The following is a 72,089-nucleotide window of genomic DNA, read 5'->3' on the forward strand; positions in this document are numbered from 1 at the left end:
AACTGCGCTGGGGGCAAGTGGTTTTTCCGTTAAATTTTGTGACACAAAAACGGGAGTTAGTTTTTCTGAAAAGTATTGGCAAGCAGAAAACAAATTAGAATGTTAGGAACCTTGAACATAGTGAAAGGGGGGGGAGGGGGAAAAGTGGTTGTCCGTGGAATTTTTGTGATAAAATTACGGCAGTAGTTGGTTTTTCTGATAGGTATTGGCACGAGGAAAACGAATTAGGATGTGGCCAACCCTAAAAATGGTGCAGGGGGCGGGGGGGGGGGGGTTATAACTGAAAACATAAAATAGGTATATATGCAACATTTTTCGCTTTGCAATAAGTTTTCAAAGCTTAAAATGCTTAATTTAACTAATAACAACATTATAATGCACAAACATCCGAATTAAATTGCAGACGCACGTGTTAAGAACTTCTTTTTCAATGTAAAATGTTAGTTTGTGAATGAAAATGCATTCGGCTACGGTTGATAACTTCCATTGATTCCACTTTCTTGTAACCAAACCCATCATTTAGGAATTAAGGTAAGGGTGGGGGGGGGGGAATCGGGGGCACTCCAAATTTTCAAGATATAATGCATTTGAAATAATTAAGGGGCTAGGAATTTCCTACTCCCTCTTATTTTTTTGACCGTTCGACGGCCTGCACAAATGCGTCTAGGGCAAATTTTATGTAAAAAGCGTTTATAAAATTTTATTTTTCTTTTGTACATTATCCCACTTAAAATTTAGTTTTTCACAAAAGTACTAGTTGTTTCTGAAAATTGTATGAATTTCAAATTTACACAGAATATACAATCCCTTTTTTTTTTTGCGTTTTAGCGGGGGGGGAGGGGGTGACATCACAAATTACCGCCCCGGGTGTCACCCATGCTTGGTACGCCACTGACGTAGGTATTTTTTTTTTCCTTTTTTTTTTTTTCTTTTTGTCTTCTTTTGCTATAAAAATCCTCCTCCCCCCTTTTTTCCTAAATTCTTTATTTATTACCTACTGTCAATATTCAATTTCAATTGAATTCAATTTGTAAGATAATTTATTTTCCTTTATTGAAAATTTGATATTGATTAACTAATTACAAAACAGTAGAAAGGCTGGTAATTTCTGGGGAGTTGTTTCTAAAATTTGATTTTCCATTTCGCCAACATCAAAATTAGCAATATTATATAAATACTGTATTCGATTATACTGTAAGCATTTGTAAATTGGCTTGCTATATAATATGATGGATTTCAAGGAAAAGAGAATGCTTCAAAAATGCTCCTTTTTTCTTTTCTTCTCAATTTAGGATCTTTCCTTTGGGTTGAACTTTAAAGTTCTTTATCAGCTGAAGAGAAATAATGATTGAAAAATTTATTCCTTTTACGAATATTTTTCAATATACATTTACAGAAGCAGAGTATTTATTTATTTTAACTGCTCTTGTAACCAAGATTGCTGTTTTGACTTTTTAATCTTGAAAATAAAGATGGAATTGTGTAATCATAGGTACAAGTTGCTTGTTTTGAAAAAAAAAAAAAAAAAATCTAGAAAAGTACTGTTTTGAGGATATCTTAAGATTGGGTCTTGGAAAACAATACCTAGAAAAAATGGAATTTGAAAACCGGAATATTGAAGAAGTAATACTTTTTTATTTAGCATATGCTTATTTAATTATAATTTTAAAGGAGAAGAGAACATGTCTTTGAAACTGAGATTGTTGTTATAATTGCAACTGGAGCGGGGGGGAGAGTTGGTTTTCACATTACTAATCCTAATATGGAAGATTATATATTCTGTTATGTCTGCTCCCATCCCCAAAAGCTCAATTAGCACAACAAACCTTTTACATTTTGTAGGGGTGACCCTCCCCCCGAATATCCGGAAGAATCCCCCTCCAAAAGCAAGAGCCCCCAAATAAAAAAATACCCCTCAAGCCCCTTTAAAAATTTCAATGGCGCAATCAGCGCCATTGAAATTTTTACCCCCCCCTCCCCCCCACATTGTAGTGTTTTTTTTATTCAATTTGAATTAGCAGATTTTTTCATCAAGACTTTTGGATGCCTCTAAACCTTTCGCACTCTGCACTTCATTAGACACGGCAACAACATAATATTCAATCCACGATTACGAACTATTTATATTTTTTCATCTGCATTTATGACGGTTAAGATTTTTTTTTTTAGTATCATTATTTTTTTTAAGTTATTATTATTATTTCGATTATAGTTTCTTGGGAAAAATATATTTCATATAAGACATTCTTACTAATATAGATGGTGTTATATAGTAAATCAACAAAATTTACGGATAATTTTTATCAAATTTATGTATTGGCTGTTTTAACCTCTTCGATTTTTGTTTTAGACACTGTAATATTGAAATATGCAAAAAATACGACTTACTTTTTGCCATTCGACTAAGCTTTTTGCACCGGAGCATTCTGCCATTTTTCCTTTGTGTACTATTTTTTAAAATTCTCGGAGAATTAATTTTTAAGAACTTCAGGATTTGCTTCAAGAAAATCTAAAATTATTTCGGCGTGATTCTTTGTAACGTAAAACGTATTCTTTGAAGAATAGCATTAGCGTGCCAGTCGTCAAAGTTCGCGCTTTTCCGTCCAAGAATTAAACAAAACAAAACTAGCTGCACTGAAAGGACATTGGTTTGGAAGAAGTCACGTGTACCTCCTGGCCGACCAAACTAATCGAAAAATCGGCGCCTCTTCGAAAGACAGCTGAGGAGCTGTTCAGAATTCAACGTTGCGAGATTTTTTTCGATAACATCGATCACGTGACGGGAAATCTCCGAAGTCGAAACGTAAGTAGTTTAGAATGACCACCCTGGTCCCCCCTATGCATTATTTTGAATAGTTAACAGAAAATACAAATGCAGCTTGATTGACCAATTAATACAGAAGAATAGTACGAAGGGTAAATTTATTCTTCTTTTTGATTGCAACTTCCCGTAATCCCAGACATATCGTTTTTTGAACATATGAAATCAAATTTAATTAACTACTGTTGACTATCTCCTAGAATTTCTTTTGTACAGATGAAAAAGGTTAAAGATCGAGTTTATGTAAACCCCGAGAGAAATACAAACAACCGCCAATTCAGCGCTCACTGAACCAAAACGGTCGACTGACACTTAGGCACCAACTCCCTAACACTGCATAAGAAAAGCGCATTAATATTGCCAAATCCAGCTAATGACCAAGAAAAAAAAAACGCCAAAGAGGGGGGCTCAAGTAAGTTCTATGGGGGAGGGCTTGAGGGAGGCAAAAAATGAATTTCGTAAAAGAGCGAAGGGGGTTAAAGAGAAAAAAAATCAGCGTAACGGCGGAGCGCGCGTAATTTATGGAATGTGTCACATTGGCTGCTACAATTAAGGAAGCTTTGAGCTGCGTCTAAATTAATCTGCTGTTTAGCTCCATTAATGTTTTATGCAATAAAAGCGGATGCAGTTTAAAAGTGTGAAAGAGGGTTAATGCTAAATCAATACTCCGTCATTACTAAAACGCCTCTTCACCTTCTATACTGAAGGAAGAAAAAAAAAGGTCATGCTAGAAAAAATATAAAAACGATGCGAAAAAATTGGTTCTGGGTAAAAAATAGACGGCGTTAAGGCAGGAATCAGTTAACGGAAATTTCTAACACAGCGTTACCTCCCACCATTTCATTTCTTTTTTAACTCTGTTTTTTAATTTTGTTTCAAAAGTACCTTTTGCTCCCTTATTAGCCGAGCTGAAGGGAAGATTATTGCGAGAGAAAAAAATCTATGAAATGAGTTACAGCGTGTGAAAGGCTGAATTTTTAAAATAAGTTTTTCTGGGGAAAAGTTAAATAAAAAAGCGATTAATAATCATTATTTAACAAGAACATTTTTAAGAGTTTTTTTCCCCCTCTTTTATAGAGATAAAAACATAAATGTTTCGGTCATTGCTACCTGGTTCTCAAAGATATAGTGAAAAAAAGGAAAGAAAAAACTGATTTTTTGAATCTTTTGAACTGGTTGTTTTAATCGAAGAAAGTTTCAAAAGCCCACATCTTATTGTTCTCTGCTAAGTTTATCGTCGGCTAGATGGCGTGGTAGTAAGGCATTGGCCTTCTACGTCTTGGACCCGGGTTCTGACCCGTGGTAGTCAGTCGGTGGTTTTTCTAGATGCAGAATATTGTCAGTTGATGTCACTGACTATGCGGCATGTAAAATAGCTCTTGGTTATTCGTCTGGCTTTAAGTGCCCCTGGCAAAATTAAATTCCTGGTGAATCTTCGCATCGAAGAGATCCCAGTGCCTCCATCTGGTGAAGCTGGGCTTCAAAATTAGCTCTGCCATTGACATCCGCGCCTTATTGGTGACACATGAAGGACTGGGTGCCACATCGGGGGGACTGCACTAGCTCTGCAAAAGGCTAAGGCCTTAGGGGGCCTTAAAGAGCCCCATTAGAAAAAATAAGTTCAGCCTTAAAATTTAGTCGTTCATAATTATTACTTTTCATTTTTGTTTTTGGCATGGATTAAAAAACTTGTCCCGCTCAAAAAAAAAAAAAAACACCAGGGCAGAGTTAGCATAATAAAAATTTTTTTAATACAAGATTTCAGTTTGTATTACTATTTATAAATGATTATTAAGGTGTATATCGGTGGTAAAGTTACTACTGATGTTTTAAATATTTGTTATGAACGACCTAAATAAAAAATTTTAACATTTCACGACTGAACGATTTTAAGCTATGCAAGGTACATACGTACGTTCAAAGGCACGGTCCTACGTACGTCTACAAATTTGATACAATCAAGTTATTAAGTTCAAAACTTGAGTTTTGAGACATTGTGAAGCTTAACTTTCAAACCGCTATGAAAAATAGTAAGACTCGTTTAACAGACCCTTGTCTACAAGTATTACAGTAAGTTTATTCGTGTAACTTTTTGTTTACATAATTGATATAAATTTATATAATTGATATACATCATGAAGAGCCAACTGTAAATTCAAACTTATTAATTTAACTTATTACTAAATTCGCAATACTTTTTGTAGAAATTACAAAAAATATCTGTAATACTTAACAAACTTTGATTTGTACAGCATCCTGATTTGAACAAAACAAATTGGCACTAATATTACTTCCACTAATAATGGTCGTACATTTTTCCACTTTCCGTAATATAGAGGACGTTCTTCTTGTCAAAAGAAACTTTCTTCTTCATCTTAAAACCAGCGAAAATTCAACAGGGCAAAATTCATAATACTAAAAGTAGAAACTATATAATATCGGTAGCACTTAATACCTTTGATTTTGCACAGCATCCTGGTTTAAACAAACGCCAAATTGACTTTTATATTACTTCCACTAATAAAGTGTCGGATATCTTTCCAGTTTCCGTAATATGGTGTAAGTCCTTTTCGTCACAAGAAACTTTCTTCTCCATCTTAAAACCAACGAAAATTCAACGGGGACTAAACTCGCAATATTTTTTTGTAGAAAGTACAAGAAATATCCGTAATATTTAGAAAAGTTTGATTTTGTTCAGGTTCCTTATTTGAACAAAGAAATGAACACTAATGTTACTTCCACTGGTAATGTGTCGGACATCTTTCCAAATTCCGCAATATGGTGAAAGTCCTTCTCGTAAAAAGAAACTTTCCTCTCCAACTTAAAAGCAGAGAATATTCAATGGGGACTAAACGCCGTGCTGAATTTTTTCTCCCCATTCGTCGCGGTAGCAAAGCAAAAATGAAGACTTACCACCTACAAAGTTAATGAGGACGGGTGCTGAAGCGGGGGGGATAACACCCCAAAAAAGGGCGGGAAAATAACAAATCGCTACCCTCTTCATCATTTTCGAATTTAAAATGCTAAGGTAAGAAAATTAAAGAACAGAGGCGTAAGCAAATGCGAGAGGATTTGGGGCTGCTCTTTGTTCATTTGCATACTACCGATAAATTCGACAAATAAGAGAAAAATAATACACCAGCGCAGGAATCAAAAAGTGCAAATGATTTCGATTTTTTAATGCGCAGAAGTTTTTCACTTAAGATTCGGTGCTAATCTACTGGAGAACTGCTATGTATAAATTTTCGCATTATATTGATATGAGCAGTAGATTTATTTTTCCGGCTTTCTCTCTTTTTCCCCCATCCGGAGTGTTTTCCAATGGCCGCGTTTATATGTGAAGTAAAAGAAATGCGAAAAGAGGTTATTAGACGGAATTCTTTATTTTGTTTTGTGGAATGTTGTTTGGTATACAAATTTTATTAGAGAGATTTCATTAGTGAATTCCATATTAATTCTCAATCGAATTATTTATACGTCTGTGAAATAGTACCTTTGACAACACATTAAAAAGTTAAATTATATTTGTTTTCCATAGAAGTTGGAAAGGAAGGAAATCTCAAGGAATACTTAGGACATTCGTAAATTTGATTACTATAATTCAATACTAGGCAGCTGCATCATATTTGTTGTTTGTTGCAAGGAAAAGTTAACTTCGGAAGCAGATTTCAGTCATGAATTACATTTGGGCAAAATCTGACATTAGTTTCTGATCCAAAGTACAAAAAATGTAGGTAAGTTTAATGGGGGAAAAAAGTGAAAATACATTTTGAATAATAATAAAAAAAAATTGATAATAATCTAATATTAAAAAACGTCATCATAGCCCTAACAAATTTGTTACAAACCCTTTGCCAATTTATAACCGGCATCAGTTTAATATCAGTTTAATAATATTTATGATAATAACACTATTTGAGGAATACAGCCACAAAAATATCATTGAAACAATCCTTTTTTCTTTTGGCGAATATTTTGTTCACGTTTACCAAAGCGAAACCTTATTTTGAATGTCTTAAATACGTTTATTTAAATGCCACAATTTTAAAATGAATAATTTATTATTTTATAGTAAACAAATGTTTTTGGGAAAGCGTACTTAACGAATACTTTTTTAACAGTAGGCCAAAGTCACCCGACATAAAGATACTTTCTAGAATGGGTTACCTGAGATTTTTTATACATGTTACCCATAAAGTATGAAATCCGTTATTTTATAGAACACCTAGTTATTTCATGGAATAACTGATCGTGTCCGTTAAAGTGTAAAACTCTCTTGTATTTCATGGTTTAGCTAATTATTTCATAGAATAACGATCTGCAGCCCATTAAAGTGTAAAATAATCTATATCATATATCTTGTACGACAAATACATTTACCTTCCACCCCTACAGCATTTATGAACTGTTCCATGCCACAGGGAGAGAATGTGTTGGCGCAATGTTTTTGTTTTAGAAATAATGTTCTTTGTAATTCTGTCATTTTAGTAATGCTTGTTGTAACAAATGATTTTATGGTACGTTTCCATAAATACCATTTACACGCTGCATAAATTAGATAAATTGCTTCTTTTTCATTTTATTTGTCTATCGTTAGTTTATTTATGGAATACCTAGTTATTTCATTTTGGATAAATTGTTTACTTTACACTTTAACTGTCTTTCATTAGTTAATTTGTAGAATACCTAGTTATTTCATAGAATAACTAGTTAAAGTGTCAAATTAATAACATATTACATCCTTTAACGGACACGATCAGTTATTTCAAGGAATAACTAGGTATTCTATAAAATAGCTGCATTATATAATTTAACGGTAATACATACATGCATTCCACATCTGTGAAAAATATCGAAACTAAATCTTGTAAGAATAAGTTGAGTAGATTTCTGTTGTAACCAGAAAAAAGGATTTGAAATGTAGTTATAAAGGTTACAAGTTTTTGCTTGTTTTACAGTTCATTTTTTTACAGTGCTACAGTGATCAAATTGCACCGTTCTTATACGTTGAAAATTATAACTTCATAAATTATTATTTCTTCTGTGTTAATATTAAAGAGAGGAATGTTGAGCAAAGTGAAATACGATGCAACAAATAAAATATTATCCCGTTTTTAGCAGCAACCATATGGTAAGGCTTTAACTATATTGTAACTACATGTAGGCTACTCCAGTCAAGAAATTTATCTTTGATGATCAAAGCATATAATAATACAAGCAAGTTTCAAAAAATTGATACTCATATCGTTATGTTTTTGTTCTATGTCAAAAATGATTTCTGTTACTAGAAAATGATGTAGTTTATTATTGACATTTTTAATATTCATTGAGAACTACTAATATTCAGTGTAGTTCTTATTTAATTGGTATTAAGTTCATTTTTGTTTTAAATCATTGTCCAACTATTCAAGTGCATACGGAGCAGAGTGGATGGGGCAAAGTGAAATAGTTCTTTTCGTTTACTTATTTGATTATTAATAAAGCCACTAATGCGTTCATTTACTAAGGATTTACTAAGGAATTCATTTGAATTTTTCACTTTTAAAAATTCACTTATTTGTTCATTTATCCATTCATTTTTCTTATTCATTCACTATTTTATTCCCTTCATTTGTTAATTTTTCTTTGTTAATCAATTAATATTCTTATTTATTCGTTGATTGTTTCATTATCTATTCATTTATTCATTCATTAGTTTAACTACTACTCATTTATTTGAAGAAAATTTTTTGTAATATTCCAATAGAAAATATTTCAATGGAAAAAAATATTTGTTTTTCACATTGCCCCATGGGGGAAAAAAGTGAAAATGTTTCACCTGTTTTTTTTTTTTTTTTTTTTTTTTTCAATGTGCGAGATTTACTGCCAAAAATGAAAAAGTGAAAATGTTTCACAGCTTTTTTTTTTTTTCTTTTCAATGTGCGAATTTACTGCCAAAAATGAAAAGCAATATTTAAGTGCAAGCTTTATTATAAAATGCAATGTTCTTTCTTTACGTACTGTAATTTTAGAACTAATTTTCAATTAGTTCATTTTAAAAAAAAGTAATTAAGGCTCGGATTCACTGAGATTATTTTTTTAAATCAAATGATTACAAAAGACACATTATTTTCTGTTCAAACGCATTAAAATATTCCTCCAGTTCAATTTCGTAGTCAGTATGAAATGTAGGTTTCAAATAGCTCTACAGCACACTGACACATATCAAAACTTAATTTCAAAAGTTAACACGCGCACAACACACACTCGCCTGTAGTAAGTTTTCTCTTTTCAAAAAAAAAAAAAAACTCAAAATAATGTCGCTTCCATTTCGCAGAATTTTAGTTTAAAACGCTTCTAATAGATGGCGCGTAATGTTCGCTCTCAAAACTTAAATCCTAAACGCAGAACTAAAGTTATCCTTTTTAAGCTAGCAATTTTGATATATATTTTTTAATTTCGGGAGATAAGCGAGATTGTTTTCTTGCCATAAAATAATTTGGTAATATTTCTGATTTTAAATATTTTGTTTAAAAGAAAAAACAATCACTCTTAAAAAGTACGAACATTTTTAGTTCCCCACGCAAAAATCCATTTCAGTCATTTAATATAGTTATATATATTAAAAAATAAAATATTATTTTAAACTTAACTGCTACAAATGAATGCACTTCAACTTGAAATTATTTCTAGTTTTCCAGGAAAAAACGAATGCCAGTTAAATGTAGAATTTATATTGAAAAACAAATCAAATTGAAAAGGAAATAAGTACTCTTGTAAATTATTAAGGCATCTTTTAATTTAGCGGTTATCAAAATGTAACTTAATTAATTTACTAAAACTCAATCGTCAAAAAACTACAGTAGTATGAAGAAAAGGAGTTTTTGTCGGATGTCTTTTCCTCCATAAGCTCACTTAATTTGCATTAAAAAGGGGGTTTCCTCGTAAACCCAAAACACTTGTATGCAGGAATCTGCAATTTTGTGCAATTCACAACGTCGTTTTTACTTTCTTTTAATCTTGCAGTTATTAATTATTATCTTTGGGGTCAAATTCGAATTCTAATGCAGCAGTTTATACCTATGAAAGGATTGTTTTGATCAAAAAACAAAATCCGTCAGAAGGTATTTTTGATTAAAAAAACCCCTCCAGAAGATATTTTTGACCAAAAAACCTCCTTCAGAGGGTTGTTTCGATCAAAAAACCCCTCCAGAAGGTATTTCTGGCTGCGCTCGTGGAGAGGGGATTCATTAAATTAGGACGCTTTGCAACGAGGTGGAGGAAGGGGGTAAAAAAAGTGTGACATCACATTTTTTATGTAATATGCTATCAAAAAACATGTGACAAGTGGAGGAGAGGGTGTATGGTGAAGTGTGGCACTTTGTGACAAAAGGGGGAAGGGAAGACATTTTCTGAGAAAAAGGCTTGACATCATTTTTATGAATAGCTCCTTTGTCCAATTTATACATTTGCCTAATTTATTTTGAAATAAATGCATTGAACCTTCCCATACTTACGTTTTTTACCAGACTATTTACGAGTTACTAGTATAAAACTACTTGTTTGCTGTTCAATGTGATTGTAAGGGACTGTGTGTCCAGTAAGTGAAAACTTTAATAGGCCTATTGTTAATTAAAAACAAATATTCAGATCTCGATATAAGGTCTCCCCTCTGGACTTCGCGAAACTGACCTTATAAGCGGGGTGACCTTATCACCAATTTATATGTATTTGTCGATAAGTAAGGATATGAATAAGTCGTATACTTCTTTGAAAAATTTAAAACTATCAAAAATATCAGTTTCTTAGAATATAACTTTTTAACTAAGTCAAATCCATTAAAATTAAGGCAATTAATAAGGAATTTTAAATTATCACTTTTAAATTTTAATTCGGAATAAAGTTCTACACAAATATGCTCAAGCAAATTATGATGCACAACTTACCTAACTTCAATTAATCTGTAACACAGAACTGTATTGTCGAAATTTTTCGTTGATTTTTTGTAAAAAAAATCATTTTAAATATTATGTAAATATTTTTTTTTTTTTTGAGTTTTATTTTATTTATTTATTTATTTATTTTTTAATTTCTGAAGCTCTCGTATGGCTCGTAAAATATATTTTGTGACATTTATGCGCTGTGCACCTCTATTTGTGTCACTCTTCTTAGTAATATTGTAGTTATACTCGCATTGTACTGCATTCTCGGAACTTTATACGTTAATATGAGCAATGACTTTTCGCCGATACAAGATCGTGTACCGAAAAAAAATTACTCGGAATCAATTCTGTGGCACTGAAATCACCAAAGAAAGTCAACAAATGTACCCTTATAAGCGAATACGCTATTTAAGACCTGACGAGATATTCTATAATCATCCATAATATAGAATTCCTATTCAATGAGTCGCAACCTTAGAAAAGTGACCTTATATAGAGGCCTGACTGTAAACTTTTAAACTTTTGTCTCAGCAATGCCCGTTAGCAAAAGAAACGTACCTGGAGCGTTACTCTGGATGTCTCTAGAACTTCAAGTGACGTCTATTTCTCCCTCACGACAAGGGAGGATCGGTGAGAAAATAGTCGGTTGCCACATTTCGTGCTACGCTCAAACCTTCTAGTGAGGAATTTCTCCCCTTCGCTCTGCAACTCGAGACGGGGAAACGATTGACCAATCAAATGACTCCATATCTCACCTCACTAGCGTTTATCCAAACAGTTACACGTGTTTTATTAGTTTAACTCGACTTTATTTCTCTGTAATGGGTGAATCACAAAGGCGCATTTTAGTAAGAAAGCGGGGGGGGGGGGGGGCATAACCCCTTACACAGGGATAAATTAATTTTTCATTTACTATTTTTTAGTTGACTCCTTTGTGACATGCAACATTTTTTTAGTTTTTTACAAAGAGGCACACTAAACAAAGCATATTCGCATGAAAGCATTTTTCTTTGCTGAAGAAGTAATCCTAGAGTCGTTAGGAATAATAAAATACATAATTCACCGTTTGCGAACTCAAGGAAAGGTAACATCGCGGTTTGTCCAGTAATTTTTTGTTGATGGGATCAAAAATTTACATTTTTAAAAATTATGTGTAGAAGTACCTAGAAGAGCCATATTAATCCGAAGCTATTTGCGAAATGCTTGATTTATTTCTCAGCTTATAAAAAAGCAAAATGAAAGAAATCACATGGTAATTTCTTGGAAAAAACCATAATGTTATTGCAAACGGTATGTAGTATCAAAATATCTCAACTGTATCATGGCTTTAAGAACAAATCAGCAACTGCTTTGAAATTTGCAAACAAATAGTTTCTGAATTCTTCAGTTAAGCTTATATGTTATACAGCTTATGATTTTTACAATTTCATAATATTTTATAGTTTAAATATAAACTAATTTAAAAAAACTCAAATGAGGTATGAGTTTATTTAATAATAATCTTTCCAGATTTCTGAAATGTTCAACCGGGACACCGAAAATGGATGGTCCCACCCCCCCCGTGTCAAGTATTCAAAAGGGTACACACCTGTGGATGATTTTCGGAGTGTACGGCATTTTATTCTCAGTGCTATGAATAAATGGTTACTAACTATGAACATAAAACAGATGTAATAAAAAATGACATAAGCAGATAAACTTTGAACATTTCATTTCCGAGATGTAAATATTTGCAATTTATTTGAGCTAGAAAAACACTTTGAATGAGAAATAAAAAATTGAACATTATTTAGATATACTTTTCATTTTATAAGACTTTTTTGGTTTACATCATGTTGTAAAAATTTTCACAAACTAATCCGGCTCTAATTTTATAAGTCAATGTTACAAATGATAAAGTAATCTTTCTAAATAATCCTTCACACTCAATTATTTTTAAACTTTTGGTGATTTATAAACAAATTTATCTTTTATCAGGACGTGAAGTAAACCGACCGGAATGCCGGAATTTTGTTTGAAAACCGGAACCGTCCCGGGCAAACCGGGAGTCTAGCAAGCCTATTTAATAACCATGCCCTTATGTTATAATCATTAAAACAATGTTCTTTATTAAAACCACTCATTTTATAGCATCTCGGCGAAAGTATCCAGGGTTTAGCATTTAATTTTTTCGAAATGTTGAAGATATTTTACGCCCCTGTTCAAAAATATATTTTGAACAGGGGGTGAATAAGCCTGTGAATAATAATATTTATGTAGTATATTAATCGGTCTTAAGGGGATCTTCAAAATCATCTAAAAAGTAAAGTCATGAAAACTTGTTAGTGAAACAGTGTAAGGACGAGGGGGAGGGGAGGCACTTTTCAACTTCCGGGGGCCCCTTCAAAAAATGTTCGTATATCACCTCTCCCAGTGAATCAGCTACACTTTTATCATAAAAAGGGACTGAAAGAAATGTCAGAATCAACAATGCCGTCACCAGATTTTTGTATCAGGGAGGGTTTTACCAACGCATTTCTCGTGAAACCTATACTAGACTTATAAAATTTGATTTTGTTCGCATATTATATTGGTTTTTGTTACAATGTGTTATTTAAATGAGGGTAAGGGTACCAGTATAAGCAAATATAAAAGGGGACTTTTCCATGAAATGAAAAAAAAATTATGTAACCACCCCCATTAAATGTTCGATGTCTATTTAAAAACTCAAAAAAGGGGGGGGGGGGGAGAAATGAAATAGATTCGTGTACTCCTGTATACGCACTCAAACTGATATTTCTTAAATTCATACTGTTTGACACTTTTAAAAAATGTAAAATGTAGAGTTTGGCTCTTGTAAATTAAAAAAGCTTTGACGTTTTTGTTAGCGTCAGGTATTCAAATCTGAAGAGAACTAATGTTTTTAAAAGAAATGATATTCACAATGATAATAATAAAAATAAAGACTGCAGAAAAAGCACTTAGTTTGTATCGTTAAAAAATATTTTTATTTTTTTAAATGGAATTTAAAAAATAATAATAATAATAAATAAAACAATAAAAAGAAGTTTTCAGCAAAACAGTTTTATAAAAACCATATTTTTGCTTTGTTTTGAAATTTTTTCAGGGGGCTGGAACCCTAAAACCCGCTGCTTAATTACGGACATGGGAATCAAGAAACATCAGTTTAAAGTTATTATAGTCAGAAATGGAAAACAACCACTACTTAAATGCGAATAAATTAACTGCAAAATATTAAGCATTAGATCGACAGAGAAACTAGGCACAATTAGTTGAAAAACTAAACGCTGCAGGAGGTGTTTAAAAAAAAAGTGAAATCCTTGCAAAAGATAAATTATATTTTTAATATTACTACCGTTTTTGAATGCACCGTTTTTCTAAGAGTCAATTAATGTTATCAGTTTTAAATTTGTAGCTTAAGTCAGGATATATTTATTAAACTACTTTATAGACGAACAACAGTGGCTTTCAATCTATTTACAATTACATAACTTAGGTGGTAAAAGTGCTTAAAAGGTACCCACTTTTATTTCCATTAAGGTTTGAATTTGATAGTATTTTTATTTAGCTATTTGTTTATATTTGTTATATAAAGCTAAAGAAAAATTATTGTGGGTTAAAAGTCAATTATAAATAACTGACTATTTGGAATTATAGACTGAAGTTCAAGTTTTAAAAAAGCTTTTAAAATCATGGCGCAGAGTACTTTCCTTAATAATTTTCATCAAAAGCGAGTCAGTCAAAGCGAGAAATCAGCGTAAACAAACAATTCTCTCTACCGAAAAGGCGAACTCACCGGCTTTTTTACCAGTCTAGAACTACACGCTAGTCAAACAAGGTACCGACGCGTAAACGTGCTTTAGAGCGTAGTGCAAAATTCTAGCTCACGAGTAGTGACGTCACGCGGGAGAAAAAACTGGTTTTCTCTCTACCGGCTTCATTCTAGAGAGATCCAGAGTAATGCCCCTGGTTATTCTCAGAAGTAGAGGGGGAGGAAGAAAGGACAATAATGAAGTCTCCGGAAATGCTCTGACATTCTGAGAAGTAGAGAGGAGAATTAAGAAAATGGGGAAAGCTTGGAAGGAGGTTTATCCAGCAGATCATTGCATTCAGTAAATGAAATGATTTTCTTCGGACCCATTGGTTCCAAATGCTTTTTTCTTTTCTAAATCCTGTCACTCAGGATATGTGGCATGATTTAGATGGGCTGTGGGATACCTGGGAATGGAAGTTGGAAAGCAAAAAAGGATTACAAGCAGGCTGCCAGGTGCAGTGCCAGCCAGCACTATAATCTTCATTAGAGATTGATAAATTGCCTTCCAGCCTAGCTAAGCCCTGATCCTGTTGCTGGTTGTCATTTAGTGCTTAATTTTATATTTTATGTCATCAGAACCATGATACATATTATATGTTTATCTGCTTTTTCTTTTTCAGTTGACCCTGCTGCCAAAACAGAAGGTAATTTCTATGTTTTAACTTTTTTTTTTATGTGATTTTTTTCCCAAGCTGTTTTTTAGCTTGTAGACAGTTGAAATATTTAAAGATGTCTTTTGAAAATTCTTTTCATTTCTCGCAGAGTTCATTCTAAAGCAAGACGGCAAGAGCAAGTTCTCTGCTTATACTTTCAGCCGGGAATCTTACCTGCCTTGCGCCCCATATCTAAATCTAGAGTGGACTGCTCCACTCCTTTGTTTCTATTTAACTTTTCTCCTGTATCTACCTTTCCCAGAAATTAGTATTTTGCTTCCTTTTTTTTTTTTTTTTATATTTTCATCATAAAGTGATTCTTTCTCAAAGGGTCAGCTGCTAACTTCTGGAAATTCAAGGAAACTGAATATATAAATCCATAGATAGTGAAACTTCTTCAACCTGCCACCTCTTTTAAATGACTAAAATTTGATGAAACTGATTTTTTTCCTATAAAATGCTAACTTGCCCTCCATTAAAGGACAACTCCAGATGCCCTCCCTTGAAACAATTGCATTTTCTTCCTTGAGAAAATTAATAAATAAAGAAAAAGAATATAAAAAACACATTTATTACTTTGCTATTGAATGTGGATACAATCATAAAAATGCTGTGGAGTTTTTTTGGAGGACTATGACTATTCCCATTGCAAGCTCTATCATATTGACTCTTTTCTTAAAATATCCTCAAGGAGATTTATGAGTGTACATGTGATTTTGGTTAAGTTATCACATTTCTAATTGGATTCTTGCCATCTCTTAACTTTACTAAGGCATTTAACATTTTTCTGTACTATTGAAAAAAAAAAAAAAAAAAAAAAAACTGCATGATTGATCTAGCAGCTTTTTCACATTCATTTTACAAAATAAAAATTAATTTAGAACACTTAATAATAAACATCCATTTTGTTTGGCAAAAAAAGAAAGAAAAATGATTAGCCATTCAAGTTTTGGCAACATATATTATTTCTTTGCTTTTGTAGCTTAATAAAAAATGTTTAATGACATGATTAATTTAAAGCAGCCTCCATTAAAAGATCCTTAATGACCGATTTTCACTTCAACAAAACGTGACACTTAAGAAAGGTTTAACTGCACGTAAATTTTCAGAACGATTAAGTGCATCAAAAGTTAAATTCATTTAAATACATTAAATGCAATAATGCTACAAAAAAAGTAAAATTGTGAATGGGCAATTCCACAGGGAACTGACTGACATTTTTAGAGCAAAAACAGTAAGTATTTTGTAATATTCAACACAAAATATACGTTGTGCAAACGATCTTTCTCTCCTGGATAATTGAATTTTTTTAGCTGAATTTAATGGTCTAATTGAATTCTCGAAATACATTTTGGTTGATTTTTAAAAAGTTGTTAAAGGACCACGGTAACTGACTGACATTTAAAAAGTTCCATGTCAGTCAGTTACCATTCTTTTGATATTTTTTTTTTTAATCATCCAAAATGTATTTCAAGAATTCAATTATACCATTAATTTCAGGTTAAAAAATACAATAATCCAGAAGAAAAGATCGTTTGCAAAATGTATATTTTTGCGTTGAATGTTGCAAAATACAGTTTTTCTCTAACAATTGTCAGCCAGTTACTGGTGGAAGTGCTCAAATATATTTTAAAAATAGAAGCAGTAAAAAAAGAAACAAAGAACTGTTGCAAAAGCAAACTCATATGAAATGGCTTAAACAAACTTCATTTTGTTATGTTGGTAGGATAAAAGTACCCTTTTAATTGTTCCAAACAAATGTGTGATTAGAAATTTACTTTGTGCCGTAATTGTTAAGGGATGAAACATTGTAAACATTTCATAGATAAAACAGATCAGATGACTCAACCATTTGCTTTAGTCCCATGCTTTGCACCCATAAGCATTTTAAATTTTATGGTGAACAATATTTTTTGTTTTGTTTTTGTGACGTTTTGAAACAAATTGATTTAACTCATTTCATGATCAAGAGAGACCAACATATACTTCCCACTGAACAGTGCAATCTTCCCGTATGTAACGTTGTACTACAAATAGTTGTGCGTTTAAACTTCAGATTTGATGATGGTGAAGAAATTTTCATCTGAAATTGTTATCACTTAAGTTGGAAAAATAAATATGCAGAGACCATGTGAATGCAAGGAATATGAGTCCAATGAACTGTCACTGGTGCTGAAAGAAGAATACTCTAAATCATATTGTTCCGTAGTGATTTTAATTGGGGTCCAATTCCCCATTCCAAAGATTAGGCAAATTAAATATAAGCGATAAAATTATTGGAACATTGCTTTTAATTTTAAAAGTATGAAGAGAAGTGCCGAGGAGTTAAGGGAATAAAGGAATTTATGTAGAGGATGCTCAGCGTTGTTGGCAAAAACAATAGCCCTCTCCCACATTGAAGTAGTCATTTTTGACAAAATTTCTTGGTTTCAAGATAAACATTGAGGATCAAATCATTTAAAGATAATATTCCAACTCATCTTTTTTGATAAGGTTCCTTTTCCAGGCATTTTCCCATTACTTACTTGCAGTAAAAGACTCAAGAAAGTCTTACCACCATCTCCTAAACGCAGGGTTGGCCGGATTGGACCCAATTGGGTTGGACCCAATGGGTTTTAAAAAACCCATTTAAAAAAAAACCCATTATTTAGCCCACTTTTGGGTTTTTTTTAATTTTTTGAGAAGTTTTTTAAAAAAGTAATTAATTTAAATACTTTTACAATTTAAACTTCTATTTTATTTGTTCTTCACCACAGACAATGGACATAAAAAATGAATTTTGAACTTTAATAGTATTTCTTAACTCTTAACGGCATTATAAATACTTCAAAGATTTAAAAGATATATATTTAACTTTTATCTTTAACTGGTCAATAAATAACTCAAATTATCTTGACTAAGTCCTGTCACGTCTGGTTTTCTCGATATTTGTAGATTGTACAGAGGAAACTACTCTAGCTAAAAGGCTTTCATGTGAATTATTTTCTGCAACCCGACACGTCACAAATTTCGAATTAACAAGTTATATTTTTTTTTAGAAATTAACTGGTTTTACAAATGGTCGGACAGAAAACAGAATAGGATGTACTGTATTTTCATTATCTTACAAAAAAGTTTAATATTTCTTAATCTGTACACAGAAATAGAAAAACAGGCAACATAAAATTCAAAGAAATGTCTTGATTAAGCTGGAATTCAGTAAATAGGGATTTAAACTACTTGAGGTTCTACAGTATTTTTGCATAAAAAATGAAATACAATAAAGTAAAATGCAAAAAAAAAAAGTAGTAATTAAAAACGAACAATAGATTTTATCACTCAAGAAGTAATTTTGCCTTAACTGTTGGTAATCATGGAAACTAAAAATCTGAAACTTCACCATTCTTGGGTTTCGTCGTCTTTCATACTCTTCTTCAGAAAACGCTGAATTTTAACTAGTTTTCCAGCTTTTTTTACCCCAAGACAATTTTTGTGCTTTGTTCATTTACTTACACTACAATATGCTACAAGTACCCTACATTTTCCCTAAAAAAAGACAAAAAAACCCACATTTCTTTTAAAAAACCCAGCTTTAGTTGGGTTTTATTTAAAAAAAACCAAAAAACCCTGGGTCCATGGGCTTTTTTAAAAAAAACCAGGTTTTTGCCAACCCTGCCTAAACGGGATCTTATAGTTGTTCTTAAGATAGAGATTGTATAAAGCACCTAAAAGGATGCAACTTTAATCAGGTTTGAAGTATATCTGCACGGGTTTCTCAAGAGTACCGCAGGAAGAGTTTGATGAAAGTCACCATCAAACACGAAGGTGACACCTATCATAATTTGTCTGAACCTTTTAGGTCTTTTTTGGGTTCTATATCCGAACGGTGCCTCATCGAACATTAGTCCTACACTTTGAAACACCCTCTTAAAGAAGTTATCCTAATTGCCCATTTTTCTTTCTGGAGGAAATATTCAAAGTAGTTTAAATGTGGGAGTATCAGATTTTTCACCACTAATAAAGTCCTGGCAATTCTGTAAAAAACCATCACAAAAGACAGTCTGCCTGTTGATCAATTTTTATCTAAGGTTGAATTTATTAAGTTTTTCCAGTTCAACCGGGCATGCTGAAAAACATTAATTTGTGTTTCCTGTTTTCAACATTATTAATTATTGCGTCATAGGCAAGTCGCTGATCAATGGCTAAATTGTGTTCATGATTCGAAATGTACTCATTCAGTAGGTTGCAGTCCTGTACCAACTTTGTTTTTATGGAATTGTTTTTGCTGATTCTTCATGTGGCGATGGCAAACAAAATTAACCTTTTGAGTTTTGCTTCATTGACAAATTTTGCCTTTTATTTAAATTAGACGTTGGTTTATAACCAACATATAGTTGGTTATATCGTTTGACATTAACCAACAATCATAGTTTTTCTGCTGACGCTCTACTTGCAATGTATCGTCACGGAGGTCTTTTTTAAAATGTTTGCCGTAAAGCAGTGTGATCTAAAAGTTGACATAAGTGTTAAAATTGTTGCGAAGAATTCTCTGAGATTAGGAGCGAAGTCGGAAAGTTGCATGCATCAAATAAGGTTTGTTTCCAAGGTTTGTCATCCTCTATAAGACCGAGTTCTACACCTGATGTTTGATAGGTTTACGCAGGACCTGCCCAAGAACTGTCGAAAAACTTTGGGAAGAAGATGAACCACGAAAATGTTCTAAAAATATGTTCTTAAAGTGACAAAATTCTGATTTGCTAATATAAGATGAATATGGTATATTCTACCAAGAGGTGAATCTTTCTCAATTCGGGGATACCTTTCATCTTCTTGGACTCGTTTTCTTTTGAAAACTTATTTTCAACTGCCTTTACTTACTTTTTCTTTTTTTTTTCAATTTCTTTCTGATAGGATATTTGTAAGCTATTACCTAATGATTTCATTTTAAATCCTCAAATGCGGTCATCAAGAAGGAATATTTCTAAAATTAAGTTTAATTTTTTCCTCCCTGCTGTGTCAAATTCTTACCCATTGAATGTTCTTTGTTCATATGGTTTTAACTCTTAACTTTGAATTTATGGTAATTATATGCAATTATTCTTTTACTTAAGAGTTTTAAAAACTAAATATACTTAAGTGAACTTCTTATTATATATTTTCCGTTTCAATTTTCATATGATTAGGAAATCTGAAAGAATAGCCCAAAATACATGTAAAATTACAACTTTAAGAAATACAGATTATTATTGTCTATCTGCGCTACTTGAATTAAAAAACTAATTTGCCCGAAACAAATCTCAGTTATGTTTCATTTAAATAATTTAAAAGCAAAAACATTCTGTGACTCTAATTGGTTTTCAATGCCCAAGGCTAATGGAATGCTACATACCCTATCTTCTGCAGCCTCAAATACGTGCAAAGCTTTATCGTTTTTTCCGTCTCCTTTGTTTCCATCCCTCAGCATTCGACTTTGTGAGTACCTTCAACCATTCTGTCTTTGCAAATGCGAGACAATTGTTTTTTGTTTTTACTTATATAAGAACAAAACCATACGAAACATAAACTGGTAGTGAAGACAAACTATTGCTTTAAAAAATTAGTATAAATACATATGGTTACGCACATATCAATGTATCTTGCTATACGTTTTTTTCATTTGTACTCTTTTTTTCATACATTCCCTTCAGAAACGTATAAACGGTACTTCACTGCATATGCATAATTTATAACCTATGTCACTCAGTAACAATGCACCTTTCATTTAGTGAAAGAATTTTTCAAATAGTTGCAATGGTTCCAGAGATTACCTCGAACATATAAACATATAAAAATCTGCTCTCTGTTTAAAATATTAATATAGAAAAGAACCTTATGTGGACTTGGTAACAAAATCATTATGTTTTCTCTTATTCCTTGTATATTATTGTTAACAATTATTTGAAATATTACAATCATGAGTGAATATCATTGATATGTAAAACTAATTGAATGCTTTTTTTTTTGCTCCCCTAACAGTATTTGAACCATTTGATAATGTTCATATAAGCTATGATGAAAATCAAGTTTTAAGTTCTGAAGAAAATTCTGAATTAGATCATGCATTGTATGATGAGTTAGCTACATATGAAACTTCAACAAAAGACGTGTCAGCAAAGGTGAAAGATAATTCTGTAGGACTTGCAAGTACAAATTCTGTCTCACTCTCCAAACCATTGAAAAAGCGAATAATTGTGCAAAATCCAAATGCGGATGCAGCTGCTGAGAAAGCCAGTGCAGGGAAAAAACTTCATTTAAATCGAACTCACATTTCATATGCCGATTTATATCCAGAAAGTGAACCTGTAGAAAAAGTAGAACCTAAAATTGAAACTGAAGTATCTCCTAAAACAAGTACTAAAGTTATGTCTCAAGCAGAAGTAAGTAAACTTTTTCAGTTTTAAGCTATATTATTGTCTTTTTTGCATTCTGTTTTTTTCAAATTATTGTTAATTAAAGGACACTCAACAAAGAATAAGGGGAGCCTGTGTTCATAACCAACCACGGCCGCACTTGATTCCCGTACGCTTTAGGGGCCTAGACAATTTATGATTTTTCTATGTTAAACTGATATAACTAGTATCTTAAGATGATCTGCTCTTGAAAATCTCGAAATATGTGAAACTTCATATGTCACCCATTTTGACCCCAAAAGACGCTGAACCCAGTCCTGTGTATCCACCAATCAATGACATGTAGCCCATTTTGTTTGTAAGAGACGCTGATCCTAACCCTGTGTATCCACCAATCAATGGACATTTTGATTGTAAGAAAGGGATTGCCTGTAGCACCCTCTTTGTTGCCATGAATTTCAGTGATTGTCACAGCCTGTAAGCGAAAGCGAATCAAGAGTGGCCATGAACCAACATAATGCAAATACAGGGGCGGCATTTCAGCATTTCGTTTGAGGAGTCGAGTTTCTCGAACATGAATAGTATGGTATAAACTGCATATTGGTTAACAAGAAGTGATTATAAAATGGTTTTAATGTTAAGAATAATTAGATTTGTTAAGAACAACTAAAATTTTTACGGCCGAAGCTTTAAATTTATTTTGTAATAAGTTATCTCACAAAACATCTAGTTTTTATTTTTTAGTAAAGTCTTAATCTGCTATTTTTGGAGTCGAGGAAAAACAGAAAATTTTGTAACTATAATCAATACCCAGTGTTTTGCTTTATTGCCAGTACAGCTAAAGATGAAGGTCTTGCTTATCTCATTGCCCTCTCTAACCTGCTGACATACAAAAGTCAAAATTGTTTGGCATTCAGTTCTCTCACAACTTTCTGGTTTTGTGCTGAGTTTTTTGCAGTGATGAAGAGGCTCCATCATATCCTTGCAAGAGCTATATGATGTATTTTCATGTTAATTTGTGCTTTATTGACGTTGGATTTTCAATTTAATCACAAAAGTCATCTTTCAAATGACTGACTTGATTGAAACGGTCAAAAAACAATGGAAGCAAGAAAGTTATGTCAAAAAACACATTTCCTTCAGATTCCTCTCTTTAAAATATCCAAGAAAGCATTTTAAATTAGTATTTATTTTGCGTCATTGAAAAATATAGTCACAATTCACAAAATCAATTCCTCTTCCCTCATGCTATTACTTATACATGTGATATTTTCTTTCCCGTTTTCTATAACCGAGCTACATAATATTGAACTTAAGACCAATGATAAAGATATCTCATCAAATCCTGTCTCAATTTCTTGAGAAACTGAATTGATCATTTTCTTCAAAATATTAACTTAATGTTTTGGCTAAAATTTCATTTGGATTTTGTCACCTCTTCTACATTGGCATACAGTAAAAACTGCTATGGAAAGTTCTCTCCCAAAGTTCCACACTTGGTTCAAGTATGCATTAATGCGAAAATTACTAAAAGTTTTAATTGTCAATCCAAGAGTTAAGATCAGCAGATTGAACTTTTTATGATAGTAGCATTGTTCAGAAAACATTCTGCTGTATAAATAAAATAAATAAAAATTCTAACAAAGTCATACATATTAAAATGACTTCGGATTTTCTATCAATAAAAAGGTCGTTTTCCAGTAATTCTTCCAGAGGGCTTTTATAGATTCAACTCTTGAATACCATCTTGTGTCGCTCAGAGATTGTCAAGTAAAGAGCCTCAAGATATATTTGTGGATGTGAAAGTATATTTTTCATGTGAGATGTTTTTCAAAAATAGAATATCTTTACAAAAAGTTTCCATGAAAGCATATAATGCATCGAGTTGCTAAAATATGTTTCTAGTACAAGGCATCAATGAACACTTACCAGCTAAACATTAAGTTATAATATGAGCATAAAAATTTATGTAAAATAACATGGAGTTTGCGCGTAAAAATTTCGGAGTCTCAACACTACCGGCATCTCATACAATATGCACCATCATAACATAGAATACACAATTTTGAAACATTTAACCCATATGAAGAGTTTATTTCTTTAGTTAAGGCAAACAATTATTCTCAGTTTTTTCTGCTCTGAAAATGCAGCAAATTATTTTCTGTTATCTAAACTAAATTTACCTATTTTTTATTGTTCTTAGTGAGAAATTTGGGGGTGCAACTGCCCCCTCCCCCCCCATTTGCCGCCCCTGTGCAAATATGTTCTTTGATAGCTAACCGAAAATTAAAGCATCCATAGTTTGAGGAATAATAGAAAGAAAATGAAACTTCATATGCAGATCAACATTCTTGACCAGAAAGAGGAAATCAGTACAGAAATTGAAATGTATGGTTTACTTCACTTTTTTTACTTGCTCCTCTAATTTTTTTGAGCAGTGTATATATAGTCATCTCTCTTTTACCTGCAATCTTCTTTTTCACAGTTCTCTATATTCCACCATGTAAATAGTGAAATTGCTATGCTTGTTACAGTTTTGAACACACCATGCTTTTATCCTTTATTATAAATATATATATATATTTTAAATCCTTTATCAAAATATTGTTGATTATGTTAGTTATAAAAATTAAGTATTGTAGTATTGTATGCTTTTAAAATGTATAAAATGGTCAGGAAGTGGACATACATCCCTTTTATTTCAAACATTATCTTACGTATAGTTGAATGTTTGTTATACAGTTAGTTACCTTGAAGTCATAGGAGTCATAAGTATCAGTATGAACACCATTCATGTCATGTACAAACATCATTTATGTTCCCACACAGTGGAATTCTGCAACATGTTCTTGCAGATGTTTTGAGCCGTTCTTCACCAGTTTTCTATGCCTGGTCTCCAAGTAGTCCCCATCTGGCAACAAAAGACTGTGCTCTCTGAGGTTTCATTTAGCAACAAGTATGGAACACTTGATATCACACAGTGTCAAAATTAGAGCAGCTTTAGAACACACCTTTACCCTCATGACTTCGAAGTATTTGCAAAACATCTGTAATAACTCAGCTGTGTTACAAGCTCATACCAATATTTGTGACTCTTAAGACTTCTGGATTAGCATATTTTTGGGAGTATATCCCACACTCGTCATAAGGGCCACACCTGAAGTTACCCAATTTTAAGCAAAATTGTTTTTTGAAGAAAACTAAAGTGCAATTTAAACGTGTTGAATGTTTTGTTCCCATTTTTAAAATTTTTTATTTAATATAATTACTTATAGTTAAGGCCATAAAATCGCCAACCACTAAAATTGCAGAATTTTGGATCGCTGCCAAAAATTGTGACATATCAAATGAAAAAACATTGGTTGTATTAAATTTACCATTTTTTTAAAAAAAGCCATAGCAGAAAAATCTTCCTTTTTTTTTTTTTTTTTTTTTGTGAAAAATTATTTTTCACTCGCCTAGAAAAAAAACCCCTGCATTTCAGACCTATTTTCATGTAAACTGCATCAGAAAAAAAAAAGTTCCAACCTTGTGAAAAATTGTTTCCAAATATCTTGAACCTTTTAAGCCATTTTTAACTTAAAAAAAATAATTGAAAAATAAATTTTAGAACATTGATCTTATGTTAAAATGGATTTTGCGCATAAAAATTCGATTTTTATAGAAATGAAAGCATCTAACAATTATACCCAATATTATCATAAAATAGAGAAATTATAAGTAAAAATTCAATTATTTATAGATCTTTAAAACATTATATTATTACTTATAAAATTTATTAACTAATGAATTGAAGTACTTAACAGTTGCGGTTAAACTTTCAAGTTAACTTTATTAAAATTAATTAATTTTAATTAAAAAGTTTTTATATAATTTTAGGTGAAATTTTATTATTTTCATAAAAACTTTTAAACAAATTAATTAGAATTTAAAACTTAAAAAAGGATTAGATACCTTATTATATTTTTACAAATTTAAATGGCATAAGTTTTTTTTAAAAATCTTAAATCTTTTGACTACATATAATTTATTTAGAGGAGCCTGTCTCTTAATCGATAATCCATGTTATTATTTACTTTTATTAAAAGTTATTATGCCACCATAACAGAATTTTCATTAAATTACAATTCAAAATAATATTCTAGAAATCTAGGTTAAATTAAAGAGAGGATGTGTTACATTTCATATTATTTAAGAATAATTAAAATTAAGGAACTGATGTGATATACCCCACCCTTGGCGACTTTTTCCTGTTGGCGCCAAGAAAGCGTCGCCAAGAAAACGATGTATGACGACATATGTCATACAACGTTCTTAGCGATGCTTTTTTAGGGCCAACAAAAAAAAATCAGATATAAAAACATGATCAAAGCACTTCAGAACACCATATATATAAAAACAACATAAAACCACAACAAAAAAAATCATGAATATACGCTTCAAAAAATACATGAAACTAGAAAGTTTTTGTACACAAACAACAATTACTAGAAAGTATTTAAAATGCTTAAATTGACAAATAACTATAACAGCTCACCAATGAAATATGTACCAATAGAAATAAAAGCTATTTTCCAACATGCATTTCATCGAACAAAAACTTTTCTCATACTCTGCTAAAAAAGAGCAAAGTGATTAAAATTGCGTTGTTTAAAGCGGAAAACATCCCCAATAATCAATAACTATTTCAACCGAAAAGCGCTTAGTTACTCAAATTTCGATGTATGAAAAGTAGAAATGTCTCAACAGAACATCCTAAACATAAACAATACAAAAATACCATACATTTATTTGCTATCCAGACATGCTTTCAAAATACCTATTATATTTTACATAAAATAACACCTTTATCTTTTTATAAAATGCTGGAGTCAACTTATTTTCAGAAATTCATTACCTAAAGGAAGTACGTTAATAGAATGTCTAAATAATTCGTGGCATCGATAAGAATTATCTTTTAGAAGAAAATAACCGTACTATTTTTTAAAATTAATTTACATACAATAAAAATAAAGTTAAAAACTACAAGAACCCCTCAAGGATTTGTAAAAACAAAGAATTTCGGAAGTGAGAGTTTTTTTTTTTTTTTTTTTTTTTTTTAATTCTAAAATAAAGAACTTACCTTTTTATATGGTATAAATCCTCACACTCAGTCTAAAACAATACATCATATGACAATGGCATGTTACAGATACACACCACGTTGGAGTTAACTTTTAATTAACGTTCAAGTTTGAAGAAACTGGCATTTTTCTAGTGTTTTTTACTTCAAAACACAACTACTGAATTTAAACTAACACAAAATAAGGCTTTCCTGTAAGGTATATTGCACGAAACAACACGTATCTATCTCTCCTGCGTGAAAACCGAGTAAACAACCCAAGTAAACAAGTTTGAACAGATCTAATATCGCCTTTGGGTTGCCAAACACAAGTTAGTTTCGCCAGGGATGCCATGCTTAAAAAATTATCGCCTCATTGGCGAGAAAAAAATTTCAATTTTGTGCAAAAAATCGGATGTCGCCAAATGGGGGGGGGGGGGGGGTATATCACATCTGTACCAAAATTAATTTAAAAAAAATTGATATTAAATCTAAAAGTTTAATTTACATTTAAATAAAATAAATATATGTACATAGAGCCTGTCATCCTTATTGTTTTACTTTTAAATAAGGTACGTCATAATATAGTTAATATTGCGGAAGAAGCATTAAGAATCTAATAAGCTTTAATAGCATTTTACTTACACTAAATAATAAATGAATAACTATGAGCACTTTTGGCTTTAGGCCAAAAAAGAACATTTAAAGCTGTAGGATTGGACCTTTTCACAAGAGAAAAGTTTTTCAAACTACACTCAAAAACCTGGATAATTTCCCAATTTTAGCTCAACCCTTTTATCTAAACATTAAAGAAATATATTCTGATACATTCTGGCAAAATTTTTTGTTGTCTGTCGATTGATTAAAGATTTTAATTACAGTAGACGCTCAACTGAAAAATTTGAGAAACGCTGAATTCTGAATTCATTAATTTTTTGCATAGTTGATCAGTGATCACTTGGAAATTAGTTTGTTAAAAAATGCATATGAAATAATGTTAAAAGAAATTCAAATAGAAAATTGTTTGGATTTTAATTAAATTAAAAGCAACAACTAACATTAAAAAATAACTAATTGAAGGAAATCATCCGTTTTAAAATTCAAGATTGTTAAAATGACAGCCCCCCCCCCCCCCCCCCATAAATGAAACTAAAAATTGAAGACATTTCCGATCATTTTTAAGCAGGGTTCGGGATTTTTTTTATTTAAATCAGATTTTACAAATATTTTTATTAAATTTATAATTATTTATTACTTTACATTTATAAGCATAATATATTTCATAGATGAATCCATTCAGCTTACTTTTCAAACTAAGATTAAGTTCTCTAACTATTCAATACATTTTAAAGAAAATTGTTATTCGTCAAAGGATGCCGTGAGTTAAAAAAGTCTGAGAGTCCCTGCTATAGTCCAACTATCTACTCAACATTGTTCTATGAATGTTATTGACAACATGTGTAATTGATTCATGCAATTATGTTAAACCATAACTCTTTTTTACATACCCTACAAGAAGAAATACACATAAATAACATGTCAGTAACATTGATGGTACTATGTATAGTAGAGTATGGCGAGAAGGGTTATCACAATGATGTATACCTTGTAACCAAGGGTTCATGCATAGAACACCTTTTAGGTATGTAAATAAAACATCAATGGTTTTCAAATTCTTTTTGTGTGCTGTATTTGTGTTAATTTTTTTACTGTGTCACTTTTAACCCCTGGAAGGCATTATTTTATCATGCTTTATATTCATACCATCAAGCAACATGGTACCTGCTGCATTTCACATTTGATTTTAAAACTATTTATGACCAAACTATTACTAAAACTATTTACTACAATGATTTATTTCCTTTCATTAGAAACTGGCAATGAGAGCGAAAAGATTTAATATCACAAATTCTGGAACTACTTCTACAAAGTATGTATATGTTTCCATTAAATTTTCTTACTTGTCCTACTTTTATAATTTTATGTAGTTATGCTGTTTTATCATGTAACAAGTATTCAGGTTCATGGAAAGTGAACAATTTGAATTGTTTTGTCCCCCCTCCATCTCCCCCCCCCCCTTTGCATAATTTAAAACAAGGAACATGATTTGTATTTATTCGAAACAAATTCATAAAAATGTACTGATATTTGTTTTAATCTGTTAGGTTTAGATTAATTTTAACTATGGTATTTCGTAAAAATGGAATTTTCATTTTCTATCTGAACAGTAGCTATCGTTAACAGTTTCAGAAGTTTTTCTTATTACAGCTTAATTTGAAAGGGTTACCTAACATACAGGGTGTTTCTGAACTCTTGGGCAAAGCTTTAAGGAGGGATAGTACACATCTTGACAAACAATATAGTGGCAAAAATTAGGGTCTCAAACTTCTGAAGGAGATAGGGGCCGTTAAAGTTTAGGGTCTAAAATTTCAAACAATCATAAAAAACGGAAAGATTGGTTTGTGGTTTTCACTAAAATTATTCTTCTTATCAGTATTTTCTCGAAGATAAATTTTGAAGATCTAGTTTAAAAAATGAAAACAGAGGGTGCTTTAGACTTTAGAGCAACAAACTAAAGCAACTATTTTTTACCGCTATTTTTGAATTTCATTAAATGTTTTCTAATGCTTGCACTTAAACTTAAATTTTGAGCTCAAAATCTGAATTGTTGGGAGTGATTATGTAGCGAAAACTGAACTGTCTTCAAAGGTTGAAATACACTTTGTAACAAAAAAAAAAGTGTGCACCAAGAATAAATTGAGCTGCAACCAACAAACTAGGCAGGAATGTAGTTTGGTAAGAGATGATTTAAATTTCATCGCCAGTGAGGCAAGGGTAAGTGCGCTATGCGCACACAAGATGGGCAGATAGGTACAATTGAATGTGTGTAAGCTTGTGTCAAAGGGCACTTCAAACGAAATTGTCGAGTTGTAAGGACTCTATTGTGACTAGGACAACCTTTTAGAGGCACACGAACAATTTTTGGACTTTTTAAAGGGACGTACAGTAGGTATTAGAGTAGCAGTTGGTTGTACTCGCGTATCTGTCACCACCTCAGTTGGAGCGATATGGTAGAACCTTAGTGTGGGTAAAAATATAAATGAATCACGCCATTGCGGTTGATTAACTCATTTTAGAAACAGAAATGAGTGCGAAGACCGCACATCATAAGAGCGGCCATTACCATATCAATAAGGTCCATTAGTTCCAAGGGCCCCCATATGGGGGGGGACAAGGAGGGCTCAAGTTCCCCCCTTTGAAATTAGAACTTCCTTGCTTTTAGTACTTTTTTCTTTGCAAAATTGTAAAAACATTTCTTCTCCAGCAACTGATGAATAAGTGATTAAAAATATCAAATTTTAATAACTCTAATCTGTACTGGAATCGGTTTCTATGGGGAAAATATACTGCTAAACCATGGGGAAAATGTCTGAGCCCCCTTTAAAATTTTGCATGCTGGCACCCTTGATTAGTTCCATTCCGTTTAACACCTTGCAAGAAACTAATGTATCAAGAAAAACAATCCTGAATAGACTGAAAGACGCTGGTATCTGGAACCAGCGTCCGTTGCGATGGATTGGATTTTCGCTGCACTTGATTAGCTGGGTTGTGACTGACAGGAGACATGTTATCTTCAACGATGAATCCCAATTTAGTCCCAGTGCTTATAGGTAACCTATTTCACTCCATACCACGCCATGTTTTGTCTTGTATAACTGCTAGAGGAAGCTATACAACTTACGGTTTTGTAACCTTTATTGTGTCATAACTTCTTAAGGCTCTTCTATACCGTCCATCTTGGTTTTCGACGCTAATGCTTTCTCTACGGGAAAATCTGCTACCTATACAAAGCATAACACGAGAAATTACTGGAATATTTTCATGCGGTTTGTTTTAAACGATGGCTATGACTTAGAACTAGAGATGCTCTTTTTTATTTTTTCTGTAGTTATTTTGAAATTTTTTTAATAACATTTTAAAACTTTAAACGACTATTTTCACACGTTTGAAAAATGATATGGAAAAACGGAAAAAGGAGCGCAAGAGACTGAACATTTCTCTTTAAAAACATATTTTGAGTTTGTTTCTGAGACAATTTGTTCTATTGATATTCTCCACGGAGTAAAGCCTTATTTTCGAAAAATTGAGAAAAACTGCGAAAAACACGCCTTTCACCAGACCACACCCATTTCCCCCCCACACCCCACTTTGAGGGACCACTTTCTCTTCTCCCCCAGGGTCTTTGGCTGCTTCTCCGCTTTTCCCCTCTGCCTCGCCACAGGCCTCGCCAGGCAATAAACTGGATCCCTACTAATGACCATTCATTCTTTGTCGTTTTTTGTGTTGGTCTTGTATCTATGTGACTCGACGGTGACATCCGTTCTAAAAAGAAAACGCATTTTTTTTTTCTTTTTTCGAGTTCCTCGATAAGTTTTTGAAATTATTTAGGTGATATATTTTTCAATGCTGTTTTAATATAAGTACACCGTTTGAGTGTAGAAGTTATTTTGTTTAAAGAATCTGTGTAAATTACTGCATCTTATAATGGGAAAAAATGTGAGTCTTCTCGTTTGAAGATTCATATACATATTTCAAGAATTGTCATTGCTTGAACTTTTGTCTTAATCATTTGCGCATAACCAAGATCAAAGAGCTCTACTCAGGTCCGCGCCAAGCCTGATCAACGCCGTTGTGCAAATGTCTTTTGAACGCCTTTATGCAGTGGCGTTCGGCGAAAATATAGTTAACAGCTGGATTGACGTTTTGTAGACCAATATGACGTAGAAAAAAATACGTTTGTCATTTAATTGATTTTGAAAAAAGTGTGTATTTAATTTTGGATTACAGTGCACGTGTGTGATTACAGTTTCACTTCATATCTCGAACTTATTTCGAGTTCAGTAGCTCCTCTGATATGCTAATGCGTTTAGGAAAAAGAAAATATTTTAAATATTAACAATTCTAAAATACGGAAGGCATTGAATATGATATCTAAAACAAATACATTGTCCAAAGCTCTTTTTCTGACACACAAATAGTTAAAAAAAAAAGGAGGGGGAGAGGAATCGAGTAATTATGGTCAAGTCGTTACTTTTTGGAACTAAAAAGTTAGCCAAAATTGTAGTCTACAATATACAAATATTACGCACAAGTAAAATATATGCAAATACACTTACCATAATTTTTATGTATGATAAAATGAAATAGTCGAATTTCCGCGAGCAATAATTTAAAATCACAAAGAGACATATTGCACAAATTATAGTACAACATATTCTCCTCAAGATCCAAAATGAAGAATAGAAAATTTCTCGCGCCTCATATGTTCAGCTTCGTGTACTATTAACCCTAAACAGCATTCACGCCTCCACACGAAGAAGAAAAATGCTGATGTATGCATTAACTAGCATCACGTGATTTCAGTGTAAAAGATTGCACTCTTGAAAAGCATGTTTAGACACACAACATGGCAATAATTTTTCATTTTAGATAGGCAGCGAGAGGATTGCTTGTTTCAGTGAGCAGTGTAATTTCTCCGCCACCATAGGATATATAATCAGGGCCTGATGAACTCACGGTCTGGTAGGTCCATGGACCTGTGCACTACAATTTTAGGAGCATCCAAAATGGGGGTAAATTTCTTTATTTCTTCCCGTTTTTGAAAACTTCCACACAAAAAAATTGCAGATATTCCTGTGAGAGGGGGCACCAAATTTTGCCAGGGCCTGGGCATCACTTTGGGCTGAGCGGGCCCTGTTGGATACTGGATATAATGAAAAGTTCTTTTTTTTCCTTCTTTGGTTGGAGAGATTCCCCCCATTTGGAACATTTTTGATTGGTAGTGAAAGGCGCCGTTTTGACTCTGGCGCCGTAGTGCGCCTCACGACCTCGCACATAAGGACGGCGCGACCATGGATCTACTCTCTTAATTCACAATGGTTTTTTCGAACTCTTTAATGTTTCATTTTAGATAAAGGTTTTTCTTTTTATTATTTTTTTTATTTACAATATCAATTTATCAGTCATTATAATTGTGTGAAAAAAAAGGAAAGAAGGAGACTGCGAACAAGAAAGTTCACTATGGTAATACTCTCATCAGCCAGTATCTATCTTTTTCCCAGATAATTGTTTTTTTAAATTTTCATATTATTTTGTGTTCCTCCTATACTCAAAATGGAAAGGGATCACATTTGATTAATCCAATATATATATATATATATATATATATATATATATATATATAATATATATATATATACATACACAATTTCATGCATTTTTTCCTCCCCTGTGACTTTAGAGCCACAGGTGAAAGTATTTTTTCGAAGAATCAGCAAAGTCAGCACCTCGTATCAAAATGCTTCTCCTTTAAAGATTGTACATATTTCAATAATTATCATTACTTTTATTTTCGTCTTGATCATTTGCGCAGGCTCGCAATCAAAGAACTCTATTCAAAATTTACAATGCATTTTCCGAACTCTTTTGATGTTACATAAAGTCGATTTTTGCAAAGCGAATTTGTCTATCTTCGCAACTGCGTGAAAAAGAAATGAGACTGCGAACAAGGAAAGTTGAGTGTGGTGATACAGCCATCAGCAAGTAATTTAGTACCTCACAACCTTTTTTCTACGATCAATGTTTTTGAAATTTTCATATTATTTTGTTTTCCTCCAATACTCAAGGTGGAACAGAATCATATTTGATTCAATCAATTTCATGTATAAAATGATGCTTTTCGGCCAGATAGCTATTTAAAACCTCAAGTGGAAGTATTTTTTCAAAGAATCAACAAAGCAATGACGCCTGCAGCACTTCATATCAAAATAATTCTCGCTAGTACAAGAAGTATCATCAGTTGAACTTTCGTCTTGATCATTTGCGCATGCTCACAATCAAAGAACTCTATTCACAATTTACAATGCATTTTCCAAACTCTTTTCAGGTTACATAAAGTTTATTTTTGCAATGCGAATTTGTCAATCATCGTGACTGCATGAAAAAGAAATGAGACTGCGAACATGAAAGCTCAGTACGGTGATACTGTCATCAGCAAGTATGATTTAGTACATCAACAGGGGCGGATCCAGAAACTTTTGTAAGGGTGGTCAAGTTTCAATGGATATCGTTATTATTCCTACGTAAAAAAGTAGCAGTTAATCAGGGTTGCCCATCATTCCATGCAGGAGAGTGTACCGCCTCATATGCTACGAAGCACTCCCCTCCCCCCCAAGTCAAAACCCATTCAAATTACCTCCCCTCCCCCTAAATTTTCAATGCCACAGCCTGAGCCATGGATCATATTCCCTCAAACTTTCATCAAAAGTCACATTTCTTTCGGCAGATATGCTGGTCATGTCAGCATAAGCTTTGATTATATGAGATAACATCTATAAATAGTAGGAAAAGGCACACATGACACGCACAACATGTGGTTTGAGGGGGAGGAGAACTGGGGAAAAAGTTAAGCTCATTAGAGAAATTTGCGCTTTTGAAAATGAACAAAGAAATCAAAATAGCAATACCTCAGTAAACAAATCCAGTCAATTCTTTGAATTATGACGCGCTAAAAAGAACTACCTTACAGAACCGAGCCAAAAAAAAAAAAAAAAATGTTGACATTGATTCCATGTACTATTTTTTCGGATGTAAAAAATTGAAGTTTAATAATAATCATAATGACATTCTTCTCACAGGGGGTGAGCTGACCCTTTGACCCTTACTTGAATTTCAGCATGAATATATATTTTAGTCATCCCTGAAAGAATTTTTAATACTGCATTCAGGTACATACAAGTTAATTATTGAGTTGTTTTTTGCGGCTGGATGTGCGTAAGTATCTCTCATAAGTTATAACTCAAAAATGGTAACCTGTAGAAGGTTAAAATTTCGTATGTGAGGTCTGCGTACGTTCCAGTTGTTCTATTCCCTTTTTGTTTTCAATCGGGTGTTCTAAAAGGCCTATTTACTCATTTTTTGTGGCGATCAATTACTTATTTCAATGCAAAACTTTATTGCATCTGAGACTGATCATTTGGGGATACATTGCCGAATTGGAGACCTACTTGGAAACAAATATGAGATGGCGAAACCGATTTTTGTGATTTTGTTATAGATTCCCGTTGAACCGACGGTAATTTTTAATGTTTCGATTTTTTTTTTTTTTTTTTGCCATCGGCCATCGACATCGGCCATCGGTCATTTTGAGAAAAACAATCGGCCATCGGCCATCTTTGAACAATCGGCCAACAATCGGCATCGGCCCATCGGCCAAAAATTGCCATCGGTCGAGCCCTAGTATAAAGTGATGCTTTTTTTCACCCAAATGGCTCTTTAAAACACTAATTGAAAGTATTTTTTCAAAGAATCCAGAAAGCAATCACGCCAGCAGCACTCTCGATATTCATCTTCTCTTCTTTCGCACTTCTCGATTCTCAACATTCTCGATATTTCAAGAAGTATCATTAGCTGAACCTTCGTCTTGATCATTTGCGCATGCTCACAGTCAAAGAACTCTATTCACGATTTACAATGCATTTTCCGAAATCTTTTCATGGATCTTTAAAACACTAATTGAAAGTATTTTTTCAAAGAATCCAGAAAGCAATCACGCCAGCAGCACTCTCGATATTCATCTTCTCTTCTTTCGCACTTCTCGATTCTCAACATTCTCGATATTTCAAGAAGTATCATTAGCTGAACCTTCGTCTTGATCATTTGCGCATGCTCACAGTCAAAGAACTCTATTCACGATTTACAATGCATTTTCCGAAATCTTTTCATGTTACATAAAGTTTATTTTTGCAATCCGAATTTGTCAATCATCGTGACTGCATGAAAAGAAATGAGACTGCGAACAAGAAGGTTCAGTATGGTGATACTGTCACAGTAATTTAGGGCCACAGTACTCTTTTTCCTTGATCATTTTTTTTTTTTTTTGAATTTTCATATTATTTTGTTTGCCTCCAATACTCAAGATGGAACGATATCAATTCATTTGATTTCATGTATAATTTTTTCTCACTTTTTGCACTTTGTTTCCCCACTTTGGATAAACAAGTCTTCTCGTTTGCGTACAGCAAATGAGACTGGGAACAAGAAAGTTCCTCATAGTGATAATTACTTCGGCACATAAATTGAGTGCCTCACTGTCTCCCCTTTCGAATAATGCTTATTTAATTTTGTGTCTTTTGCAATCTATTTTTTCCTATAATTCTCGAGATTGAACATGATCATACATTTGATTCATTGAATCGATGCATTTTTTTTTCCCTCATATGACAGTTTTGAACTCTAAACGAAAATCTTTTTCGAAAATATTAACAAAACCATGTTCCTTCCCTTTTTTTAGGAAAATCTTTTTTCTCGTTTCATGATTGATGGCAATCTTTTTACAATAGCGTAGTTGTTGGTACACGTAAATATTTTTCGAGACGCTTTCATGATAGATAACGTTTTCCATTTGTATACTGTGCTACTCATATTGTTTAACGCCACTCTATTTTCATAAGGAGTTTTATTAATTTCCTACTATGTGAACAAAATGTTTAAATAACAGAGAGTGTCAAACTGAAAGAAAAAACATTCTTTGCCTCAAGATCAAGAAATCAAATTTTTACGATACGGAAATTCCTAAATACCACTTGCTGACTATTTTAAACCACTGTACGTTTTCTTACACTTTATTCATTCTTTCGAAGTATATTTAAACCATTAGAGTTCAATTACTTACGTTTTATTATATGCATTGGTAAAATTTGTGAACATATAATTTTTATTCTTCTAACAATACGCTCAATGAATTGAAATTATCTTAAAATGTTGATGAATAGGCACATCGACGAAAGTTTGAATTGAAGTAGGCTTTTATCCAAGAAAAACAACAGTAAAATTCCCAATTTGCATTCAGAGCGTGATAAAGGGCTTTTGTACGCAGTAACATGGCTTTTCTCAGATTTAAATCAAGCGTTGATTCTGCATGCAACTGTCAAAAATACTAAGCTCTGCAATAATCTGCTTTTAGCATTACTGAGAGGTGTCATTTCATTCTAATTATTTAGTACACGTGTATAAAAAATGAAAACCTTAGTGGGTATTTATCAGTGGCGCACACAAGGGTCCAGGGGGTCAGGACCCCTCCCATAGGTCTTGCTTTTTCCCCCGATTGATTACGATTCTATATTTTGTGCGTGAAATAATTTAAAACAAAGGTAACAATAACTTCTGTTTTAATAAGTGGAAAAATAAAACCCTCATGTTAAGAGATTTTTTAAAATAATGTGCACTTAGCCTATGAGAAGAAGAATGGGGATTATAAATGAATACACAGTAATAACTATGTTTTTAGTTTTGTGATTACAAATTGAATTGAGATCCTTTGAACTTGAATTCATTTTTTAATTATGAGAAAAATAAAAGCGTAAATTATTTAACTTCTGGTTATTTCTTTACTTAATGCTAATATTTATTCATTAGCTTATTTTTTACTGTTTTTTGTTCTCGGGAATCGATAAAATCAAGTCAATATGTTTGACGGCGTAATAATGGAATGAGACTTTCAACCTTGGACCCTCCCTTTAAAAAATTCCTGTGCGCCACTGGTAATATGGTATCCTTCTGATCACTAAAAAGACAACAGCATTTTTTTTCTCTTCCTGTTTTCTATCGTGCCAACATGCAGATTCGTCAGTTTCTTTCTTTCCTATTTTGATGCGCAGAAAATTCATAGACAAAACAAAAGCATAATTTTCTAATTAAAAACTGCACAGAAAATCCTTGTACAGGGCGTGAATGTTTTCGAAAGATTTACTCTTTTTGCTTTTTTTTATTAATTGTAACATTCATCAAACTAGCAATCAGCAAACCTAACTACACAACTACCAAATGTTTTTATTTTATGCTCACACCGACATCCGCAGAAATTCTTCGACATTTTTCTATGATTGTTTTGCTTTTCTTTTCAAGAATAGTTTCAGAAATTTCTGTAAAAAGCAAAGCAATCTTTTATCGATAAAGTTATAAAGATCATCAGTGTTCCGTTCGCCCCCTCCCCCTCAATTATATATTGAAAAATACATAAATGAATGAACTGAACGAATAAATATAAAACAAATAAAAAAAATGAAGATTATGCCGCCCATGAATTGCAAAACAAATACAGAATTCGATTCGAAGAGTAAATGTAAAGAATTGTCCCGCGATTCCAAAGTTTTCAAGTAAAAGTGAGAAGGGTGGTAGAATAGAATAGGAGAATTGGATCCTTTTTTCTTCATCCTCAGTCAGTTCTTTCCGCTACGCCGATCTGTTGTCGTGGTGGGAAACAGGCCGGAGGGGGGGGGGACATGTTTTGGAACTAGCTCTCTGCAATCGTCCGACCGCAAAAGGAGTACCGATGGGGACAGCTTAGATTTACGACTGTCCTTTCAACAACTCAATGATTGACGTTGTCCATCATGAAATCTGACCAATTAGCAGTGCACAAAAAATCGAATTAGACCCTCCCAGATACACCCCTTGTGTTGCCACAGATTTCGTGTTTTCGTCGAATCTGATTTTACGGAGAGGTTTAGAAGAGCCTTAATAAAACAATCTTTTGTTCTGACTTTGTAATTTTTTCCTTATCTTGTCATAGGACACATCCATTTTAAGTTTCGTGAAGATCGCTGGTTTTCTTCTGGGCTAATGTTTTTTTTTTTTTTTTTTTTTTTGTGACAGAGTGTACTTTAAATTTTGAATACAGTTCAGTTTGCTCAATATAATCACATCCAATGATTCTGATTTTGAGCTGAAAATTTCAGTTTGATACCAAGCAATAGAAAAAATCTAATAAGATTCAAAAATAGCGGTAAAAAATATTTGTTCGTTACTCCAAAGTCTAAAGCGCCCTTTATGGGCATTTTTCAAACTACATCTTCAAAATTTGTTTTCAAAAAAACACTGATAAAAAGAATAATTTTAGCGAAAACTGAGTTGTCTCCAAGGCATTTCTGAATCCATATCTTGTAGTCAATGAGTATTTCGCACCACTTAAGGAGTGTTGTTGAAACAAATTTCATTCAATGCACCTACTTTTATTATGTACTTTTATTTTTTACACTGAATGTTCGTAGGTCAGTCAGAAAGTTAGTTGCACTTCTTCGTAAATCTGTTCTGTCTAAGACAATTTGATAAAATTCTGTGGTAATACTTAAGACATGTACCTTTATCGAGTGACGCAGCAGTTTCTCAAAGCCACGTTTAGTTTTTCTGATTATCAGTCGCAAACATGTCTCGACAGCTGCAAGTAGTGTGCAAATAGGAAATGTGTGCAATGATTCAATTTTGTGGGCAGAAAGGTGCAACTGAACTGAAATTTATGTGCAGTAGCATGAAGTTCATGAGGAAAGGCAATGTCACGTTAAGCTATAGTGAAATGGTGCAACATATTTGAGAATGGACATGCAGATATTGACGACGCTGAGCGAGGGAATACCAAGTTTAGGTGGGAAGTGCGGAATCACCTTCCCAAGCCACCCTAAACCTTTCGCCTCCTGACTTCGATGTTTTTGGTCCCATAAAACAAGAACTTTCAAAGCGATGATGCCATTTGGATGACGAAGTCAAAGCTGCAACCCAACAATGGTTATCGGACATTGGACGGGATTTCTTTGCAGAAGGCATCGAAAAACTTATACCATGCCTCGACAAATGCTTCAATAATGGAGGCAGTTAGGTTAAACAGTAGGTTTTTAATGGAACTTTAAAATTACATTAAAGTTATTGTAAAATTTCAATCCTCTTTTTGTTTTCTTGAGCAGTGCAACTAACTTTCTGACTGACCCTCGTAGTTTACAAGTTTTACTGTAACAAAAAAATTTTGTGTTTAAATTTTAATGAAACTTTTTTAGCTACTAAAAAATTAACTTAAACTATAAATGAAGCACCTTGGATTAAGCAAAACCTTGCACTTTCAAGGCTCAAGTTTTCGAGACTCCTGTAACTCAATCGAAATTAATAAAATTTGAAGTAAAATAATTATTCTAAAATGCATATAAACATTATGATTATGAATTACCATAAATTTGAGATGTAGGCACATGTTGGTGCTAACTATCGTTTCTTCAGTTGGCTGTTTTAGTAGTCTATGAGAACTGATATTTTTTTCCGTAGAAGGAAAACAATAATTTTGAGCGTTAGGGTAAATATTTCAAATTTTGGTAATTTTTTATTCCTATCATCTTTGTGACTTTTGAGCAGTATTTTGAATTTAGGTGATGACGTTTTTAATACTTTTTATGAAAAACAAAAAGTAAAGTTTTCCAAACAGCAAATTTTGGAGAAAATTAATGAGATCATCACCAATTCAAAAACCATAGCTGATAACTCAATCCTGGATTTGTTTAACAAGTTTAAAATAAATTAGAGAAGAAAAAAAAACTTAAACAAGCACAAATGGAATATTTTTTTCTTAAAAAGGAGAAATTTTGGAATAAAGCATTTTCTTTTATTTTAACTTCTCAAAAAAATATTTTTAAAGTGTTGTATTATATAATTTGTAGTATAGTTCGAGTTCAATAAAGAAAACCCTTAAGTGTGGCTATATTTTCACGGAACAGAGGGGTGGCCGCTTGGAGAAGGTCTAGAAATATAAATAAGTTTTTTTACACTCAACTTTTTTTTTTGCTTTAAAATATGCATTATGCACTATAAAGTAGATATTTATTTCCTCCGACACCATTCTTCTGCTGTTCTATCACTTCACTACTTAAATCAACTAAATGAGGATGATTTCAATAATTAGTAATATTTTTTACTGAAACTGCATCCTTTACTTTATTTTTATTCTGTTAAGGGAGGAAACCAGTTTAGGAGGCCAAAATTTTAGTGTTTTTCCTGATTTTTTTTAAACAGGAAAGAAATAACCAGAATTTCTTTTAACTTGGAGGATATTTTATTCATCTGTTGGAGTACACCTTGTAATTTTTTGAAGTTATTTCCACCAGAATAAGTGGAGTTAGAAGCTGCTGTCCATGGGCGCTCGTTATAAGAGCTTGTTGCTGGTGGGCATTACCAAAGCCACAGTTTTTGTCTGTAATCATTACAATTTTTCTTTCTCGTAAACAAAATATTTCCCTAGAATATAAACCTAATTGTGGTCAAAAAAAGTTGAAAATTGCATGTTTTTAAGGTGTTTGATTACAATGTTATGTTTTTCTACCATTTTTTCACATTTCTTGCATTAAAAAAAATATTTTTATTAATAATATCATAAAAGAGTTAGGTATAATTAAAAAAAGAATATTCACACTAATTTTCAGAACGATTGGTCAAAAACTCTTTGAGCTAGATTGCCCACCATTCGAAGAAAAATACTGTGAAAGTTTTCAAATCTCCACAGTCAACTTAAAGGGCTCATAGCATCGGAACAAATCTGCATTTTTCACTGAAATTTTGGCATAACATTCTTGAATAGTTTTGCTAACATTTTATGACATTAAAAAAAAGTGGGTTTTTTGCCTAGCCTAAACTGGTTTTCCCCCTTAATAACAGCTTCAAAGAAAGAAGAAAAATCTCCCTTCTTGTTTCTTTAAATCTGTACCACATGAGTTCAGATTTGCATGTTAATGCAACTTAAAAGTGCATCTCTGTATCGTAATTTTGTAAACAGCTCTAGCTATCCGGACCAAAAATTTATTGGAGTATGGACTGGACATACTCCAATGAATTTTTTCTAATTGTTATGCAGAACTACTTGCAATGTACAATGAATTTTCGCTAATTGTTGTGCAGAACTACTTGCAATGTACGGACATCCCAGTTATTTTTCTGTCTTAGCTCTGGCTTAATGACAGTAACTTCCTGCTTAGTACTCAAGCTTTGCCTTCAATTTACGAATTGAACTGCGTCCTGACTGAGGACTCTTGCTAGTAAGCTAAATTTACTTTAGCTTTCGAATTTGTTAGCACTCTCCGCTTCAATGAGATAAAATCTGCTTCAAGCTCAGTTATTCGCTATTCCGGATAGATGAGTCCATAGCAAGGATGAAACTGCAGTCTCTAAATGTGATAACTCGGCTATCGGTACATTGCATGTAATGCTACTTTTGTTTTAGTTTTCATTTATTCTATATTTTAAATCATTCTCTTTTCAGATTCACAAAAGTTAATTCTGCAAAGCCTCTTTCTTTATCAAATGCAGCAACTGTGAGTAGAAACTTTAACTCCAAGAATGTTTTTGTATAATTTCAGCATCTAACAAATTGATGCATTAAAACATCACAATGATTGGTGATACTCTGTTTCATATACACTAAGTGTCCAAAAAAAAGTCGCGTTCAAATTTTAAACGTTCAAAATTTTGGAAGAAGGTGATTTAATGAGTATTACAGATATTTGCATAAATCTTTGCTCAATGCAAGCTTAAAATTTGTGCGTTGCACTAGAAGACTTTAGTTCAAAGTAAGCATGACTGGAATCGGTAGTTGTGTTCGAAGAAGTGATGTAACAGAATTCAAAAAGTGGCAAATTGTTGGCCTGTACCAAAGTGTGACAAAATGCAAAGACATAGTTGAAATTAGGGGCATAGGATTGCGAACTGTTTAACGCATTATTAAAAGGTGGAAAAATGACAGAGAAGCTACCTGCTTGCGACATCTTTGTGGTCCTAAATCCATTTCTGGACTAACGTGACCTCTGTTCTCTAAAGCGATTAGTGAAGAAAAATTGCAGGAAATCGACCATTCAACTCACAGCACTCTTCAATGAGGAAAGTAAAACAATTTCCAAGCACACAATGTGACGAGAACTTCAAAAATTGGGACTAAGAATCTGTGTTGCAGTAAGGAAGCCACTTGTGAGTGCCATTAAATCGAAAAAGAGACTGCAATTTGCAAAAGATCATAAAAATTAGACTGTTAATGATTGGGGAAAGGTCATGTGGTCCGATGAGTCAAGATTTACGCTCTTTCAAAATAAGGGAAGCGTCAGGGTTTGAAGAGAGCCACATGAAGCAATGGACCCTACATGTCTGGTTTCCACTGTGCTCTCTTTCGTAGACAATGTAATGATCAGGGGTTGTTTCTGTTCATCTAGACTACGCTCGGCTGCATTTTGCTCCAACCAAATAAAGTCTGCACTGTACCTTAACATCTTGGATGGTCATGTTGTGCCATCTATGGACTTCCTGACAGTAGTGGTGTATTCCAAAACGATAACGCCAGAGTACACGGGGCTACAATTGTTAAATCTTGGTTCGATGAGCAGTTGCATCATTTCAACACATGATTTGACCACCACAAAGTCCAGGCCTCAATCCAATCGAGAATCTGTGGGACATACTCAAAAAGGATTTAAGATCACACATCACACTTCCTTCATCTATCAAACGTTTCGGAAACCTCTTGATGAAATTGTATGCCAAAATAAAAAGTTACTGTACAAAAACTCACTGAAGCAATGCCATGGCTAGGGGTCGAAGTAGTCCTATATATCCTATATTTCCTATATTTTCAAAAAAAGCATCAAAATTGTCCTATATTTCCTATATTTTTAAAAAATGTCCTATATTTCCTATATTTTTCAAAAATGTCCTATATTTTCTATATTCCCTTTTTTTACCCTATATATCTTTTAAAAAAAACAGTAAATAAACTTTCTGACATCGGATTTTTCGCTGAAAGTACTTGCCCAAACGAATTTCAAATTAAAAAATGCAACTGACTAAATCCTGCAACAGGCATCTTCTCTCATTGGCTACAGCAATGTGACATCACTCTCTAGTTGGTGGAGTTTCGAGAACTAAGTCTGAAGTTGGTTTTAGAATTTTGCGTTTGGGGGGCAACAGCCGTTTGTTTTGTTTTCCATCATGGGGGTTTTCATTTTTGTTGGTATAGGGGCCTTGGTGGCCGTGTGGTTTTGCCAACTTACTTTGTAAGCAGAGAGGCGCAGGTTCGATTCCCGTCTGTAGCCATGAGTGTTCTTTTATTCCTATGTAATTTACATCTTTCATGTGTATTGTCCTGGAAATAAAATATGGAAAAAGGTTGTGGATTATTAGAGGTAAAATCTTCTCCGCTGAGAATAGCTATATACCCCAACATGTGTTACCATAAATCAAATCGAATCAAATCATTGGTATATTTTTGTGTTCAGTGCATTTTCTAATTGGAATTTTCTAATATTCTTTTTGCAATCTTTTCTTTTTGTAAAATTTTGGGATCATCGAATGTTAGTTCCTTATGACGTTAAACGTAGTTTGTTGTATTAAGTGGAATTATAATGGCGAAATCGCATCGCTTAACACAATTTCGTGTGGAGTGGTTGAACCAGGAGGACATTAATTGTACAACTTTTGGTGCATGTGCACTAAAGAAAAAGATGATTTTACCGCTTTTTGCCGTTTTTTCAACTGTTTGTCATTTTGCAACCATTTGAGGCAGCATGCTAAAACATTCAAGCTTAAAAAAAACTCTGAAAAACGTCAGGAGGATCCTCCTCAAGCTCTGTTTGTTCTTAATAGAAGTGGTAAAAGGTTCAGTTTAGATATAAATCAAATAATAGTGGAATTTGTACTTGGGTCATGAGTAAGGAAGAAAAATAAAAATCAGCTTTGTTCAAATTTTGTTCGGTTATTAAGTCTATAAAGTACACTTTTTTCAAAAATTATTCTTTCAACTACAGGAAAATCATTTGAGATGTAAGTTATAATTTTGTTTTTTTTTTTTTTTTTTTTTTTTTAAACAAAAACATTGATAAGAATAACTAAATAATATATATATGTATTATTTCTTTTTTTCATAGCAAAATTATTCATATAATGTGTCCTATATTTTTTGTGGAAAATGTCCTATATGTGATAAGTCGGTCACTTCTACCCATGCATGGCGTATGAAAGTTGTAATACGCGCAAAAGGTGGTCCAACAAAATATTAAGGCATGCGACTTTTTTTTGGACACGTACTATACATTTAACTGCTGCATTGATTAATATTTTATGTTCATAAAGGTCAAAGTTAGTGGTCGTCACTGGCCACAGGGCTTCTAAATGAAAAAAAATGGCAATTAGAATGTTATTTGTCATGAGTCTTTAAAAAGCAAGCCTTTTTTTTAATTTACGAGATATTTTTGATTTAAATAGAATTTTCGAAATTTAAATCTATTTTAAGTAGTATTTGATACTTACAAATTAAACTGTTCAAGTTAAATCCCTAAATCAGACAATTCTTCTGTTACATGAAATACACCGCCAGCTCAGTCATTTCCAGCCGAGGACTGCAGTTTCGGGCTTATTAGCACTCATCAGCCCGGCAAAGGAAAGTGACTGAGCTGGAGATGGAAAACCTCCTGGTGAGTGCTAATAAGCACGAAACTGCAGTCCTCGGCTGGAAATGACTGAGCTGGCGGTGTATTTCATGTATTTCTGCTTTAGCCCTGGCTATGGGGCAGTAATTGACTGAATTCTTCTGTTATATATAATGATTATACATGTAACTAAAATTGACCAGATAAGATAATTTTTTAATTTTAGCCACATTTGGTAACCTTGAACGTGTCCCATCGTACACATCTGAATTTGACAAAAACTTGTTACAATATCAAGTCCCAGCTCCAGTTGGGTTTATTTCCCAGACATTTTTTAACAATCAAAAACATCTTCCCCTTTTCTAAAAAAATTAAATAAATAAATTTTAAAATAAAGAATTATAATTAACTGTGAGAATAAAAATAATATGTAGCACTGAATTATTTTCCTCAAATAATGATTTTTTTTTAAAGAATCCTACAGTTAAATGCATAATTAAAAAAAAAGCAATAGCTTCTTGATAAATTCCATCAAAACTGAAAAGCAGTTTTTTTTCCCGTATGGAATTTGTATCTTATTAATATACCTATTTTTCTTCACTATTTTGATTTGATGGAAGTTAAACAGGATTGTATGATAAGTTTATTTTTGAATGAATAATTAAATAGCTTAACGCCTGACAGATAAAATATCCAATCTGATTTATTATGCTTAGTTTCATTGAAAAGGAACATGCTGTGTCATATATCTTTAGCAATTTCTTTTGATTTTAATTTTGATTGCTATAATGATTCCCCCCCCCCCCCCTTTCAGTTTCAATTTACTTCATTTAACAACAATATGAATCATTCTGTTTTCTTTTGTTAACATTGTTTATAATTAATATTTTTTATCGTTTTTTCTAATAAAAATACTCTGAACTTCATACCCATCAAATTTGTTCTTCTTAACTTTTAAAGTTTTAATCCTTAAGTTTTTTTTTTTTTTTTTGAATATCAACTGAATTTAAATCACATTGTTCAAATCAGATAGATTTAAATTGCTCAACCTTGGTATTTAGGTGTTTTATAATACATGTGTCATCTAAACATTTTATTTCATTGTTCTAATAATAAGTAAAGCATTTTTTAATGTGAGTTATAACTTTTAAACTCTTTTCCATTTTTTAGGCCCCTGATGTGGACACTTTGAAAAAGAGGGCAGAGAGGTTTGGCCAAAATGTGTCAACTGTTTTAAAACAGGTAAACGTGTTTTTTTTCCAAGAAGTCTTTTTGTCTAAAACATGTTTTTTAATAGAATAAATTCAGTGTTGTAAATATTGAAGCTTTTCTATTTTGTTCTTCAGTATAGAAGTACTTTTTTCATGAGCTTTATTTCTTATGCATGAGAAGATGTTTTCTATGTCTGAAGGACATGCATAAAAATGTGTTGCTCTTCATGTTGAATTTATAGTTGCATGTTTCTGCTAGAGAGCGAAACGCAGGGATGCACAACCTATGGCCCACAGGCCAAAAGGGCCCGTAAAGCCTTTTGAATTGGCTCGCGGCAAATTCTGAAAAAAATACCAAAAAAAAATTTTCCGAAAAATTTTTAAACACCTAATTTAGGTAATCTTTATTGATTTACCATTCTTGTTCTTCGATTTTGCTCTCATTTATAGAAACCACTTCCCAAAATTTGCACTTGCAAAACGGAGCATTGACAAAAATAGTGTAATAAAAACACCTCCACCAAAATGAAAATTATTAATGAAATATAATATTGATCTGAGTAATAAAGATCGTATGAATACGCCATTTTCGTAGCGATTCAGCCTTTGTTGGTCCATTTGTCTGCTTAGCTAATTTTGGCACATTTTTAGTGATTATGTTGCTATTTTATAGCATCTGCTTCTGATTTGTTATTTTTCTGATTATTTCCTTAGTAGTTCATAGTACAAAGTTTACTGAGCCAAAATACAAGGCTCTTTTTTGTTATCTTGGATTTTTTAGCAATCCCCCTCCTCTCCCCCCCCCCCCCTAACAAAAAAAAAGGCATTTGAAATAGAATTACTTTGAAATTTCCCAGTAAAGTTTTCATTGGTTCCTTTTTGCTTATTATTTGTATTACCTTTAAATACAATTCCTAACAGATTTTTAAAAAATATTAAAATACTTAAATACTTCTTTTTTTTTTAATGCTATCACACTGATTTTTAAAAAAAAAAATAACAAAAATAAAATGCAGATATTAAATTTTTACGAAGCTTGTCACTAAGATAAAAATTGGCCCCTTTATTTATTTGTTGCCAAAAAAACTTACTTATTTGGATACAGCTGATTATACCACTGTGTTAAGCATTGCGTACATACATCTACAAACGCATTTGTGTCATGAATTTGAGCAAGCCCAAAACTAGGTATTTTGTTTGCTTTGTTGTGGCCTTTTGTTTTGTACCTTGCTACAATGGCAGATTTTCATTTTTTGCCAAAATCTGCATAAGTGCAAAAATTAGCTATGTTTTGTGAAATTAAACGTATTATCTCCAATTGCAGTGCTATATACATTGACTGCCCCCCCCCCCCCCTCACTTTTTAAAGTGCCCCTCAACATAATCAGTTCTTTTCTTTGTGGCTCGCTGTTTCAAAAAGGTTGTGCATCCTTGAACTAAAAGATCATTCGAGGTCTTGTGGTTAAGAGCCTCTCATTCCGACCCTGTTTTATTTTGGGTAAGTTATGCATGTGGTTTTTCTTTTAATTTGCAAAATTTCAATATTTTCAATCTTCAGATTCGCAGAACCCACGTTATGGTTATTCCAGTTCAGTTTTAATAAAAAAGATGTAGATATTTAACAAAAAGGCCATTCTTGTAAAAAAAAAACTTGGTGCTTTCGCAAATCATTCTTGATTATTTTTCTACTGTTTAGGAAATAAGTAATATAGTGTACTAATATAGTAATGTAGTACATATGCCCTATTTTTCCTTTTCAAGCTTACAAACTTTTGATAGCTATTAAGAGCTCACAATTACAAATTTTCGAAACAAACTGTAAGAAATTCCGAAACAGTGTCGAACTTTAAATGTGCATGAAGTTCAGAAAAATTAGTTTTTACTTTTTTGTTTAATTTTGAAACATGGTATATTAAAACATTTGTTTCATTAATTACACTGGAAAACAAGCCAAAGATATTTGGCATGATGTTTACTTTTTCTAATGCAGTTTCTTATGCTGATTACAAATCTGAAAACTATTTTGCTCAAGCACATCAGGTTTTCAAGATGTCAACAAAAACATATATTTTTCAATTCCTTTTCATTTGACTTTTTTTTAATGGAACCCCGAATTTTTCCATGAATTGTGAATATTTCAGCCCCCCCCCCCCCCCGAAATTTTACTGCCCCAATCGAAATATGTAAGCTACAATGTTATTAAAAATGTTAGTCCCCCTTCACATTTCCATTATTATGCCTCCACTTTATATGAAGCTGGAGCCCGTAAAGAACTTCGTGAAGGCACTAGACAACAACTCAGATGCTTTTCGGCACCTATCCAACAAGTTTCCAGAGTTGAGTTATGTGAAAGTGAAAGAAGTCGTGTTCATGGTTCCACAAACAAAGAAGATCATTTACTTACTCAGCAGTACTGAAAAAGATGCATGGTTAGCATACAAGTCTGTTTTAGTGAATTTCCTTGGAAATAATAAATCTCCTGAATATATAAATATTGTGAAAAAGTGCATTACTGCATACAGGTTGTTGGGTTGCAAAATGTCCCTCAAGATTTATCTCCTCAACTTCTTACCCGATAACCTAGGTTCTGTCAGTGAACGTTACATGGCGAACGTTTTCATCAGGACATCTCAGTGATGGACATGGCCTGATTTAATTGTAAGCTTGTGAAGCTCAGGCTTTGGGGCCTCCAAATATTAGAAACTTTTTGTTTTACATACATCTTTTCAATTCTATTGAACTATAAAATTATAATAAATATTTTTTGTTCAAGTATAAGTTTAAAAATTTAATTGTTATTGCTGACTCTGTTTCAACAAAGTTATGAGTTTAGCGGAAAACAAACTCTCGCCCATTAAGTGAGACAATTATAAGGAGTGACATCTAGCAGAGAATTAGATGGCTCACTTGTCTTTCCATGTTAACACGGAACTCACCATTAGTGCTTATGGCATTTATTTTGTTTCTGTTAATTTACAATATTTCAAGATGTTTGAATCTTTTGTAATTAATTATTTATCTAAACTTCAAGTTATAAAAGCATTGATACAGAAATTAAGTAACTTCATAACTTCCTTTTAAGATTGTATGACTATAAAGGGCAGCATATAGCCATGCAAATGCCAAGCTGATGGGGGGGGGGGTGTAGGCTTCTTTTTTTTTTTTTTTTGAGGGTACGCCACTGCTCTTGGGGGGATGGAAACCTCTGTAATGACGAAAAGAAACCACATTCTTCAATTGTGCAATTTTAAGGGGGCACCACAGGTTTGTTGTTCTTTCAGTCCTAAAATTTCTAAATCGAGCCCTGGTGATGAAGTCATGCTATCAGAGTCGATGGAGTGCAGTAATGTTGGCTGACTACTGCTGGTGCTTCAGCGCAATTCCAAAAATGCTCAGCACAAATACTACATCCATGAAATTCAAACCAAAGTATCTTTAAATTGAGGATTATTTTTGGTTATATTTATATAATTTATATGTGTGTTATACCTTAAACTAGATGCTATATAGTTTATGTTAATTAGTACTCTATTAAGCAATATGTTCTCTATTGTAACTTGTCTACAAGTTGTTGGCCTTGATACAATGTTAAACAAATATAAATGGTTAGTGTCAGAATTCTCAAAAACGGTGGGTGTTAGGGACAAACGGTTTGCATATTTTTAATCAGCATGTCTAGATTGTCTTAAAACAAGGTGTTAGATTTCAAGATATCCGCCAAAACTCTGTTTTTTTTATCAATGTTATTTTCTTCTTTTTAGTATTGTGTATCTCAAATGTTTCATTTAATTTTAAATATTTCAATCAGACAATGACAGAGAAGTGTTAGATACCAAGATATCCGCCAAAACTTTTTTTTTATCAGTGTTATTTTCTTTTTAGTATTGTGTGCCTCAAATGTTTCATTCAATTTTAAATATTTCAATCAGACAATGACAGAGAAGTGTTAGATACCAAGATATCCACCAAAACTTTTTTTTTTATCAGTGTTATTTTCTTCTTTTTAGTATTGTGTGTCTCAAATGTTTCATTCAGTTTTAAATATTTCAATCAGACAATGACAGAGACAGTTAAATTGACAATGACCGAATTCGGTTAATTTATTCAGTCAATAAAATTAGCTTCAAAACTAAACTATATGACAAATAACATTGTGACCCTAAATAACATCAGCTTTATTTACATTTTTATGTGCAACATTAGTTTAGTGCAAGCAGAATGTTGTAATCTGAAGATTTTTTTCATACATATATTTCTCTGCAAATGATTTGAAAACACATAGCCTTTTACAAAAATATACCAGAGATGGGCCAAACTGAAATTAAACATGCCTGCTAAAAATGCGTCTTAACCAGACGTTTTATTTGCATTTTGTCATGTTCCAGCACTTAAATTGAAAATTCGCCTATCTGTAATATTCCTTGCATATACTAACTTTTATTTTCTTGCATTGTTATCCGATTCTGAACTATCTTCTAAGTCTCTAGCTCATAGGGAAGTCAGTCAAAAATCAATATTAATGATTCCACCCAAACATACATGTTTCAATCAGAGTTAATAAAAACATGGTAAAATTAATAAAATAAAAGCCTTTTTGGCTAATTAGTGGAACTCTGCCTTTCCAATCTTAAAATTAGCTGAATTCCAGTGAAAACTGAAAGCTTTTTTTCCTTCGGTTTTTAAACATTCATAAATATGGTAAATGTAAATAAATCATCCAAATAATATTAGAAAATTATTAGCTTCTGCAGAATAGAATCAATAGTCATTGTGCTGCAGCTGCCGTTTTGACCAGATGTTGAGCACAATTGCTTAATGTGTAAAAAATTTGCAAAAGTTGAAACAGTGCTTTTCAGCCAATATTCATTGTAAAATTACAAAATTAAAGAATTTAGTACATTTTCGTAAAAGTTCATTCCTATACTACCTATTGCCATTTTATGCTGCATCAATTAATGTCTGATGTTTACAAGTTCAAATGAAAATAACTGATCAAAAGGGAGTGAGAGAAAGAGTGCAAAAGTGTGAAGTGCTTTTGTATCAAATTCAAGTATTCATGTGCAAATTAACAGGAAGAATGTGTGAAGTTCAGAACTCAATTTAGTGTGATTGGGAGTCTAATTTTACCGGTGTGGGGGGGGAGTAGTCTATTTTTAGGGCCTTTTCTCAAAAAAGCTTGATTTTTCAACTCGTTTTCTCCCACCTCGCGACATTTTCGAAACTTCTCTATTTGTCATTTATGCTGTGAACTCTGAATAAATTGATTTAATTTTCTTTTATTGAAAGCACTGTTTAACCTAGTTGTTTTTACTCTTTTGCTTAAATGTAAATTTATAATTTTCAGATTGAAGAAAAAGAAAAGCTTTTAAAACGCAAACTAAAATTTGGAGCCAATGTCTCGTCAACTTCTAGTTTAGATGATAAAGTGAGTTCATGCTATGCTTGATTATGTCTTACATAAGCTTATAGGAATATAAATATTTTTTTGCTTGGGTCAATCCCTTATGTGTTTATATTCTGTAACCTATAGTTTTAAATTTGCAAATGTTGTTTATTAAATGTTCAAAATCAAATTAGAGTAAAACATTGTTCAACATCCTTCAAGGGAGTGGAGTGAAACGACATCTAATGGAAAATATCAATAAATAACTTTCATTTTTTAATGCAAGTTAATGAAAATATAAGCTTTACAATTCTAATAAAAATGTTTTATATAACTAATATAAATCATTCTGCTGTAGTTTAAAACTGAAAACATTTACTGAAGTTTTCAGTAAAACATACCTTATAAGTGAAGCATAACTTGCATATCTCCAGTAGTAATGTAATTATATCAAAATTATGTGGTATGTGTAAATACAGACATTTCTCTAAAAATATATATTATAGTAGTTTGATGTGCTGATAACCATTCTGCCCTCCTAACCCTAATGGGTGTATCTCAACGTTTTTTGCAATTGTATTTTTTCGCTGCTAAGGAATGTTTGAAAGGTAACTCATCTTTTTCCTTAGCCTAAAGGCTGTTCTCAATTATAAACTGTCAAAAATCACTAACACAATTTGACGTATCTCAAAAATATCATTTCCTAAACTAAAAAGCAGTAATACGTGAAATACACCGCCGGCTATAGGGCGGTAACTTACTGAATAAAAAGCAGTAGTCAACCCTCGTTTATCGCGGTTAATTCGTTCCAGACTTGACCGCGATAACTGAATTTCTGCGAAGTAGGATTCTGTATATATTTTTCTAATTAGAGCGCATAAAACTTACTTACGGCAATTTAAATAAGTTTTTATCATAGTTAGAGCCCCCTAGACATGAAACAGCACCCTTAGCCACCATTACATTTGTATTACTTAATATATTGCACAAAATATGAGGAAGTTAGATACGTTAGACGTAATAGATATCACATTGTTAATTGTTGGGAAATAAACTACACACACACGCGCAGTTCTTATAATCTACTACTAATCTATGAAAAAACCTCAACTTGTTCAATGAAGAATCAATTGCCCGTTAGTGACCGCAGGTGCCCCCGTCTTGCTCTACATTTACGTGTACAACTTAAAGAGCTAGTACATTGTTGAACACCATTTACAGATGTATTTATCACCTAGTAAAAATACAGTGATTTATACTTTCCAGTTAGTGCTTGACAGTTAAAATGGGATAGCGATTCCCTACACTTTCTTCCACGATTTTATACCTCCACTCCCTCAACTAGTACTACTAGCCCCTCAGACCTTACTTAAAAGCTGACCTCACTTAAAAGACATATACTTTGTTATTCTTTTGTAGAAAAAATTTTACACGAGCGCATAAAAATTTACTATATTTGAAAAAAAAAAAACGCCATGTAGTGAAGCCGCGAATTTTGAAGCGCGAAGTAGCGAGGGACGACTGTGTCTCAATTTCCTTAGTAAAAGAGGCGTAACTCAGGGTTGCGCCTATTTCGCTTACCATCAAAAACAGAAGTTCATTGAAAATCCTTGGCACTAAAGGCATATCTAATACATACAGTGGCGGCTCGTGGGAGTGGGCTCGGGCCCCCTCACTTTTTTAAGACAATAATTTATAACTTGTTATTTATTTTCCCTTTTTTTATGTGTACGTGCTTGAAATTAAAAAAAAAAAGGATTGTATCGCATTTTCCTGTATATAATCCACAGATTATCTGTTACAAAAGTGAAAAATTTATGATTTGCGGGTCATACACTGTCGCGGATTATCTGTGTTTTTTTCCCTCAATACCAATGCATTGAACTTCAATAGAATTTACAGTAGGATTCGCCAAGACCTTTACCCTACTTGTATGTTGTTTATTTTACATATATTGAATGTTTTTCTCACGCAATTCAGGCTATGTAAAATAAACAACTTACAGTAAAGGAAGAAGCCTTCAATTGTACAAGATTAGATCTTTTGCTCCTGTCTTGACTCTTTATCTTCAAGTAATTAGCGCACTATAATGACAGTTTAGCGAAGAAATAGTTATTTTTTAAATTATTTTTATAATTAGTTTTGAATATACCTTCTTCAAGTTTTAAATTTAGTTGCTAAAATTGTATGTAAAATCAAAACTCCATTTTTTGCATCATATTTTCCGCAGATTATACAAAGATTTTTTTTCTCTTCAATTTTGGAAAAAATTCCAGGGGAGGAGAGCTCCAGAACCGCTCCCTGTAAAAATCTTCAAAGTTTGTCTGCAAATGTTTTATTGCTTCAAGTAATGCATCAAATTAAAGCTAGAAACATGAGGTTTATGAAATAATAAAAGAAAATTTTCACAACAGTAACCTTTTTATTATTTTTTTGAGCCTAAAGTTAACGTAATATAACAAATTGTATTTAGGGAAAACATTGTACAGTTGGCTCTTTGTTTAACGACTTTCAAGGGACCACAAAAAATCGTCCTTAAGTAGAAATTGTCCTTAAATAGAATGCCTTTAACACTATAGTGGAACATCTGAGACCGTGAAAAGCCGTTGTTAAACAGAGAGCCAACTGTATTTTCTTTCCCCCAGGCTTACTATTTAAAGCAGGAGAATTTTGTATGTGTGTGTATATATTACTATTTGAGACATTTGTCTATCCTTTGGAACACTTTTTTTTTCATAAAATATTTAACAGAATTTTTAGTATAAATAAAGTTATAAGGTCTCGCTGTCGCACCGTCACAAAAAAGATGCTTAAGTTACCATAGCAAATGCATTCATCCATGGAAAAACATGAAACTTTCCAAGGTTCTAATGTTTGCAGATCTGTATAGAAGTACAATGTTTAAATTTGATCAAATATTTATTCTCTGGGAAAATTGGGTGTGACAAACATTTGTGACAGGTTTGACAAAATCATTGGGACAGGTGTGACAGCATTTAAAATAGCTTTTAAAAACTTTCTAAATGAAATAGAAGATTAAACCATTCTATTTCTTAACAAATTAGCATTGCAGTTAAAAAAAAAATGAAAATCTTATAACATGACAGATTTGAATTAGGTTGTATTTCAATAATTTTTTGGTTATTAAGTTACTTTTATTTAATTCTTCAAACATTTCAAAGGAGTAAAATAGCGTTAAAAGAAGTAAATAATCAGTTGCAAATTTCCATAACTACTCTGTTTTTTTGAAAATGCCTCAGTCTAATTTTTTTCATGAGATAAAAAGTAATATCGGAGACACTGGAATTATACAACAAGTAAACTTTGCCCAAAATTATGGCACAGGTTCTCAGGATGCAATATAAAATCTCATTAACCAATTATCACATTTACAAGTTGCGCATGGTTAAAAGAAAATACAATTTGCTCCCTTATGGAAGTAAGTTACTGCATCATGGCAAACATGCTCCATGGGACCTTTTAAAATGCTAGCATAACTGAGCTGAAAATGGAATTGTCTTAACCATGAAAAGTGAAAATATGTTCTGATTGCTGTAGAGCTCAATAAAAAATGATGTGTTAACAATCAAACTAGTGCTTTTTTCTAGGAGAGGAGATTTTCAACTCACATCAGATTAGAATTTTTTTACCTTTTTGTATAGAATGCGACAGTAGTCTTATTTGTAGGGGCTAAATGCAGTCAACATTGTCAAATTGAGTTAAGTCAAATCAAACTGCTTTTTATTTATTTAATTGTGCAGTGAAGATAAGAATTCATCTGTGTATTGAAGCAAACACTATCTGAGTGAATATCATCTGCAAGTTGGAATTAATGAAGAAATGAAGTTCAGAGAAGTGACTATTACTTTTGGGAAAGCAGCTGTGATAATGTTGAAGCTGAACAGACTGCAAAGTTTACACTGTAAAATATAGCTATCATTGAAACTCAAATGCTATATCTTACTCCCAGTCAGATTATATTAATTATATTAACACCTGATGTAGCTTTTATTTTTCTTTTCACTAATCACCACAGGCAATGCAGTACAAAGCACTACATTATTTGCTTTTTTTCTTATGAAATGTAATTTTTATTCACTATTGTCAAGTTTGTCATCTGTACTGATCACTATTCTTTCAGAAATTGCTCATCCAAGGAACGAATTTTCTCAGCACAAAAAAAAAAAAAAAAAAAAAAAAAAAAATCCTGTTTAGTAAAACAATTTAAATTCATCATAAATATCATGTATTAAGTTTCATTTGAATGTATTTTAATGGTGAAAAAAATGCTATAGTCATGAAACATTAAAATATTCACAGGAATTTCTAGAAATATGAGTGCAGTTGAAAACTCGTGTCTCGCAAACATCACAAGATTTTGAACTTAAAAAAAAAAAAAAAAAAAAAAATTGAAAAGTCCTACAGTTTTTCTTCAACTCAATTATTCAAGTAAATGCATAGTTAAACATGATTAAAATACTTTGTTAGTATTTGGTAACTGATTTAGTGCTCAAAATGTTGGTTTAATCAGTAAAAATAGTGTCTGAATGTCACACACGTCACAATGGAATTTCCTAAAACAAAACTAAAGCATAACTACCTTCTCTTTTTGTCAAAAAAATATCAATGTAGTTTGCAAAAGAATGTGCATTTTAATCCTGTTTGTTAAAATTTTAAATTTTACCTTGTTTATTTTATTCCTTTTTTTAGTATCAGTACTTGTTTGGTGGTGTATAAGTTTCAGTAGTACACTCATTTCTTATTTTATAGTGTACATTATTGTTAGTTATTTGGAAATTCTAACATTTTGACACTTTTTTTCCCTCCCTATCAGACAAAGAAAATGAAACGTGCAGAAAGATTTGGATTGTCCTGAAGATACTCCTTTTCTGTTGTTACATCATGAACTTGTAATTACATAAGATGACTGTAGCAACATTTGAATTTTAAGACTTGTAATATAGATTTTCTCCCTTCTATACAAAATCCTGCTTTCATGAACTTCTTACATCCTTCATCAAATATGTTGTAACAGGAGAAAGTTTTTCTGTTATCAGTATTAAATTAAATAAAATATTTCAAAATGCTTGCTAATTTTTGATGAAAATAAATCAGATTTGCTATCTGTTATTTAATTTTATTTATTGCAGTTTATTATTCTTGGCATAAATTCATAATGTTACTGAATATTTTTTTGTTTAAAAATAAACCCCAAAGCTCGAGAAATAGTCCTTGGATTCACTTGAAATTCTTACAGAGCGTTCCTTTTATGTAGAAGAGTGCCCATAACAATTTTTTGTCCTCAATTCTAAGCATTTTACAAGGATTAATTAAAAAACATTTATGTGTGACTAATGATTTATATGTATTTTTGCCTATTGTTAATTGAGAACTGAAGTAAATATTTGTCAGTTGCATAAAAATTAATACAAATATATAAAAAATTCTTTTATTCCAAATGAAAGAATTTTTTATATTCTATGCCCAGTACAGAAAAGCATGATACATACAAAAATGGGATGTAAATTCGATGTCTTATAGGAAAAAGAAGCAGAAAAAAGAATAAAACTCTTTCAAGCTAAAAAGGAATTTTAAGCATTTGAAGGGCTCATAGTCCTCCTACATCTCCTATATTTCCTACATTTTCACAATTTGTCAGATATTCTCCTATATTTTCTCACTAACTCCTATATGTTTTCCATCAGATGTCAAATGCTACTCAAAAATGCAAAAAAACCTTTGATGCATTTTTTTCTTTCTGCCCTGAACTGTGCACTCTTACATTTTTAATGTTTACATATGTACTAAACTTCTGTTTGATTATTTTCATGAAATATATACAAGATATAGATGGTTATACTTGACACTTTTAACTTGTTCTCAATTGATTATTTTTCTTTTAATGGTATTACTTTGTAATAGTATAACATATCAAATATAAGTGTACTACTGTAAAGATTTTGAAAGCTTTTAATTTTGTCACATATAATCTTACATGTAGTTCAAATGACCGGTTGTAGCTCAAACGATTGTTTTTAAAAAAGTCGTGTATTGATTTTGGTATCAATTCAACTTTGAGTACTTCAAATGTTTCAAAGCTGGTAGCTCACTGAAAAATTTAACTATCTCAATGAAATAGTGTCCTTTTATAGGATTTTGACTGCTGTTTTCAAATATGTATTTTTTTTTTTTTTTTTTTGTGTGTGTGTAGATTTTCCCAAGAATTTCAGAAATCAGTCTTATCTCCGAAATTTGTTCTTTCGGCTCATTTTATTCTATCTATTCGGTTACGGTTACAAATTGGAGAGGATAATGGATGGTTCTATGCTCCACTTGGGCTCTTCTAACACCCCTTTCGTTTGACATATTAGGTCGAATTCACCCTTTATACATGTGTGTACATATATATTTGCTCAATAACTAAGTTATGGATATTGCGGTTACAGTGAGCACCAGGTAATTGAATCAGCCACTTTACTGATTCAATTCCTCAGAAACAACAAAATCCAGTTTTAACATCAAAAAATTGCATAATATTTGAATTAAACATGCCATTTAAATGAATCAAGCATACAAGACTGACCATTTCTCTCTCTCTCTGTCTCTCCCCCAAACGTGATATATTGGCGCAGTTTTTTTTCTGTAAATAGTGAAACGAAAGGGAGGCAAATTGTTGTACACTTTTCGTAACCACTTTCTCATGATATGTCACAAAACCAGTAAAACGAGAGACAAGGAGTCGACGGGACTTTTCGTCGCTAATGTTAGGATTGAAGCTGGGAGGTACCAATGTCGAGGACTATGAGTAGATTTATGACATTGAAAAACGAACATCCAAATTAATTATTGCCTAGTTTTAGGAATCAATAAGACATGCATTTTTTCGAAGCACTGTAGTTAAAATCTAAATTTTGTAATTGCTTTTTTGTACTGTTTTGTCATAAAATTATTTAAATAATCAAAGAATGGATATTTTGAGTGTGCGGTATACTTCTAATAATATCTCATTTGACCAAAAATTTAATTAAGTTCTCTTAAATTATGTGTGGAATTCCACGTTTAAAAAAAAAGAAAGAACACACACATAATTTTGCGTCATTGAATTAAAATTGTTTCAAACAAACACGATTCATATAATCGACCGTAGGTACAAAAATTCATTTGCTCTCACATCTGTGACTCTTCACATTGCTATGACTTCATGCATTATGGAATTGTATTGATACTGACACTTTTTGTTTTGTACAGTGCTCCAAACATACTAGATGCTATACTTTTTCGAAGTTCCTATGTATTTTTCTACCGAACTCTTATATTTTTCCGTTTAAACTCATATATATTTTTTTCCACTTGCTATGTATGAGCCCTGCATTTGTCTCATTTGTTAGTGAAATAAAAATTCAACAATTGCATCAACTGTAGTTAAGTCAGAGCATTTTGAAGAAATTTCTGTCTTGTCCATTCATAAAAAAAGGGGGGGGAGCAAGCTTAAAATCTCCCCTATCTGCTAGAGGGGTTCAGGGCATCTCCCCCGGAGTCATTTTTGAAATTGTAGACTTAAGAACTCAGTTTTAGATGTTCTCTCAAGGTTCAGACGTTAGAGTAAGAGATGGGACTTAGGCGCTGTCTTCGATCGATTTTTTTTTTTTTTGAAAATAGAGTTACAGTGAAATCAATAACCCTCACCCAAATTTTTCGACATTGAAGTTCCAAAACACAATTGGATTCCAACTGACAAACTTTGATGATTACGCGAAAATGGCTCTTTGGTTCTCCCCAAAAAACATTCCGAAATAGAAGTCCTTAAAAGCATAGCTTTTAAGCGATATTCAGGGACTAGGGTGAGGGTTTAAAGGTCTCATCTTAATTTTTTGGAATCATAGAGTTTTCTTTTTCAGATTTCATACGGAAGCATTGTCTCACTCTATTTTAAGACTACTGTGTAATAAGCACCTCAACAAATCGTCTTTTTAAAAATCTATTTTTTTCGACGATTTGGATGATATTAGAAGGAGGGGTTCGAGACGCGAGGCCTTTGTCTGTAAGTTTTCTGAAATGGAAGTCTTAAAAATGCGTCACTACATTATATTTTATAACGTTAGGGGCTGTGCAACTTTTCAAAATAGCAGATCCAAAAAAAGCAGTCTTAATTGATTTTCGGTGTTTTTAGAAGTAGAGGTGTTTGGTAGTTCTTCCCATGGAAATGTTTCAAAATTGAACACCCGGAAACGAGATTTTAGATGCTCTTTAATGATTTTGGCTGGGGTGGGGGGCTTCCGAAGCATAGCATTTTGAGGATTTTCTTATTTTTGGACAGTCTTGGAAAAAGAAAGAAGGGGGGGGGGGAGGGAATAATATGGAATGTTTTTGAACAAATATCGTATTCAGTTCTGATCGGGTGGGGGCACTGTGCACAATTCAAGTCCGGACTGCAGAAGGACAAAAACGGGACCGCTAAAAATGCATAATTATTTAAAACGTCTTAAATAATAATTACTTTCTACGCTATTGCAATATCCCACGGCATCCTGCAGATGAATTAGGGCTCTGCGAGGCAAACATTTTGGGGGAAGATTGCATGACGAGTATCACTAAACCAATTTAACGTTGAACAAAATTAGATTGAGGGTAAAGGTTAAACTTCAAAATCCAGACCTTATGCCCAGCCTGCTCAGACAACTTGACCTTATGTCCTATATCTGTTATACATCTACTACCGCGATAACGATATTTAGATTTCTATCCGTCCAATATATCGTTTGAAAAAGAACATACGAGACTTAATTACAGAGAAATTAAAATACTGACTTAAAAATACATAATCTTTCATGGCTCTCTGTGATGGTTGAGTTTGAAACTTCAAGATATATTTTCTGCATTCTTCAAACAGTTATTTAATTTTTAATTATAGTAAAAGAGAAAAATTCACAAGGCCGCCGAAGGTAAATATGGGCCGCTTTATCAGTTAGGTGTCCGGATCCCCTCTCCCTATAAAGTTCTCAAAACTTACACTACTACCATTCAGAGCGGGGGTCCTTCCAAATACGCCCGCTCTCTTTCTGACAAAGCTGACATGGCCTCTCGTAGGCAGTGCCGTAGCTAGGGAGGGATGGTCTGCCCCGGGCGGCACTTTTTGGAGAGGGCGGCAATTTCGCACTTTTGATGCGAAAAAATTCAATGTATTTTCCCAATGATGAAATCGGATTTTTCATCCATTGCTGGAGACAAAAAAGGAAAAAAAACGGTCCGTACTGTAAAGTTTAAGTATGCCTATGATAATAAATTTACTCTAAGACAAAACATATGGTTTTCTTGTCTACATCTCAGCATTATTCTACGATTTTTTTTTCTCTTTTCGTCTGAATATATAGACTGAGGGAAGCTGCAGTGAAAAATCATGAGACCTAAGGTTTTTTTTACTCTTAAGGTTTACTATAGGGGAGGAATCAATACGTTTCATAACCTTTCGTTGTATGATGAATCTACCACTTAATGTTAAGAAAATTCTTTAAAAACCTCCTTATTAAAAGAAACACTTTTTTTTTTTAAAGCAAAGTGACAGCAAGAGTAAGAGGAGAAAAGTCTCAAATGGAGGGTAATTTGTTGCTCAACTTCGGGATAACATTATCTATTTCGACTATTTCTTTGATTGGATCCTAGATTACAAAATTTACATTAAGACAGAATGAATTTTATGTGCACTTTATAAAAGCACTTATTCACAACTCAAATAATATTTGCTGTTAATGTTACTATTCTATATCAACAATATTCCTTTAAATAATGAGTTTCACATTTGGTCATTCATTATAAGAAGATTTTAATCAATAAAATGTCTAGGCAAAGCCTTTTACATTTACATCAAAAGTAATGACTTTCAATGCACAACTTTTCCTTCAAATAAATCACAGTATGATTAGTCGAATATATAGGACTTCTTCATCTTATCATCATCTATCAGTAAAGAAGAGAATCATCCAAATTTGGTAATATAGCAGTACCGGATCTCAGTAAGTATTGCTCCTAACCTGGGCGGCAACTTCTGAGTTTGTCAACATTAGGTGATTCGCTCAAGCACGGATCCGAAAGGGAGTCATACTCCTTTTTGAGAAACCCAAGAGACCCTAAAAATACGTTTCTAAAACTTCTAATTAGGAAAACTTCCATGGTGGAAGCCTCGACGGTTAACTCTCCTTCCAACTGTGGCAAAGCTTCAAATGCATTTTCAAGACTTAAAGTTTTGAAAAATTTCCAGAGGAGAATCACTTACTATCCCTTTCTCTCTTAATTTGGCCAAATGTAGCCTAAAACAGCATTTTTGTGGCTCTATTTTCAACCCCTCCCCATACTATCTTCGCAGTTCAACGTTTTCAAAGATAACTTTAAAATGTGCTTTCAGGCCGGCGAATTCTGACCCCTTCCCATATAATAAAAATGAAGACAGCTGAAAATTTGCTTTGTTAAAGCCTCAATAAATGTCACATGTTTCAGGAAGAGCAAGCAACCAAACTTTCGCATCCCTTAACGTCACCGACAGCCTAAAAATGCAGTTTTAAGCCTTCAATCTCAAAACATTTCCGTTTAAAACTTCAATATCAACAAATTTCTCAGAGCAGTCGAAATCTGACCGACCGACCTGACTCTTCCTGTAACGTGATTAAAGATAATGTAAAATGTGTGTTTAGAACATCAACTTCAAACTTTAAGAACCCCTAAAGATGGGTTTTTGAAGATTCAACTTCAAGAAAAATTCTAAGGAAGAGGCTCCTTATGTCCACGCAATCACCTAACGTCACAAGCTGGCTCAAAATTTCGTTTTTAGAAATTTCTGAAGGAAGTCCGTGAAGCTTTTTTTCCCCCTCAATGATGAAAAGATTAAAATGAACAAAAATTTCGAGAAAGATTTCTGGTGGCAACCCCCATCTGACCTTTCTCTCATGACGTTGTCTGTTAAACAACGGTTAAAATCGCGTTTTTAAGAACATGTTCATTTTAAAAGCGTTTGCCGGGGAGACGGAAGAGCCATCTGACTTCCCAACATTTTTAGAAACATTCAGCCACTCCCTAACGCCCTTCTAAGATTGCCTACGATTACGTTTTTGAAACTTCAGCATCGAAAAATTTACAGTGAGCTCCCCGAAAGTTCCCTATTTTTAGCGTCACCAAAGATTGCCAAAAATTGATTTTAATATGAAAAATATTTCGGGAAGAAAATCCAGTGGGAAGCCCTTACACCACTAAATACAGCATTTTATTTAAAAAAAATATACATTTGTGTTTTTCAGTCTAGTCCAAAAACTTTCCGGACAGCGCCCGCGAACCTTCTGCAAGCTCTTCACGCATCCAAAGATATCCTAAATTGCTTTTTTAACATTTCAATTGCGGAAAATTTCCTTGAAAAAATCCCCCCCTCTCCTCTAACGGCACCGAAAAAGGCCTAAAACGGATTTTTTTTTTTTTTTTTTTTTTCAAAATTTATCTAGAGAGAGCCCTAGCCTCTTTTCTAGCGTTACTAAAATTGAGGATTTTGACTTAACTTTTGGAACTTTCGGTGGGGCCCTAAATTCTTTTTTTTTTCTTCCCTTCTGCAAGAAAAATATGAAGAAAAAAAAATAAGTTCGCTTTCTTCTTCATTAAGTTCTTATTTTCACTTTAAATAATTTTGACTCTTTAATGTATTAGCTATTTCTCATCAAAAGGGTGGCAAATTGAGGAACCGCTCCGGGCGGCAGAAAGTATAACTACGCTACTGCTCGTAGGCCCATAAAAGTGGACATGTATTGGTTAAGAATTTCTAATGCAACAATTAAAAATTAACCGATTGAGGTATCAACACGATTCGTCACGTTCAAATTAAATTAATAGTTCAAATTACTATTGATGTTGCACTGAATAAAATGCTTAAGAAAAATACTGAACAAAAATATTTTTATTTAAAAAAAAAGAAAAACGAAAAAATCCTAATAAGAATACTTATGTCGCACCTTTATAGCATAAGAGGGAGCGCAACTCATTTTTTTCAGTTCTGAACGAATATAACTTTAATTCCGATATTAAGATAAAAAGTTTTAACACCCTTCATAACACACGAACATCTGACGAAATCTCGCTTCACTGGCAACAACAAAACTGAAACTTCCTAATTTCGCCAAACAAGCGACACATACGAGTTGACGGAACTTCTGGGTGCTTGCACGAAAATAGGGTTTTTTTTATGTAAGTTCTACGCATTAACGTATTTGAAGTCGCAATTATTATAGCAAAGCGAATCCGAGCAATACTTACGGTTTTACGTTACGTCGTTAGTTCATTGCAGCTCTTTTGTAAGGTATTTTTTGACTTCAGTTTAAGAGTCGTCATCAAATACCTGCATTGAAAAAGTGAAGAAATTTTCGTATTCGTTTTTCGGTTAAATTGCCTGTGAAATAATGACATTGATGAGATAATTGATATACCTAATAATATGGATTTCGGATTGGACCTGCTGAAGAAAAATTAATTGCATTTTTAAAATCAATATTAAAATATAGGGGTATCGTTAAAAACAATAGTTTTTAATGATTTTATTAATGCAAATTCATAGTTTACGTCAGATTTTTGCCAAATATGGCAGAGAGGTCCTTTGATGCACAAGAATTCACATTGGGCAGTATTCGTTCGCAATCGGAACCCCTCTCCCCCACCCACCGGGGGTTTCCTTTTACGAATCCAGTTTTCGTCGGATCTTTACCAAATTTTGATCAGCGGTTCTTTGATGCTTAGGAATTTTCATTAGGAGTTTTTCGCCTTCCGATGAGGGATGGAGGGGGGGGGGGCGAAAACACCCCACGGAGGTTTTCCTACTGCAAATCCAATTTACATCGGATTTTGCAAAAATTTTGCAGACAGGGCCTTTGATGCTCAAGAATTCACTTAGGGTAGTTTTCGTTCGCAATGGGGGCCATCCTCTCTCCCACAGAGGATTTCTTTACACAAATCCAGTTTTTGTCGGATCTTCGCCAAATTTGGCACAGCGGTTTTTCATGGTCATAGGGATTTTCGCCTTCCTATCTTCCTATGAGGAAAGGAGGGAGGGTGCGAATACACCCCACGAGGGGTTTTCCTTATGCAAATCCAGTTTTCGTCGAATTTTTTTCCAAACATAGCGCCATTGATGCTCAGGAATTCACATAAGTTTTTTCTCATTAAAATGGGGTGTAGGGAGACCATCTTGGGGGGCTTCGCCAGAAAATCCAGAATGATTACGAAAAAAATCCACTGATGTCTAAATTTAAATTTTGAGTCATAAAATTGTGCTTCCTACAAATTGACGAGAAATGTTTGTGCTATTTTTTTCCTTCTTTTTTAAACCTGATTGTTAAACATGTGTCACTAAATGAAACTTTTATTTTCGAGGCAGACCGTGCAACGTCGGGTAATGCAGCTAATGACATATAAATTAAAAGTATATTTTTCATAGTTCTGTGGGCTTAACTCTTAAAGCAAGAGTTATTAAATGATTAAAAATAAAATATTTAAGACGTCAATACGAAATATGGTTCTAAGTACATTCGAATTATTCAGACACTGCTCAAATTGAAAGATTTTAACAAAATATTGAATTGAATATTTAAAACTTTTTCGTTGCGAAGCTTTTTTTTGTCATGCATTGGGCTATACCATTTGTATGCCCCCCTCCCCCCTCCAGGAAAATTTTGAATTAGAGAAATAATTGTATTTATTATATTTGGAACTGTTTTTTGTTGTTTTTCGATCCTTTGAAACCCCCCCCTCAAGAATATATCGATATATCGAAAATATCGATATTTGGAGAGCGATATATCACAGTATTAAAATTCTGATATCGCCCACCCCTAGTGTAAACTCGTAAAAAAGCACGTTATGGAAAATGTTTCCCGAATTTTAAGCTGTCATCAGGGGTGTTTGTGATCAGAAATTTTAGAAAATTTCGAAAATTTTAAGTTGCTGTTTCCGAAAATTTTGGACACACATTCAAAAACTAAAAAAAAAGAGAAAAACCTTTTAAAATGTTTTTTTCCCCCTATGCTTTCGATTATTTTTGTAGGCATATTTGAAGAGTTTTTTTTTTTTTTTTTTTGAGGGGAGGGGGAGGGGGTTCGAGCTTCCTCATAGTTTCCGAAAATTTCATGTTGTCTTCAGAAAATTTTACTTGAGTCCATTTGCATCCCTGGTTGCAGAGGCGTAACTTGGCCACGTAAAGTAGGGGGGCAAACGTTTTTTTTTTTCAAGGGAAATTTATTTGATTCATATTTTGCCATCCAACTAAAATTCTAAAAAAAATTTACTTTTTCAAAAAATAAATGAATTCAAGAAATCATAATAACTTTTAACGCAATGTACGTTATTCAGTTTAAGCAGAATAGAGCTACAGAGAGTAATGCGCACATACATCCGGAGAAGTATCACTCTTTCCCAAAAAAATATACTGATACTCTTTTGTTGTTGTATTTATAGTTTACATGATCACTGGCGCCAACAGTTTTGCTTACGTTTTGTAATCCAAAAGTACGGATATCGTTTTCTAAGTTGCGTTGGTTTTGATTCTCGAACAATTCCATGGACTAATTAGAAAGTTCAAGGAATTCTGTACTTTGGAAATGATTTTTCTTTCTTTCCGAAGTTGTTTTCCAGGATCCCAGGAATGAAGAATCTGTACAGTGCTATTGATGATCTATGCCTTGAACCAAAATAATATTCTACTTCAGTGACGCAACCAGAAAAAAAATAGGGGGGGGGAGGAGGGGGGCACATCGAAAAAGAAAAGAAAAATTTAGAACGGATAGAAAAGGGGGGGCCAGGGGTTCTCCCCCGGAAAATTTTTGAAACTTTTAGCTTCAAAAACGCAATTTTAAACTTTCTTCGTTGATGTTAGGGTGACAAAAGGTACAGGGATCTCAGCGGAATTTCTAGAACTTGAAGCTTTAAAAACGCGATTATAGGCCATATTTTATCGACGTTAGGGTAATGGATGGAGCTCAAGGACTGTCCCCGATCGATTTTTTGTTCTAGGTTGAAATCAATTCCTCTTCCCCCTGCTTTCGACGTTGAAGTTTAAAAACGCAATTTTAGACAAACGTTGAAGATTTTACGGGAAGGAAGTTCTGAAACTCTTCCCTGGTAAAATTTTTAAAATTATGGTGCTAAAAACTAAAGCAATGTTTTATAATCAGGGGCTATTTCACTTTTAAAAAAAATTAAGTACAGTTTAGAAAAACCAAACTGCTTATGTTATTGGAGGATGGCAGCATAGGGACCCTTGCCCGAATATTTTTTGAAATTCAAGTCTTATAACGCGGTTGTAAGAACATATTTTGTAATATTAGGGCCAGTAATTTTTCGAATTTAAAACTCCAAAAAAACGTAATTTTAAGCGATTTTCGATGTTGTTCGGTAATTGGGGGCTTTCCCCTGGAAAATTCGCGAAATTGAAACCTGAAAATGAAATGTCAAATGCTCCATAATGCTTCCGGTGTGTGTGTGTGGGGGGGGGGGGGGTGATTGCTGATCAATAAGCTGTTACTTTTGAATATTTTTTATTTTAAGATTTATTTTTAAAAGAAATTAAGATTTTCCCATAACATTACTATTAATTTCTAAAAATTACTTTGTTTTCGAAAGACGTCTTCTCATCAATAATAAAGAATAGTTAAAAAAAAAATTCAACTCAAACATTCTATGGGGCTTTAAGCTTAATTTCTGGTTGTACCACTGTTCTATTTTGACCCGTTCATTACATGGTTGGTTGTTCATTCATGTGAGCTCCAACTAAAGGATTAAAAGTAAATTTCGCTTTAAGAAAAACTTCGGAATTTTGCAGCAACATTTCCGTTTTTTCCCGAAAACACTCAATTTTTTGGTTATGTAATCCTAGTTTACTACCTGAGTTTAGTAAACTAGGATTACATGCCTATATGTATTGTGAAGGGGGATGAGATGTTCATCATCACTTCGGGATTAGGCGATCAGGTACACGGGCCTCTTCTGGACTTCAGTTTCGCCGCCTTGGTGCAGTTTAAAAACAGATTAATTATAGGTTGAAATTACTAATTGGTGGTTGAAGAAAAGGATACATCTTTTTCATATAATTCAGGACAATTGCATTGATAATATGCGAATTATATTTTATCATCATTTGAAAATAATGATCATTTGGCAAACAATTTTAAAAAATCCTTTGCTTAAGAACTAGAGGGGCAAAATAATACTTTGCCCATAGCTCAAAAAAAGAAGGGGGGCACTTGCCCCCCTATGCCCCCCCCCCCCCCCTAGTTTACGCCAATGCCTGGTTGTCATAAAATCTGAACAAAAATAATTCAAAGGCTCGTATTTCGTGACTCTATTGGAAAAATACTTGTTTTTAATGGGTTACAGTTGCAGAGCTTTAATATCTGCTAGCTACCAAGGTGGCTAGATTAGCCGCCTGCCTACGGCGGCTCGCTCAATACGCCTCCAGTGGGTAGGTGTTCAACTCTGTTCTTCCGAAATACTAAAGTACAGTGCCTTCGGGGTTATACTGCAAGTACAGCGGCTTCGGCGCTGTACTTCCTTTTTCTTCTCTTGGCGAAAGAAATTTTCAATGACGTTTTCGGTATGTATAAACTACATTCCTTCAAAGAAAAAGATGAAAAATTTATAATTTATCGCATCAAAAAACACATCGCCTGCGTCGGTACATAAATTAATAAACAGTGTATTTATCTTTTTCGCGGCGCAGCTCTAGAATCATTCGATTCTGAGCTATTAAACAACTTAACTTTAAGCAGTAAAAAAGAAAGAAATTACTAACGCAAGATAACGTGGATTTCAGATCTGTGAGTGACTTGTGCTTAACCGCTTTCCAGAATGATGGAGAATATTATAGGGAAAAGCGTTCCGAAGAAGAACCACTTGGCGAAAGAGTTAGGATTTTGATCGTTTTTAATTAATATCTCTGCTAATTAAAGTCGCACAGCTATGCCATATAGCTATACATAAACCGTTGGGAAACCTCTGCCCTACCATATTAACCTTATTCACATTATATTGTGATATTTCAATCCTCCGAACAGCTTTCCTTTTATAACTGTGCACCCCACATTCACAAAAGACCCGCGCAATTTTGTCGAAAAAGCTTCAGAACTTTCTTAGGGTTTCTAAAGTAAACATCTGTGAAATTTCTTACGCTTCACCATCGATTGCAAAAGACAAATTTTCTTTCATATCGTCTTTTATTTTGGGGTAAAGTACGAAAATAGAACAGTTGAAGATATTAAAACGTAACGTATGTTCCAAAGAGTGTAAACAAATAAATGTTGCTATCTCGTTTCGTATGTGTGAGATGGAAAAATTCTTTTCTGTATATTTTTCGGATAAATGTTATAAATAACATTAAGTCTAACACAATTTGCTATAGAGCAAATCTCCATGTCTCATATCCCCTATCTATGAAATAAAAATTATAATGTGTAACTAGTAAAAAGTGTATCATCAATACAAGTAATTTTTAGTGACTGAATTTTTTTTTTCTTCTACGCTATTTCATTCCTTTTTACTTTCTTTTACAAAAAAGGAAGTATTGTACTCGCGAAAACATTTTCACCCAAAAATCGGCCTTAATTTCCATTTTGTTCACCCCCAAATGAGTGTTGAGTTTTTTTTTTCAACTCGAGCACACGTGGATAAGTGCCTAGGAACGTACGGACACGCGAAATATCCATTTTGACGATCCCCGAGTTAATTACAACGAGTTTTCTCTTGACGTCTGTATGTACGTATGTATGCTATGTGCATATGTGTGTATGTGTGTATGTATGTCGCATAACTCAAGAACAGAATGTCCTAGAAAGTTGAAATTTGGTACGCAGACTCTTAGTGGAGTCTAGTTGTGCACCTTCCTTTTTGGTTGCATTCGTATGCTCCAAAGGGGGTCTTTTGCCCATTTTTGGGGAGAAATCATTGTTAATTTCGGTGTAAACTCAAATGGTGTTATAATTTGGCGGACACTTGGCGATATATCGCCAGTCTTTTGGTCGCCAAGTTTTGTCGCCAACTTGGCAACAAGTTTGGCGATTTAAAAAAAAAAAAGAAATCTAATCTGGTTTCAAGTTGGCCACTGTTGGTGATATTTAGAGAGTAAACTATTGAATCATATTAAAACTGCCAATAATGAGAAAATGACATTAAATTGGAGTAAAAGGAAGTCATGTGATGCACACATCAGCTCGTTGCTTCTAAAAGACCTGTCGCTTTTCTTGACTTAACTAAAATTCTCTTTAAGATGTTCTTAAACTATATTGTAAAAGTTTAAGATTGTCGTTACTATTTTTTTTTTTTACATCTACTATTACTTTCTAACACTTTACTCATAAGTATTGAGAATTCTTGACCTTACTCTCTACTTAAAATGAGATTAGGAATTTGATTTCTTCAAGAAAAACAGTTTTACGATTATCAGAATTTTATAAAATAACGCAGTTTTGCATTTTTCTGAAATTCCAAACTAAATGAATAGAATCGGATAGCATTGTTTCATTGCTTAGGGGCTAGTACGCTTTTTCTAAATCCGCGAGTGTTCGTAAATTAGAGGTAGTAAAATCGATCGCACACGGTATTTCTTTGGTGTATCTGTCAAAGAATGTGGTTTTGCGGAAGGATATAATATCTCCAATAAGTCGAAACCAAAAAATGACTTTCCTGCATAGTAAAGAAAAATTAATGTTAATAAATGATCATGAAATCTTGGTAATACATGTGGCTGTTTAAACCCTTGACACATGACGGTGAGTTACATCTTCACAAGTCATTTCACATGATTAAAAACAATATATTTTTTGCTCTGTCCAATTCGTTCGAAGCTAGCTGTTTGAATTGTGAATGAATTTTACGTAATGGTTGGAAGTAGCGTCCTACAAGTAGTGACGCTACTGTAGTAGCTACGTTTTCTAGTAAGTCAAAACAAACAACGTAAGTAGAAGCACAAATTTGTAAATTACAGCAGACACGTGTTTCGGCGTTACAGGGAACGCCTTTTTCAATGCAAAAAATAATGAGCTTATGGATGAAAAGACATCCGACAAAAGCTAGCTTTTGTCAACAAATTTGTGCTTCTACTTACGTTGTTTGTTTTGACTTTCTATTCAGCACAAAGGTATTTATTTATCTTATTGTTTTCTAGTAGTTTGTAGTGTCGCAAACTACTTTTGAAAAAAAAAAGTAGTGTAGTCAGTAGTTCGATACAAAAAAAAAAAGAGTAGTTTGTAGCAATTTCTGGAAACTACTTTTAAATAAAGTTTACAAAAAAAAAAAAAAAAAAGAAAGAAACAAGGTTCAAATGAATCTGTCTGGTGCAAATTTTACGCAAGTACATCAGCGATGTAATGAGAAATAAGAGACTCATAAAAATACGAGCATACTCAGATATATTGTTTTGATGTCATACGTTCTATCTGTTTGACGCCATTAGTTTGTTTGGCATTGTTATTTTCAAATTTTGCCAATATTTGCATTGAATTGAGCTTGACTTAGAACTAAAAGTATATGAATAAGCAATAACCGCCAATTTAGTAATTTGTTAGTGTTTTCTGGCTGCCGAGAATGTCCTGTAGATGAACGTTTTAGATTTCAAAGAGATTATTGTTTCAATAATGTAAAAGAACTTATTTTCGCGAAAATGAAGATACCGGTGAATACGTGAGTTTTTTATAAACAGACCGAAAGTTGAAAAACAAAAATATTTTGCGATGCTTGAATTGTAATTACGATGGACACGCTAAAATCATGAAAATTAAAGTATCACAAAAATAAGTACTTTTACAGTATTCATCAAACATAGAAGATACTGTAAATGTTATAGAAGATGATGGTATTGACCTACCCTGGCCGTGAGACAGGCACACAAGAGATAACGAGTATTAGTGTTATATAAGGGTATGAAAATGGAAATTAAAAAAAAAAAACAAACAAATAATTGATAATTCTAGTAATATTTCATGTTCAGATGAGCTAATTTAGCTATCTAAACCTTTTTTGTTCAATCCTCAAACGGTGTGTGCGTGTGTGGATGCTTTTAATTTTTATTTTTTTTGAAAAGTAGCGAAGTAGTGACTACATTCAAAAGTAGTTTGTAGTCGCTACGTTTTAAAAGAAGTAGTTGTAGTTAACTAAATTTGTAAAAAAGTAGTTGTTGTCGCTCGCTACAAAAAATGTAGTTTTTCCAATCACTGATTTTAGGCAAAAGTGATGTGATAAGTGTTTCACTTTTCACACTTTTAAAATTTATGCGACAAAGAGTACTTTTGTACTTTTAATGAAACATCAATGACGATGAAAGCTGGCGATTCTTTATTGAGTGCTGAGTTTCTTCTTATGTTGTTGCAGCAAACGAGCTGTCCAGATCTCACTTCTGTTTGTTATGAATAGCCTACCAAGAACTAATTCAACTTACGAAATTGTGAGACATCTGAAATCTCATATTTTTGTTTATTTCGTTTTTATGACATCATTTACCGCTGTCCTCTAACGTTTTACAATATATATATA

The 72,089-nt window shown here is 32.8% G+C and overlaps 1 protein-coding gene across 1 annotated transcript; it reads left to right on the plus strand.

Moving 5' to 3' along the window:
• Positions 1 to 11,276: 11,276 nt before the first annotated feature.
• LOC129233725 (uncharacterized) lies at positions 11,277 to 56,691 on the plus strand. Its single transcript, XM_054867702.1, has 8 exons — positions 11,277 to 11,373; positions 15,178 to 15,201; positions 21,205 to 21,605; positions 28,551 to 28,609; positions 41,810 to 41,861; positions 46,128 to 46,199; positions 51,513 to 51,593; positions 56,386 to 56,691. The coding sequence occupies exons 1-8, from the start codon at positions 11,277 to 11,279 to the stop codon at positions 56,425 to 56,427; spliced, it is 828 nt and encodes a 275-aa protein (XP_054723677.1). The 3' UTR covers positions 56,428 to 56,691.
• The last annotated feature ends 15,398 nt before the right edge of the window (positions 56,692 to 72,089 follow it).

The sequence above is a fragment of the Uloborus diversus genome, unplaced genomic scaffold (assembly GCF_026930045.1).
Source record: "Uloborus diversus isolate 005 unplaced genomic scaffold, Udiv.v.3.1 scaffold_661, whole genome shotgun sequence".
In the NCBI taxonomy this organism is placed as follows: domain Eukaryota; kingdom Metazoa; phylum Arthropoda; class Arachnida; order Araneae; family Uloboridae; genus Uloborus; species Uloborus diversus.

Bases quoted from the DNA above. Each gene is read 5' to 3' on its own strand.
- LOC129233725 (XM_054867702.1), top strand. From the start codon at position 11,277: ATGCCCGTTAGCAAAAGAAACGTACCTGGAGCGTTACTCTGGATGTCT. The intron at 28,610-41,809 runs GTATGTATATGT...TTCTCTTTTCAG, and splicing joins TCTGGAACTACTTCTACAAA to ATTCACAAAAGTTAATTCTG. The intron at 41,862-46,127 runs GTGAGTAGAAAC...TCCATTTTTTAG, and splicing joins CTTTATCAAATGCAGCAACT to GCCCCTGATGTGGACACTTT.